Source organism: Lutra lutra, chromosome 3 (genome assembly GCF_902655055.1).
Source record: "Lutra lutra chromosome 3, mLutLut1.2, whole genome shotgun sequence".
Lineage (NCBI taxonomy): Eukaryota > Metazoa > Chordata > Mammalia > Carnivora > Mustelidae > Lutra > Lutra lutra.
Genome location: NC_062280.1, coordinates 133,918,657 through 133,990,745, shown reverse-complemented (window position 1 = coordinate 133,990,745; position 72,089 = coordinate 133,918,657).

Sequence of the window (72,089 nt, the reverse complement as noted above, 5' to 3'; positions counted from 1 at the left end):
TTCTTGTGCATTTTGCTTCCCACAGTCTCCACAGTTTCCATAACCCACAGCCCTTCCTCACTCCCCACCCAAGCCACTGCTGGCAGAACACATGATTAGCTTCAAAGCAAACTCAGATTCTGCAGTTGGAGGTGACCTATCATGGAAGTGACCCAATTTGTTTCTGTATATATTTTTTTTGTTTCTGTATTTTTTAATAAACATTTTCAACTAGAGGGTAATCTTTCCCTTTGAAATAATAGCCAGCCTAGGATGCCTATAAATCTAGGTCATTTCCTTATACTTAGTGGGAACTCAGTCAATTGTTAATTGGTAGTCATATTTATTTCTATGATTTGGATTTAAAATCACATTACTCAGAAACCTGGATCTTATCTCCACCTTGCAAATACATAATTGAAGCTTCAACTTGGAGGAGGAATTTTGTTTTTTAGAAAGGAATAAAAATGTGTTTGAGTTTGAAAATATATTTGAAAGTCAGTTTAATGAACATTTGTTAAATTCATTAACAAATATGTATCTTGAAAGCTATTTTATACCATATTTTAAATCTATACATGATTGCTCTAAACAGTGCCCTAATGTGGTTTCTTTAGAGTATAATTCACTATACAGCTAACAGAGCAAGAACCTCCACATAGTGCTAGCACTCTTTTTGAAGCAGAAAGTCATTCCGTGTTTAAGTAAAGGAATATAATAGCCAGAGACACAAACTGTTTTGTTACTTACTTTTCCACTAATCCAACAAAGTGGTTTTATTTTATCAGAAAGGAATTCTGTATTCAATTGTGGTCAGTTTTCTCTGTCTTTGTTTCCCTTAAAGTATCATTACTTAGATATTGTGGTTATAAACAAACTAAAAGATATGTCCTCTTTGTTTTCAAGGTAGCTAAACTTTGTTTGACTAAGTGAAACTTCAGTTTTACTACCAAAATATAAAAAGCACTATAGCATCTTTAGAAGGAAATGTATTTCCCATGAGCAGTAACTTTGTGTTAATTGCCAAAATAAAATTAAATGACTGACCCACAGTATTAGAAGTATATATGAATATCCTACTCTAGTCATATTATTATTTTAGAAAATGAGAAAGGCTAGTTTGAATTTCTTCTGCCACTTAACCTTAGTTCCTTCATCTGTAAATGAGGAACTCATACAAAGTATGAGTATACTCATTCTAATTTCAGTCTAGGTGAACTATTATATTAAATCCTTTTCATATTTTCATATTTCTTTAATAAGAAAAGAAGAAGCTTATTACCAACTCAGCTTATCACCATACTCAGGTAAATAACCATTGCATTAAAAATGTCAATGGTAAAAAGTAAATAAATAAATGGGGCGCCTGGGTGGCTCAGTGGGTTAAGCCGCTGCCTTCGGCTCAGGTCATGATCCCAGGTCCTGGGTTCGAGCCCCGCATCGGGCTTTCTGCTCAGCAGGGAGCCTGCCTCCTCCTCTCTCTCTGCCTGCCTCTCTGCCTACTTGTGATTTCTCTCTGTCAAATAAATAAATAAAATCTTTAAAAAAAAAAAAAGTAAATAAATAAATAAGTCAGTTGTACGTTGGATTGACAGAATTCCCAAACATAGAATAATTTACTTAAATTTGATAGAGTTACTGATAGAATTTGATAGAGTTATTGATATTAAGGGTCACAGAACAAAGACAGTTCCATCACAACCACAGAGCAGAGAGACCAGTCACAATGTCTAAGAGAGAGATATAAACTTCTAAACCTCCAAATCCACACCAGGATTATACAGATAAGAATGAAGTATTTGAAAGAATAAAGTCTTTATCTAAAAGTCAAGCTTCCAGTCCATCTATAAGGCCCAGCTTTATAAACATACACCCTTTGTAACATCTGGTAAAATTATTCAGCACATAGGCAACTGTAAATATATATAAAAGATCACTTCATCTGGTCTTGGTTTCAGCATACTTCTCAATATCAGAATTTTGCAGTATGGTACAGTACCCTTACACATGAACATAATTCTTTTATTTTTTTTAAGATTTTATTTATTTATATGACTGACAGAGATCACAAGTAGGCAGAGGCAGGCAGAAAGAGAGAAAGAGGGGAAAGCAGCCTCCCTGCTGAGCAGAGAGCCTGATGCAGGATCCCAGGACCCTGAGATCATGACCCGAGCTGAAGGCAGAGGCTTAACCCACTGAGCCACCCAGGTGCCCCAACAGTTCTTCTTAATGACACTAACCACCCCAGATTAACCCAACCTGGCCACAAAATCAGTGCCATGGAACAAGGACAGTTCTGATAGCAAGAGAGGAAAATGAGCAAGAAAGACAAGAGCAAGTTTTCATATTGAGAAGAAAAGAGAGTAAAGAAAGAAGAAAAGCCTTCTCTATACTCTTTACTCTGGTGTCATACACTAGGTACATATTCCTCATTAAGTCATCTTAATAAATATCGAGCAAATGCTTTGTGCCTGGTACTATTCTAGGAGGTGAAGTAAGAATGGTGCAAAAGAAAGATCCTGCCCTTATGGAGCTGACATTCTACTAGTGTTATCTTCTGTGTGACACCAAACAGTATTGCTTGGTGAAGGAGCCCACTTGTGAGCTCTACCAGACACAGTCTATGTTTACTCGAGGTCAACAGGATGTGGCAAAAAAAGACAGACTGCTAGGCTTCTGGGTAATTCATCAAAATTATAAGGAATAACATATGGGCAATGAGAGAATGTTCTGTTACAGAATCTGAGACCTTCCCATAGGCCCATTTGTTCACTTGTGCTAAAGGTTTCACACACTTCAAAACAGAACTGACCCATGATACATAAAAAGGTTATTAGCAAATTACTTAGGCACAGAGAGTGTCATATTTCTTCCTGTAGGTCAATAATCATTCTTAAAATTATTGTTAGCTAATTATGATCTCAAAGAGTTCCTAAAGTACCCCTTGAATGGAGTCAGACATCATAAGTAATACACATGAATGAAGCTGCTAGGGATAGGAGACAAAAAGGAGTGAATTGTGGAAGCATACTACCTCTAAAGGCATTCAAACCTACTTTTTTAGAACACAATTCAGGCTCAATTTTTCCCAGAAGCTGCCAAATTACAACCTCTGCCATGATATTATGAAAAACCAGCTCTTTGAATTATAAATAACAATAATTGACATTATCTTGGCCACAGGAGTATTATTACTGCACACCTCTTATTTTGCCAGTCAGTATCTAGCCACTCTGACTTTCATAATCATAACCCACTTTTCTTTATGAGAAACCAATCTGTACCCTATTGTCTAACCATATGCTTTGAATGGGTTCCTTCCTCTTAGGAAGAGAGGCAGCATTTGACCTGGCATAAGCAAATCAAGGCATTATAATTCCCCAGAAAGAGTGATTGATTTTATAATAAGCACATGATCCAATAAGAACCAATGAGATGCAAACTCTTCCTGTTGTTTGTGGAAAACAGATTTTTGTTTCTCATTTTGGATGTGAAAGTGAGATATTGTGAGGTATGCAGCATGGTTTCCACATGGGACCATGAAGGTGGAAACTGTGACATAAAAACCAAGGAAGAGTCCACAGTGAGTGGATGCTTAAGAATTATTGGGCAAATGAATGAACACTGGGGTTTCCAGATCTGGGTTGCCATGGCAACTTTGCATCTATATATGGTACAATTTCCTAAACTCTAAAGTAAAAGGTGATCTAGAACAGTGACACTTAAATTACCTACAGACGGTGAGGAAGTATGACCAGAAACAGCTTCTCACCACTGGAAATTTTATTCAAGATTTATGTTTTACTTTAAATATAGGCATTGTTTTGTTTTCATAATGTTTATTTTAATATTGTTAGAAAAACAAAATTCAACCAAGTAAATTTGAAGATCTAATTGACTTTCTGAAGCAACTCATGAGTCAGGCAGCATCCAAGCTAGCAAGTAAAGGGAGCTCTGGGGAGTTGTGCAAAATGGAAGGTTTTTATAAAAAGGAGGGTAGAGCAAGAAGTTATTAGCAAAATAAAAGAAAAGGTTATTTCTGGCCCCGTCTTGTTCCCTTAGGGCAGGGGGTCTTATTAGGCGGATTACTTCATCTTCCTTTGGGGATAAGCAGGGCATGGAGAAGGCCCATGTGACCGATGACCTCATTGGTGCTGACCAGAAAATTCCAGATTAATTGGCTTAAATCTCAGTCCTGGAGAGGTTAAAACTACAAATAAATCTCGGTTTGCTGACCTGTGGCAAGTGACTCTACCTTGGGCCTATGATATTCTTTGTAACAGTATAAAAATAATCTTCAGGTAAAAATTGATGTTCCAAGAAGATAGGCGTAATTATTCTCTACCTTCAAGTAATCCCTAGAACATTGTCTTTGCCCTAGAGGTATTGAAAAATATGGGACCAGAGTGTTCACAAAGAATCACCCACCACTAAAATTCTGTTAATTTGCATTCCTGAACACTCAACCTTCAAGACACTCTATTAACAATTTATAAGTAAAGAAATAATATTACTGAGCTTTCCTGTAATACAAGTTAAGAAAACATTACCAAACAGGTGTCCCTTGAGAGTTCAACTAGACCTTCTTTGTATTCCCTCCTCGTACTTCTTCTCATCACCACCATTCACAAACTCAACTACTTTCCTTCAACTGTCTGGCCATTAAAATTATAATACGAATTTAAAGATTGCTACTCAGCCAGTATGAATAAACAGCCCTGCCTCTCCTCATCCATAAGGCAAATATATGTATAAAGTGATTTTTTGAAAGATATGTCTTTTAGGCTTTTACAAGTCAATAGACTGTTTTGTCCACTTTATCTCAACCAAAGAAGGTTTGTTGTTTTTTTTTAAGAAACATGTAGTTCCTTTTTTTTTAAGATTTTATTTATTTATTTGACAGAGATCACAAGTAGACAGAAAGGAAGGCAGAGAGAGAGAGAGGGAAGCAGGCTCCCTGCTGAGCAGAAAGCCCGATGTGGGGTTCGATCCCAGGACCCTGGGATCATGACCTGAGCCGAAGGCAGAGGTTTTAACCCACTGAGCCACCCAGGTGCCCCCCAAAGAAGGTTTTTTAAAAAGTTCGGGAGAGTAATGTTAAACAAGTTCCTAACTCCCTGAGAGCTTTATTTCAATGTGTCCAGCTCTGAGGAAGCAAAGCTTCCCGAGTCCTGCCAGAACACAGTAACATCCAAAATCCTGAGGACATTCTGCTAACTTGAGGAGTAATTGTTGGAAACAGCATGTTACGGAATTGAAAACTAATCCTGGATTTTCCAGTGCAATGTACATTTCCTGGAACATTCAACTCTGCCCAGGCAGAAGTCAAAATGTTTATAGCTTTCAGCCTCACTGTTTGTAAATGGAAAGCTGAGCTCAGAATTCATAATCACTGATTAAGCTCCTGTTTTTTTTAACCTAATATTGGGGGTGGGGAAGGACAGCGGGTTCTCTCATACTGAACCATAAACACATGTTTTGTTATGTGTAATAATTCCCTAACATCGCACTTCTTTTGAAGGGAAGGATGAGGGATGTAATAAAATACTTGCGCCAAAAGCTAAAGGAGTCTGTCTGGTTGGCATATCAAGTTAAAAATGAAAAGAAATCCCTATAGGTAGTGCACTATATGTATTCCATGATTTTATTTTTCAGTGTCAACATAATAGAATACTAAAGGTAGACGGACTTTAGAGGTCACCAATCCCTTCTTTACAAAAAAGGAAACTGAAAGCCACTGAAGTAAAGGGACTTAGAGTCACACAGCTAGTGTCAATACAGAAAACAGACTGAACTCTCCTGACATCTAATACAGCTTTACTCCACTGCATAAATGATTGTATAGAACATATACTGATTCTGTATGTTAACTACTAATGAATGGCATATACAGATTATGACACACAATTTTAAATATACCTGAATTGTATTTCTCAGTCTTCATGATTGTAAAGTCAAGTATATATGTATTTTTTGAAGATTTTATTTATTTATAACAGACAGAGATCACAAGTAGGCAGAGAGGCAGGCAGAGAGAGAGAGGAGGAAGCAGGCTCTCCACAGAGCAGAGAGCCCAATGTGGGCTCGATCCCAGGACCCTGGGATCATGACCTGAGCTGAAGGCAGAGGTTTTAACCCACTGAGCCACCCAGGCACCCCAAAGCCAAGTGTATTTAGCCATTACATTGATCTGAGACCTTGCTCATTGGATCTATTTTACCCCACCTCCTCCTGCCCATTAAGAAATGCTTTTGACTAAGCCAGAAAGCTCAAAAAGTGCTTGTTAATAAGTCTGACTTTGCTGAGTCAAGAAAAGAAGGATCGTTAAAGAGCTATGAGGAAAAGTAGTGGGTCAGTGTAACAACTACATTTCCTAATTTCTATATTTGATACTTTGATATCTTGGGATTAAAGGGGAAGAGAATATGCCATAAAACTATTTTAGGCTGGTTATTTTTAAGAAACAGACAAGAACAGCTCTGGAAACCAACAGAAACTATCCATTTGTAAAAGACATTTACATTTGCAAGGGAAATCTCCATTTGTACGCGTGTCTTCCTCTCAGTATCAGGAACAGGAGAATACCTAAATCTCTAGAAACTCCTGAAGGGGCTGCTGACTTAATCTGCATAGCAACTATACCCTTGTTTGCTGTGCTTTGCCTGATAACCTCCATAACTGACTTCCCTCATCCCAACATCTTTTTTTTTAGTTGAAGATGGTATTTAAAGTGGTGGCTTGGGCCATTCAGGTTATTACTCAGCTTTTCTGGGTACCTTTTATATACATAGGAAGAAATAATATAAATGTTATTATACCTTTGTTTCTTTTTCTCCTGTTAATTTGTCCTTCATTATAGAAAGGTCTCAGACAAGAATCTAGAAAGTAGAGGAGGAATCCTTTTCTTCTCCTCTATAGTGTCTTGCAGGCCCTGGAGGGACTGCCCCTCCCACAGCCAGCCAGTTCCTAGAGGGAGTGAAGAACTGGTTTGCAAGTGTACCTTCCCTATGTACGCCAACCAATCTAGAGCCCACACCCCAACCACCTCCTTTATTGGCTTTCACACTCTGGGCCCATATTCCCCTGTCCTAATAACCCCAGAGTCAGGAAACAGACAACAAATAAAACCAACACATGTAAAGAAATATTTTACCGTCCTCGCCTAATGAATCTAGCTAACTTGACTGATTTTTCAGCCTATTTTGCAGAAGTTGACTGACTGACCACGAATGAGACTAGCTAAGATTGGAGCCAACTGGGAAGGACTCTTACAGATGTGTAGATAGGACAAGGAAAGAAGATAAGTAACCTCTGTGATGACCTACCTAGAGATCCTTTCCCCATCATCATGCTTATGCTGCCATTTTCTGAACATGTATCCCATGAAGAGGCATGATTCCTGAATATACATGCTCAGAAAGGACACCTACCTTTGTTCCTATATCCAATCATCATACTCCACTCAGCCTACCCTTTACCCTTAAGTACACCAACCCAAACTTTCAGGAAGGTGGATTTGAGAAATCTTCTGTCTCCTTATTTGGTGCCCTGCAATAAAACCTTTTTCTCTTCAGCTAAAGACACTGGTATCAGTGTTTGAATTGATGCACACTGAGCAACAGGCCCTTATCTGTTAGCTCTAAAAGCACCTACACCCCAGAGCCCACTAAAACGCCAAAATCCAAGCCAGTCCTAAAGCTGCTTGCCTTGTCTTGCCCATTACTTCCTGTGGAACCATAATAAAGGCTTGCCTACATTTTCCCTTGCTCCTTCTGCCAGACACTGGTGGATCCCCCATGTGGCCCTGGGTGGTGTGATGTGTCCCTTCCTCTTAGAAACTGTGAGTAACAAACTATCTTTCCAATGAGCATCTTTGCTGGGTCTGTTGACCTCACCATATCTGAATAAGAATACCTATATTTTACAACAAAGAGGTCAAAGTCCAGGAGAACTAAAGGTGCCAAAATCCAAGATGGATTTAAAGCAACAAGAAGAAACAAGAGATAAGCTATAAGGAGGGAGAATATGGCAAAGGTCTAGCTCAGGAAGAACTCTGCAAATCCAGAATTCTGATTGTGGTATAACTTTGGTGCCTTCCTGATGATATGGGAGGGTTGTCTTATTAACAATTTCTTGAATACACTTCCTAATAAATGATATGTGAGAACTTTAACATTCCTAGACAAGACTCACTTGTAGTATTCCCATGATCAGCGCCCCAACTGTAAGCCATACCAGAATGTTAAAACAGCCTGTTAATCAACTCCCGCCTTTTCTTTCTCCATTCCTTAATTCATCTCTTCTATTGTTTTTAAGCCATAGCTTGTACATCAATAAGAAAACTCCAGAATTTCTTTCTTTTTCAACTACATATTGAATCTTCACTATTATGTTTAAAGCCAGACTTGACTTCCATATTCCACTCTGTTCTCTATCATCTGGCTAACTTAAACCATCCATTGTTTCTAGCACATTCTCCCCATGCACTGAACTACTCCATCAATAGAAGCACTATTAAATGTATTTTATAATATTAGCTTTAGAAACAAGTACACCTGGGTCTGAATGCTTAGCTCCTCCAATAAACCATGCTCTGATCTTGGAACTGTAATTTTCTTTTTTCTCATGCTGGAGGAATCAGAATGGGTTCCCTGAGGAATCACCAAGATAATAATGTCCCTGTTACAGAATTTTTTTTTTTAATTTTTTAAATTTATTTTTAGCGTAACAGCATTCATTGTTTTTGCACCACACCCAGTGCTCTATGCAATCTGTGCCCTCTCCAATACCCACCACCTGGTTCCCCCAATCTCCCACCCCCCCACCCCTTCAAAACCCTCAGATTGTTTTTCAGAGTCCATAGTCTCTCATGGTTCACCTCCCCTTCCAATTTCCCTCATCTCCCTTCTCCTCTCTAACTCCCTTGTCCTCCATGCTATTTGTTATGCTCCACAAATCAGTGAAACCATATGATAATTGACTCTCTCTGCTTGACTTATTTCACTCAGCATAATCTCTTCCAGTCCCGTCCATGTTGCTACAAAAGTTGGGTATTCATCCTTTCTGATGGAGGCATAATACTCCATAGTGTATATGGACCACATCTTCCCTATCCATTCGTCCATTGAAGGGTATCTTGGTTCTTTCCACAGTTTGGCGACCATGGTCTTTGCTATAAATATTGGGGTACAGATGGCCCTTCTTTTCACTATATCTGTATCTTTAGGGTAAATACCCAGTAGTGCAATTGCAGGGTCATAGGGAAGCTCTATTTTTAATTTCCTGAGGAATCTCCACACTGTTCTCCAAAGCGGCTGCACCAACTTGCATTCCCACCAACAGTGTAAGAGGGTTCCCCTTTCTCCACAGCCTCTCCAACACATGTTGTTTCCTGTCTTGCTAATTTTGGCCATTCTAACTGGTGTAAGGTGGTATCTCAATGTGGTTTTAATTTGAATCTCCCTGATGGCTAGTGATGATGAACATTTTTTCATGTGTCTGATAGCCATTTGTATATCTTCATTGGAGAAGTGTCTGTTCATATCTTCTGCCCATTTTTTGATATGATTATCTGTTTTGTGTGTCTTGAGTTTGAAAAGTTCTTTATAGATGCTGGATATCAACCTTTTGTCTGTACTGTCATTTGCAAATATCTTCTCCCATTCCGGGGCTTGCCTCTTTGTTTTGTTGACTGCTTCCTTTGATGTGCAGAAGCTTTTGATTTTGATGAAGTCCCAAAAGTTCATTTTCGCTTTTGTTTCCTTTGCCTTTGGAGACATATCTTGAAAGAAGCTGTTGTGGCTGATATCGAAGATATTCTCCTCTAGGATTCTGATGGATTCCTGTCTCACGTTGAGGTCTTTTATCCATTTTGAGTTTATTTTTGTGTATGGTGTAAGAGAATGGTCGAGTTTCATTCTTCTACATATAGCTGTCCGGTTTTCCCAGCACCATTTATTGAAGAGACTGTCTTTTTTCCACTGTATATTTTTTCCTGTTTTGTCGAAGATTATTTGACCATAGAGTTGAGGGTCTATATCTGGGCTCTCTCCTCTGTTCCACTGGTCTATGTGTCTGTTTTTATGCTAGTACCATGCTGTCTTGGTGATCACAGCTTTGTAGTAAAGCTTGAAATCAAGTAACGTGATGCCCCCAGTTTTATTTTTGTTTTTCAACATTTCCTTAGCGATTCGGGGTCTCTTCTGATTCCATACAAATTTTTGGATTATTTGCTCCAGCTCTTTGAAAAATACCGGTGGAATTTTGATCAGAATGGCATTAAAAGTATAGATTGCTCTAGGCAGTATAGACATTTTAACAATGTTTATTCTTCCAATCCAAGAGCATGGAATGGTCTTCCATCTTTTTGTGTCTTCTTCAATTTCTTTCATGAGTGTTCTGTAGTTCCTCGAGTACAGATCCTTTACTTCTTTGGTTAGGTTTATTCCCAGGTATCTTATGGCTCTTGGTGCTATAGTAAATGGAATCGATTCTCCGATTTCCCTTTCTGTATGTTCATTGTTAGTGTATAAGAAAGCCACTGATTTCTGTACATTGACTTTGTATCCTGCCACGTTGCTGAATTGTTGTATGAGTTCTAGTAGTTTGGGGGTGGAGTCTTTTGGGTTTTCCATATAAAGAATCATGTCATCTGTGAAGAGAGAGAGTTTGACTTCTTCATTGCCAATTTGGATACCTTTTATTTCTCTTTGTTGTCTGACTGCTGTTGCTAGGACTTCTAATACTATGTTGAACAAGAGTGGTGAGAGTGGGCATCCTTCTCGTGTTCCTGATCTCAACGGGAAGGCTGTGAGCTTTTTTCCCATTGAGGATGATATTTGCTGTGGGTCTTTCATAGATAGATTTTATGAGGTTCAGGAATGTTCCCTCTATCCCTATACTTTGAAGCGTTTTAATCAGGAACGGATGCTGTATCTTGTCAAATGCTTTTTCTGCATCAATTGAGAGGACCATGTGGTTCTTCTGTCTTCTCATATTAATTTGTTCTATCACATTGATTGATTTGCGAATGTTGAACCATCCTTGTAGCCCAGGAATGAATCCCACCTGGTCATGGTGGATAATCTTTTTAATGTGCTGTTGGATCCTGTTTGCTAGGATCTTGTTGTGAATCTTAGCATCCATATTCATCAGTGATATTGGTCTGAAATTCTCCTTTTTGGTGGGGTCTTTGCCTGGTTTGGGGATCAAGGTAATTCTGGCTTCATAGAAAGAGTCTGGAAATTTTCCTTCTGCTTCAATTTTTTGAAACAGCTTCAGGAAAATAGGTGTTATTTCTTCTTTGAAAGTTTGGTAGAATTCCCCAGGGAATCCATCAGGTCCTGGGCTCTTGTTTCTTGGGAGGTTTTTGATCACTGCTTCAATCTCGTTACTAGATATTGGTCTATTCAGGTTGTCAATTTCTTCTTGGTTCAATTTTGGGAGTTTATAGTTTTCCAGGAATGCATCCATTTCATCTAGGTCGCTTAGCTTATTGGCATATAACTGTTGATAATAACTTCTGATGATTGTTACTACTTCCTTGATTTTAATTGTGATCTCTCCCTTCTCATTCATAATTTTATTAGTTTGGGCTTTCTCTCTTTTCTTTTGGATTAGTTTGGCCAAAGGTTTATCGATCTTACTGATTCTTTCAAAAAACCAGCATCTAGTTTCATTGATACGTTCTACTGTATCTCTGGTTTCTACCTCACTGATCTCAGCTCTAATCTTGATTATTTCCCTTCTTATGTGTGGAGTTGGTTTGATTTGTTGCTGATTCTCTAGTTCTTTAAGGTGTAGAGACAGCTGGTGTGTTCTGGATTTTTCAATTTTTTTGAGGGAGGCTTGGATGGCTATGTATTTCCCCCTTAGGACCGCCTTTGCAGTATCCCATAGGTTTTGGACCAAAGTGTCTTCATTCTCATTGGTTTCCATGAATTGTTTCAGTTCTTCTTTGATCTCCTGGTTGATCCATGCATTCTTAAGCAAGGTGGTCTTTAGCTTCCAGGTGTTTGAGTTCCTTCCGAACTTTTCCGTGTGATTGAGCTCCAGTTTCAAAGCATTGTGATCTGAGAATGTGCAGGGAATAATCTCAGTCTTTTGGTATCGGTTGAGTCCTGATTTGTGACCCTGTATGTGGTCTATTCTTGAGAAGGTTCCATGTGCACTTGAGAAGAATGAGTATTCTGTTGTTTTAGGGTGGAATGTTCTGTATATATATGAGGTCCATCTGGTCCAATGTGTCATTCAATGCTCTTGTTTCTTTATTGATTTTCTGCTTCGATGATCTGTCTATTTCTGAGAGAGGTGTGTTAAGATCTCCTACTACTAATGTATTCATATCAATATGACTCTTTATCTTGATTAACAGTTTTCTTATGCAATTGACTGCTCCCATATTGGGGGCATAGATATTTACAATTGTTAGATCATCTTGGTGGATAGTCCATTTAAGAATGAAGCAGTGTCCTTCTGTATCTCTGACTACTATCTTTAGTTTAAAATCTAATTTGTCTGATATGAGAATCGCTACCCCAGCCTTCTTTTGAGGCCCATTGGCATGAAAGATGCTTCTCCATCCCTTCACTTTCAGTCTGGGTGTATCTTTAGGTTCAAAATGGGTCTCTTATAGACAACATATGGATGGGTCCTGTCATTTTATCCAATCTGCAACCCTGTGCCATTTTATAGGCACATTTAGGCCATTCACATTGAGAGTGATTATTGATAGATATGTTTTTATTGACATCGTGTTACCTTTCAAGTCTTTCTTTCTGTAGATTGTCTCTATATTTCTGTTCAATGCTATTCTTAGGATTTTTCCTCTTTTATAGAACCCCCCTTAATATTTCCTGCAGTGTCAGCTTGGTGGTTGCATAGTCTTTTAAGCCTTGCTGGTCTTGGAAACTCTTTATCTCTCCATCCATTTTGAATGTCAGTCTTGCTGGATAAAGTATTCTTGGCTGCATGTTCTTCTCATACAGTGCCCTGAATATATCTTGCCAGCACTTTCTGGCTTGCCAGGTCTCTGTGGACAGGTCTGACATTATTCTGATGGGCTTTCCTCTGTAAGTAAGGAGCCTCTTTGTCCTAGCGCTTTCAAGAGATTATATCTACAATTATGATTCCTCAATTTGACTATCAGGTGCCTTGATGTTTTTCTGGAATCTATCATCTTGGGTGGAGACCATTCGGCCTCTAGTACATGAATGCTGCTTCCATTCGTGAGATTGGGAAAATTTTCATGAAAACTTGTTCCACTGTATCTTCTAGACTTCTTTCTCCTCCCCTTCAGGGATTCCAATAATTCTGACGTTGGAACGTTTCATGGCATCATTTATTTCCCTGATTCTGTTTTTGTGGCTTCTAAGCTGTTTGTTCCAGGCTTCCTCCTGATCCTTTCTCTCTATCTGTTTGTCCTCCAGATCACTAATTCTATCTTCTGTCTCAGTTACCCTAGCTTTGAGAGAATTTAGATTAGATTGGAACTCATTGAGAGCATTGTGAATCTCATCCCTAGTAGCTTTCAGCTCTGCCCTAACATTGTGAACATCAACTCTGGTCGCTTTCAGTTTAGCCCTAATCAATTCCGTTTGGTCATCCATGGCTTTCTCCAACCTAGCTATTGCCTGGATAATTGTTAGCCTGAATTCTCTTTCCGACATATTGTCTATGTTGATAACCGATAGCTCCGTTGCAGAAGGCCCATCCTCTGTATTTTTCTTCTGTTGGGCCTTCCTCCTCCTAGTCATTTTGGTGAGAGATGGTTGAACAGATGTAGCTGGATGTATCGACCATGGTGCAGTCAAGGTGCACCCTGGAACACTTCTGAGCAATCAGGATTCCCCACCCAAATGAGAGAAAAAAGAAAAGAAGAAAAAAAAAAGAGAGAGAGAGAGAGAGACAGGAAAGAAAGGGAAGATAAAAGAGAAGGTTCAGCCCAAATGAGCCCCAAGGTAAGATTTATGAAGTATACAAACAAAAACAGACAAACAAAAAGACTGCCCACTGGCGTCTTCTGCTCCTGTAGAGATCCAGACGTGTGTAATTCTGATCTCAGGCTGATTTCATGGGTGATTGGAGTTCTTTGGAAAGTAATCAGCTCACTTTTGGTACAGGTTGAAAGGGCACCTCCTCCTACTTCCCTGCCATCTTGTCTCCCCCCGTTACAGAATTCTTAAACGGGTTAAATAAGATTGTATATATAAAGTTTTCAGCACAATTTTGGTGTGAATTAATTCTAATTAATAGCAACTATTATAACATTTCTAACCTTAGAGTAGTAGTCCTGAGTTTTGAAGGTATGTCTTACACACTGCCAGGTAATATTCAAGAAGCTCTGATATATGTTATAATTGATGCCATTTTTCAAAGGAAAAAAACTCAAATTCAAGTGAAATAACTTGCTCAAGCTCATACAATTAGGTAAAAATTACAAGTTTCTTTACTGTTTCTTACTTTTACTCTTTCTTCTCTACACAAAGCTGAACTAATGCCCATAAAGTCATTTAGTGAGGGGACTGTGACTCATTTATCTTTTATTTCACAGTACTTGAGTTTGGTTTTTTTTGTTTTTTTGTTTGTTTGTTTGTTTTTGTTTTTGTTTTAATTTAAACTAACTTCATTGGGTGCCTGGGTGGTTCAGTGGGTTAAGCCTCTGCCTTTGGCTCAGGCCATGATCTCAGGGTCCTGGGATCCCACCCATGTTGGGCTTCCTGCTAGGCATGCAGCCTGCTTCACCCTCCTCCTTTGCCTGGCTCTCTGCCTTCTTGTGATCTCTCTATATATATATCAAATAAATAAATAAAATCTTTAAAAAAATAAACTAACTTCATTGAATATTTATGTGCAGTACTGGTTTTAAAAATTTATATAAACTATATCATTTAAATATGATGATATCTCACAAGATATATATCACATTGTCCACTTTCAGGTGAGGAAATGGAGAATCACAGAAATTAGCCCACTCAAACCACACAACAGTATTTGAAAACACCATAGATACCTATGGCAAAAGTTGATGTGTCACACCTAATAAGCTGCAAGTCAAAACAGACATGTAATTCATTTCTATTGAATTAAATTTTAGTTGACATATGGAAAATACATCTTCTCACTCTGCTAAAGAGTGTAAAATTGGTGACCGGAAAACCTGTGTGTATGTTTGGGTGTGTATAGTATCTGAGTGTGCCATGTATGTTTTAATAAGCACTTGAACTTTCTGTCGATAATAATAAAAATCCTCATTTTAACACATGGCCACTCTGGGAGCAGGGGGCAGGGATGGGGATGCAGGCATAAATGCCACAGGAAAACCCTTTTCAGCCTCCTTTGTGGCTAGCTGTGACCCTGTGGAAAGTTCTGATCAATGGGATGTTAGGGAAAATGATGTAAATGAAGTTCTGAGACATACCTTAAAGGCAAGTGCAGGCTACTTCTCTCTTTCCCCATCCTACTAAAAACATGGATATGATGGCTGGAGGTACAATTTAGACCAGCATAGTAAATACCATGCCCTAGGAATGACAGTATGGAAATCTCAAAGTAGCCTGAGTCCAGTTAGCTCCTGAGCCATCTTGCCTTTACTGAACTCTAAATCCTAACTTCCACTTAGACCATTGTTATTTTGACTCTCAGTTGCTGAATTATCACAATACTTATTTACTAATTTTTTACTTATGACTAAAGCAATGCTAACAAAAAAAGAAGGAAGCAATTGAAATATATTTTGAGGGATTGATGAGTTAAGTATCAAGCCATAGAAATATGGAATCTCAGTGTTGCAAGGGATATAAATAGTCTAATCTATTCACAGAGGTGACGCTCAAATTCACTCTCCAAACTTTACAAAGTAAAGCCACAGGAAAACTATCAACAAATATGCTGAGTTAGATGTATCTAAAGTGAAGTGTGAAATTTTGACAGTTGTCAGAGCCACATCTATGAGTTAAGTAAGTACTTCTTACTTGAGTAAAATATGTGCCAAGCACTGGTATGAGCCTAAAACATGCTGGTTCTATATGAGCTACCACAGGAGGGACAAAACTGTCAGGAGACACTTTGGAGAGCTAAAGAGGGTATTTCCGAAAAGAAGATAATCAGATGCTCACATAAGATTTACCACTCAATGCTATGATCTAATGCCTATTTTGTTCATCTAATTCAGAATACTTTGACTTAAACCCTAGGGACTTATTTTCTCCCAGGCATCCCAAAGTAGACATCTTCAATGACTTTCTTCATGGGAAGCAGGACCAGATCACATGAGACTCATTTTGGTTTTTAAAATATGTGTATTCCGAGCAATATTTGCATGACTATGCAGACCAATTGAAAGTGAGGTCATTGTTGCTGTACAAAGTGAAACTGGAGTTTATTCTCATGTTTATGCCAACTGTTCAGAAGGAAAACAGAAAATCAAAGATGCTTACATGCTGATAATGCCTTAGATAGCAGGAAGTTCAATACCATGCTCCTCAGCTGTGTGACACAACACAGGTCTGTCTGGAGGCCTGAGAAACTATAATATCCATTCATTCAGCAAAGAGATTCCAGGAACGATTAACACAAGTTACTCCCTTCGGTACTTTAAGGGGCAGAGATGGGTAAGAAAAGAACAACTTGCCCCATGAGCAACCAGGATCTTCCTGTTTGACTCCTGGATTAACCCAGAACTCACTCCAGAGCTAAGAGCCTTGCACTAACCGTGTAGCACCAAAACAAGGCTTCACATCCATCTTCTTGAATATTTCCTCAAAAACTGATTATAAAAGGCCAACTTAAAAGATGTTCTAAAATCTGTTCAAAATTCAATTATCTTCATCAAACATAATAGCTTTTCCAACCATTTAGCATATTTTTCTCTTTATTTTAAAGATGTGCTTTGCATGTTCCATTGAAGTGGGAATAAACTGTTACAAAATGCATTTTTGTAAAAAGGAAAAAGCAGGACTACTTGGAAAGTTTTGTTCGACTTGCATTCTCCACTGGTCATGTGCCCACAAACAATGCTGCTATGATCTATTATCAAATGTATTTTACTTCTTTAGAAGGGGTGAAATAACTTCTAGTGGTGATGTCACAACTAATTAAAACTACATGCATTCAATTGTACATCTCGGTATTAATTCTATTTTGTCAGTAATTATTTTAATACTATAAGAGAACTATTTTTTTAATATATTATTTTATTTATTTATTTGAGAGACAGAGTGAGAGAGCAAGCATGAGGGAGAGGCAGAGGGAGAAGCAGACTCTTTGCTGAGCAAGGAGCCCTATGTGGGACTTGATCCCAGGACCCCAAGCGGAAGGAAGATGCTTAACTGACTGAGCCAATACATAAGAAAAGTATTATTAACATTTAAGCAAAATAAACTTTTATTTAATAAACACCCTTAACCTGATTATTTGGTTGGAGTTAAAGACCAGGTATCTTATAAAATCATAGTATCATCTTCTTGATAATATTTGCTTATTAACAAAAGCTTAAAGAAAAAAGCTTAAAGAAAAAAATTGTAACTATGTGTGGTGATGGATGTTAATTACACTTATTGTGGTGATTTCACAATATATACAAATATTGAATCATTATGCTTTACCTCTGAAGTAGATGTCAGTTATACCTCACTTTAAATTTTTTGTTTTTTTCTTTTTGTTTTAGAAAGAGAGAGCACACAAGCAGGGCCTGGGTACTCAGAGGGAAAGGAAGAGAAAGAATATTCAGCAGGATCCTCACTTAGCAGAGGAGCCCACGCAGGACTCGATCCCACAACCCCGAGATCTTGACCTGAGCCAGAGCCCAGAGTTGGACACTTAACTCACTGAGCCACACAGTTGCCCCAATTATATATTACTTCTTTAAAAAGTTCAAAAAACCTATGAAATACAAGTGTAAAGAAGAAATAAAATTCATAGTCCCATTATAGAAATTTTAACAAAACTTTATTCTGGTACATTTTATAAAATGTTACTATATCCCATATTTTATATTTAAAATTATATCACAAGCATATATCTGTGTTTAAGACATCTTCTGTTTTCTTGATATTTTCTTTGCACTCTTTTTTGCTACATAGACCATGTTTTATTTGTTTTTAACTCCTTAAGTTTCTTGGAAATCTCCTGGCAGTAGAGGTTAAAGATTCTTCTAAATATATTTCATTGTAGTGCTGTTCAAAATAAAGAATGAATGTACTTCATTTAAGTCACCCCCTCATATGATTAAAATAAACTAATAGGCTCCCTCTGTCCCTTCCTATTGTGGTGGCAAGGTGTGTGTGTTCAGCTCTGTGATGAAGGGCCATGGTTTCTGCAGGACACCCACACCATCAAGTTCAGAGGAACAAAAACGAACACATTTAAATCCATCCTTGTGACTCCAGCTCATGCTTGTGCATTCCAAGTTGTTCTTTTTTAAAAACAGCTTTATTAAAGTATAAGTTACATTCCATAAAATTCACCCAGTGTAGGGATACAATTCATTGACTTTTAGTAAATTTACAGAATTGTGCATCCAGCAGCATAATCCAGTTTTAGAATATTTCTAACGGATCCTTTTGTGAATATTTCATATAAATGGCATCACATAATATATAGTCATTTGGACCTGATATCTTTCATCTAGCGTAGTGGTTTTGAAGTTCATGCATGTTATAGAATATATCAGTATTTTGTTCTTTTTTTATTATGTGGATATACTACATTTTGTTTATACATTCATGATATAAATTTGAAATGTTTTTTATTCTTGTCTATTTTGAATATGCCACTATGAACATTTCTGTTCAAATTTCGCATGAATGTATGTTGCCATTAGATTCATAGAAATAGAGTTGGATTCTATGGTAGATAAGTTAATATAGCTATTTATGAAACTGCTAAACTGTTTTCCAAATTAGCTATACCATTTCACATTCCAACCAAGAATGTATGAGGGTTCTTAGTTCTTATTTCTCCACATCTAGCCAATATTTGTTATTAACTGTCTTTCTTATTATAGCTATTCTAGTAGGCATGCATTGGTATCTTGTGATTTTGATTGGCATTTCTCTAATAGCATGATTAGATAGCTCTTCCTGTTTTTATTAGCCATTTTTATGTCTTCTCTGATGAAGGGTCTGTTCAAGTCTTTTGTTTGTTTTTTAAATTAGGTTGCTTGTCTTACTATGATCAAGTTGTGAGAATTATTTATATATTTCAGATGCAAGTCCTTTATCACATACATAATTTGCAGATATTTTCTCCAGTCTATAGCTGGAGAGTTTCTGGAAGATTTTAATTTTTATGATAAACAATTTATCTTTTTTGGGGCGGGGTCTGCTTTTGGTATCATTCCTACAACCTTTGTACCTAATTTAGGGCCATAAAGATTTTCTCCAGTGTGATCAACCTAGAAGTTTTAGCTCTTACATATAGCTCTATAATCTATAAACCATTATGAGTTATTTTTTATTTATGGTGTAAGGTATGAGTCTAAGTTCTTTTATTTTTTTTTTTAATAGATGTTCAGTTGTTCCAGAACCACTTGCAAATTCTATCCTTTTCCCCCATTGAATTTCCTTGGTACTTCTGTTCCACCTATTCTGGCTCTCTCTCACTTAACATCAATGTTACTTAGCCAATAAAGATTTGCTATTTGTATTGAGAGTTGTAAATATTCTTTAAAATGAGTTAATGAGCAGGGCACCTGCGTGGCTCAGTGGGTTAAAGCCTCTGCCTTCAGCTCAGGTCATGATCCCAGGGTCCTGGGATTGAGTACCCCACCACCTCCCCCAACATTGGGCTCTCTGCTCAGCAGGGAGCCTGCTTCCTTCTCTCTCTTTCTCTGCCTGCCTCTCTGCCTACTTGTGATTTCTGTCAATAAATAAAATCTTTAAAAAAATAAAATAAAATGAGTTAATGAGTGAATAAAGTTACAAGAGATAACTAAATGTAATGGCCTGTCATTTTGTACCCAGTTTTTTTTTTCCAATTTCCCCACTATTGTTTAGAATTTAAATTTTATTTAAATTTATTTAAAATTATCTGAATATATTATTTTGCTTGAAAATGGACATTTCTCTTTTTTTGCTTGACTGTTTTGTGTTATTTTGGGTTGTTCAAACTGAAATAGGTCCATAAAAAGTTTATGAGTGCATTAATAAATATTCCTTTTAGTTATCAGAAATGGAAAGAATTATGCAATCGTATTTTGAAGAGAACCCAACAAAAATGGAGAAAAGAGGTAACTTGAAAAAAAGAAATAGACCAAAGGGTTAAATTAAAGAGACCTCTGAAACTCATCTGCTATATGCACCCAAATGCAAGCAAAATCACACATCAGTCATTTCAGACCCGATATTAAATCAAAATTTCTCATTATGATAAAAGATAAACATGACTGATGCTGTGATAAATGTCTCATGTGTAGTGTTTCATTTACTCCTCATGATCTTTGACCTAGGAAGAAAAGATGAAACCAAGGTTTAGAGGGGCTAAGATATTGGCAGAACCAAGATTTGACCATAGGAAATCTGATTTCAGGGTTAACCCTCATAATTATACTCTTTGTCTCCTTGTGCAGCAATATAAATAATTCTGTTCATAGCCAATTAGTAGTACAACAACAACAGATCTTCCCTCTTAGGAACCCTTAATTTAATAGATATTCATATATATGAGGTAACTTTTTAAAGTTAATTCCTATTTTTAGAGGGAGTAATACAGGAATAATTGTAGTCTGTGCTTCTTCTTCCTCTTTCTATGTCCTACTCCAAACATTCCACAACACAACCCCAACCCCTCCACATACACACCACTTTTTGATCTGTACCCAATCTACTCAGTATACATAAATCAGTTTTTCATATGATCTACAGCTATAGCAAATAGGAAGATAAGAATGCTACTAGTATTTGAAATGCCATGTTTCCAGGACCATCTAAAGGTAGGTGACAGCAGAAGTAAGACCTTTAAGTGACTAAGAATTTAAGCTCCAGAATTAAAGTGTCTGGCCTGTAATTACTATTTGTGAGACATCAGGCAAGTTTTTATTAATCTCATCTGTAAAATGGGGGGATAAAACAATTTCTAGTTGTTGTAAGGATCTAATTATATAGCTTCTATATTTTTCACTTAGGCACATAGTAAATGCTCAACTAATGTTAGATATTTATGTTAATTCTTGTCTGGAAAAAGATCTAGTATCAAACTGTGCCATAATTATGTTGTTGTTTGTGAGGGTTTTTTTTAGCAGATTCAATAGGTCAGATATAACACATTCATTATCTAAAGGACTCCTTTGCAATTCTACAACTCTGCAGTTCTACACAGAACAGGAAATAAATGTGTTACAGGAGCCATATTAAGTTTCTGCCATGGAAGATAAAGGTATTTTGATATTATTTAGATATAAACATTGTGCCTCTTATTTGACCATTTATAAGGCTCTAAACTGCAACAGGGGAAAGTACTATGTGGTTGCAGGCATTCTTCTGACCTACCTTTATAAAGAGATGGGATAGCTCTCTATAAAGAAGAAAACAAGTCTGAAATTTCCACATCAGAATATTATTTCTGTCATCTACACAACAAACATGAATCTCTAGTTTACCTGCTCTAGCTTCTTACCAGAAACTTCCATCTCAAATGATCCATTCCACTTATGGTAAATACCTGACCCAAATATCCAGTTGGTATAATAGCAATATACTCTCACAATCTCCAAACCTGATTCCTACACTAAACCAGATATCCATAAAGCCACATGCTATGCTTGACCTCATATTACACCTTCAGTTTTCATAAACTGTCTCTAATTATAAAAAATACTATCAAATATATCACTCATTTGTCCTTTATGAAAACAACCACATTAAAATTTCCTCTAATCTCAGAACAAGATTTAAAATATAAATATAAATATAAATATAAATATATTTGACAAATTTCTAAGCTTCCCACTTTTGGATGACGAGAGCTGTGCAACATGCCAGCTACTAGAATGAAGTTCTGTTAAATTTGAGTTCAAATATAAAGCTTTCCATCAACATTTTTATTTTTGATTATCTTAAATACTTTCATATTTTTCAGGTAATTTTTAAATCTGATTTTCATACTACCTATTAAAAAATGGAGAGAGAGAGGGAGAAAGAGAGAGAGGGAGGAAGGGAGGACTCATACAAAATTAGAAACTAAAGATGAGAAATAAAAACTGACACCACAGAAATACAAAGGATTATAAGGGAATATTATGCCAACAAATCAGACAAAGTAGAAGAAATAGATAAATTCCTAGACACATATAACCACCCAAAACAGAGCCAGGAAGATATAGAAAATGTATATACTGGTTACCAGCAATGAAATTGAATCAGTAATCACAAAACTCCAAACAAAGAAAAGTCCAGAATCAGTTGGGTTCCTAGGTGAATTTTAGCAAACATTTAAAGAAGAGTTGATACCTGTTCTCAAACTACTCCAAAAATCAAAAGAGGAAGCAAAGCTTCCAAATTTATCCTATGAGGCCAGCATTACCCTGATACCAAAACCAGATAAAGACACTACAAAAAAAGAGAACTACAGAACAGTATCTCTGATGAACATAGATATGAAAGTCCTCAACAAAATATTAGCAAGCCATATAAAAGTAAGGACCTTCTCCTCAAAATAAGAAATTCAAAATTTCATCAAGCATTGGAACCATTTCTGAATGATCAGCTTTCCTCAAATTTGGTCTCATTCCTCTCTCATTATCCTATAAATAAATATATGTTCTATAATTATGATGATCAATACCACCACTACTCCTGTGTAAAATACTAGTGAAAACAGAAGAAAAGGAGGGAAATCTGCAATATGTAACATATTGACATATGTGACAGACCAGAAAGGAAGAAAAACTGCTTAATCTTCAGTACTATAAATGATCACAAGGTCATATAATTTTTAACTTCCTTTCTTTACTACACATTGCACATTCCCTTCGCTCCTAGGCAGCACTAGAAAGGACTCTCAAAGGATACGTATATGTATATAAGATCAGTATATATATAATATCAACTCTTTTTATCATATTAGTTGTAAATATTTTTCTTTTTTTTTCTTTTCTCTATTGACTTTTTACTTCTAAGATTTAAATCATTAGGGGATAATACTTGATATCTCCCTTTTATTTCTTTTATATATCTCTTACAAATTATTTTATACAACATATTATATTCAGCATTTTTTACTAATATAGTTTTTCTTTTTTACCCCAAGTTTATAGTATTTCTTAATGATATAATTTTTAAATCTTTTAATCTATCTGGAATGTATTTTGGGATCTGGTCATGTTCTCACATATATTCCATTTCTATTCTAACACTTCTATAAATATTAGGGCAATATCACTGCTTCCATAGGTTTAGATTTTTATTCATTCATTCATTCATTCATTCAATTAAAATACTATACAAGTTAGTTATGGGTGTTAGGTGATAAGAATAATGAGAAGATATCTTTATTTTAAATTCTAGTGATGAAAATGGTTAGTAAATAAGCAAGTAAAACAATTCCAGAAGTTAGAGCCGTGTGTCAGAGGAAATAAGTGGGATGCAGTGATCTTTAAAAAGAAAAAAAAGAAAAAGATAATACAGAGAACATTCTTAAAATAGTAAGTTTAGGGAAGACCTTTCTTTGAGAATGGAACATTTAAGCTGAGAATCAAAGTATAATAAGGCAGCCACAATGAAGAAGCCAAATGAGGACAGCCTGTTTTTTTTTTAATTTCCTAGGAGGGAAAGACTGAGCATAATTTCTGTGTGATGAGAACACTGCAAAGGAGGCAGAGATTGACTAGAAGTTTAGGGTATTAGGATAGACAGAGTTAGAATATGTAGGGTCTTGAGTCCACAGAAATTTTGGATCTAATCCTAAATATAATAAAAAGGAAAGATGTCCTTTTAGCTCTATTCAGAGAATTGATAAGATAGCAAGGTTGGAAGTAGGAAGTCTCATTAGAAAGTGACAATTATTAGTGCTATCTGCCACATACATGGAATGATTACACTTCCTGGCCCTCTTGTGGCTTGGACAGACCATGTAACATTCTAGTCACTCAGTCATGAAAGGAATAACATGTAAGTTCCCAGCTGAAGCATTTAATTGCCAGTGTGAGATCATCCAGGGTTCTCACTCATTCTCTCTGCACAACAATCAGCAACATTAGATGTGATGTCTGTCCATTTGTCTGGGATGTAGAGTCCAGAGATGTGCAGCAGAATCTCAGCCTATTTGTGATGGACAAAAAAACATGTCCTCAGGACATCTTTATTATTACAAACCACTGAGATTTGGGGACCATTATTTTTTTCCACTATATTGAGGTATAAATGACAAATAAAATTATAGGATATTTGAAGTGTACAATGAAATGATTTGATGTACATATACATTGTGATAGGATTCTCAGGACCTTTACTGTAGCATAACTTAGCCCATCCTGACTGAATACAAATGGCCATTCCAATAGTGTAATTAGAGATGGTTGTGGCTTGAGCAAGATCCTAGCGGTGAAATAGAGAAGTTGACAGATTTAGCATTTGTTTCTGGCTGGCAGGTACTGCTTAGCAATAAAATGTATGAGGTAAGAAAGGGAGGGGTCAACAAAAAACCCCACTGCTGACTTTAATAAATAGGGCCATTTACTGAGATAGAGAAGTATAGATTTAGACCAGGTATGATGGAGGGAAAGAAAGTCAAAAATTCTGTTTGGGCAAGTTAAAGTTGAAATTCTCACATGTAGCTGTTGACAAGCAGCTGAATATGTGATTTTTGGACCTGAAATCAAAAGTGAGAGTGACATTTATAAAATTTTGGAGATGTCTGAATATATATGATGTTCAAAGCTATGGACATGAATAGGAAGACACCTCAGAGCCAAGTCCTTAAGAACTCCAGCATTCATCATTTGGTAGATGAGAAGATGCAAATAAAAATTATTATGAAGAAGAGATGAGTGATAGAAAATAAATATCAGGAAATTTAGTGTCCCTGAGGGGAAGCGAGAAGACAGCAGCAGGGGGGTGGGGCGCTAATCAATTGTGCTGAATGACCTTAAGAAGTAAAGTAAGATAAAGACTAAGGAGTGTTCATTGGTCAAGTCACTGTAAATCTATAAAGAACTTAGCAAACTCAACACCCAAAGAACAAATAATCCAATCAAGAAATGGGCAGAGGACATGAACAGACATTTCTGCAAAGAAGACATCCCGATGGCCAACAGACACATGAAAAACTGCTCCACATCACTCGGCATCAGGGAAATACAAATCAAAACCACCATGAGATATCACCTCACACCAGTCAGAATGGCTAAAATTAACAAGTCAGGAAATGACAGATGCTGGCGAGGATGCGGAGAAAGGGGAACCCTCCTACACTGTTGGTGGGAATGCAAGCTGGTGCAACCACTCTGGAAAACAGCATGGAGGTTCCTCAAAATGTTGAAAATAGAACTACCCTATGACCCAGCAATTGCACTACTGGGTATTTACCCTAAAGATACAAATGTAGTGATCTGAAGGGGCACGTGCACCCGAATGTTTATAGCAGCAATGTCTACAATAGCCAAACTATGGAAAGAACCTAGATGTCCATCCACAGATAAATGGATAAAGAAGATGTGGTATATATATACACAATGGAATACTATGCAGCCATCAAAAGAAATGAAATCTTGCCATTTGTGACGACGTGGATGGAACTAGAGGGTATCATGCTTAGCGAAATAAGTCAATCGGAGAAAGACAACTATCATATGATCCCCCTGATATGAGGAAGTAGAGATGCAATATGGGGGGCGGGGGTTAAGGGGGTAGGAGAAGAATAAATGAAACAAGATGGGATTGGGAGGAAGACAAACCATAACTGACTCTTAATCTCACAAAGCAAACTGAGGATTGCTGGGGGGAGGGGGGTTGGAAGAGGGGAGTGGGGTTATGGACATTGGGGAGGGTATGTGCTATGGTGAGTGCTGTGAAGTGTGTAAACCTGGTGATTCACAGACCTGTACCCCTGGGGAAAAAATATATTATATGTTTATAAAAAATAAAAAATTTTAAAAAAAGAGCATTTTTAATGGAGTAATGGATGCCAGATAGGAGTGGATGAAGAGTAAAGGGATGACAAGGAAATATAGACAATAAGAGAGAAACATGAAGGGGGCAGATAGAAGGCAAGTTCTTGGAGGAGTCTGTAATGAAATTTTATTGCTCTATACTCTTAATGGGAAACAAAAAACATATAAGTTTTTTAAGTATATTTAAGTATATTAGTATGGTGATGGAAATGATCCAATCAAGACTTACATTTCGATATCTAGTAATTTAAGTATGCCTTCAATTCTTTTTTCAAAAATGACTCAGCCAGACTTTTTTCATCTTCTTTTACATTCATTTGTGGGTTGTTTTTTTTTTTAACCTTTGTTAATTACTTTTTTGGCAGACCATGGCAAAGTCCAGAACTTCCCTTGGGTTTTTAATAATTGAAACCTTTCTGAACTGTGTAAACTTTTTGGCCATGAACTTAAATTGCCTTTTTTCTCATGTCAGTAGGCTTATCTGAGACACAGAGTTATGTGAAATTTTTTGTCTTCTTCTTAATACTTCAGTAAATTATAGTAAAACACTCATTACCAGTTATTTTTTAAATAATTTGAAAGCAAAATGGAAAACATAAAAACTCTCCCAATTTCTAAAAATATTTTAATAACAAATAGAACTATAGTCAAGTTTTCATTGAAAATACATTTTTATATATTTATGTATGTAGATGTGTGTGTTTATCTTTGTTTCCAGGAGTGAAAGAGAAGTCTGTAATGCAGTTGAAAAAGGATATTATCCCGCATGGGGAGCCAGCCTAAATCAATTAGCAATTGCAGACAAATACAAATAAATGATTTTTTTAAAAATTCTAATTCCCGAAAAAGGAAATAGTCTAAATTGTTTTAATGAATGATTATAATTTTCATTTTTAGAATTATGTTTCCAATTGGTCCTAAGAAATACTTTTGAATAAATTTTTTTCTACATGGCTATTTGTCAGACTAACAATATTTTTATTGTACTTTATTTTCAAAACTACTCTTAAATTTCCAAAGTAAGAATTTAGATGGTAACCATATTTTGTGAATTAAACTCAGTAGAGTTTATTTTCTTAAACAGCTGGTAGGAAAATAGGGGAACTAAACTTTGCCTTGCTTTAATATTTATTTTAGTATGGAAAATCTCAGGAATGTACATTAAAGAAACTGCAAATGTTTCATATATAAAAATAATACTTCTACTGCACTAAATCCCTTATATACCATCAGATTATGTACATGGTATTTATAGTGATATAACTTTCCTGTTATGTTAAAGATGTTGAGTCTCAATGCTCATTTGTCCAATTTGCTAATTCTTGGAATGCATGCATTTTAAACACTTAGAGAGAGGAATGCCATCTAGCCACTTCTGATTACAAATTTAATCTCCACAAGAGAATTAGGCTCAAGAATCAATAACCTGGATAACCTGACTACCAAACACTAACATGAGAGAATGTGTATAGAAAATTAAATGTCATTCACAGAATTATCAAGGAAACATATAGTCTTTATATAAGCATCCAGATGGACATCATAGAGATTACTTTTCTTTCCCTTTTATTCAACCCATGGCTACCTTGGCATGGAATTCAAAGAACACAAGACCTCAAGTCATGGAATCTATTCCCAGCTCTTCTGATAACGTGTTTTTCATTTTCCAAATACTTGACCTGACTGTGCTTTAGATTTCCCTTATATATTAATGAGGAGAGAGATGAATGCAAATAACTTAAATCTAGGTAAAAAGTAAATTTATTGAGAAACTAAATGGGTACTTCATAGAACCCAAAGTAAAATGCAGTAAGAACTGAGGTCAGGAATCCATCAAAATCCTAGAGGAGACCGCAGGCAGTGTTCTATGTTGGTTACAGCAACTTCTTTCAAGACATGTCTCCAAAGGCAAGGGAAACAAAGGCAAAAATGAACTTTTGGGACTTCATCAAAATAAAATGCTTTTGCACAGCAAAGGAAACAGTCACCAAAACTAAGAGGCAATCCACGGAATGAGGAGATATTTGCAAATGATATTATGGATAAAAGGCTGTATCCAAGATGTACAAAGAACTTATCAAGCTCAACATCCAAAAAACAAATAATCCAGTCAAAAAAATAGGGAAAAGACACGAACAGACACTTCTCCAAAGAAAACATACAAATGGCTAACAGACTCATGAAAAAATATTCAACATCACTTGGCATCAGGAAAATACAAATCAAAACCACAATGAGATACTACTTGACACCAGTTAGAATGGCCAAAATTAACAAGACAGGAAACAACAAATGTTGGAGGGAATGTGGAAAAAAAGGAACCCTCTTATACCATTGGTGGGAATGCAATGCATGCAGCTACTTTGGAAAACAGTATGGAGGTTCCTCAAGACATTAAAAATAGAGCTACCCTATAACCCAGTGATTGCACTACTAGATATTTACCCCAAAGATACTGATGTACTGAAAAGAAGGGGCACGTGCACTCCAATGTTCACAGTAGCAACACCCACAATAGTCAAACCGTGGCAGGAGCTGAGATGTCTTTCAACAGATGAATGGATAAATAAGATGTGGTACATATATACAATGAAATATTACTCAGCCATCAGAAAGGATGAATACCCAACGTTTGCATGAACATGGATGGGACTAGAGGAGATTATGCTGAGTAAAATAAGTCAAGCAGAGAAAGTCAATTATATGGTTTCACTTACTTGTAGAGCATAAGGAATAACATGGAGGACATTTGGAGAAGGAAAGGAAAAGTGAATTGGGGGAAGTCGGAGGGGGACACGAACCATGAGAGTTTGTGGACTCTGAGAAACAAACTGAGGGTTTTGGAAGGGAGGGGGTCGGGGGCATGGTGGTGGGTATTGTGGAGGGCACATATTGCATGGAGCTCTGGGTGTGGCGTATAAACAATGAATCTTAGAACACTGAAAAAAATTTAATAAAAAAAAAAGAGAGATGTGAGTACAAGGTAACCAGCCATCTTTCTCCCCAAAGATGTCCATGTCCTGATTCCTAGAACTTATGAATGTATGACCTTACATGGGAACAAGGACTTTGCAGATATGATTAAGTTAAGGATCATGAGTTTGGAAAATTATCCTGGATTATCTGGGTTGGCCCAATGTAATCACAAGGGTCTTTATAAAAAGGAGGCAGAAGGAAATTTTACTACAGAAAGGGAGTGTTAGGGTAAAGAAGAGTGAGAAAGACTTAACAAGCCACTGCTGACTTGGAAGTTGGAGCACGGGCCATGTACCAAGGAATGTAGGAAACCTCTAGAAGAAAAGGGAATAGGGGTGCCAGAATGGCTCAATTGATTAACCATGTGATTCTTGTTTCAGCTCAGGTCATGATCTCAGGGTTGTGAGATTAAACCCAGGGTTGGGCTCCATGCTCAGTGCAGAGTCTACTTGAGATTCTCTATCTCCCTCTCCTTCTGCTCCTCCCACAACTCGTGCACTCTCCCTTTCTCCGCCCAACAAAATAAATAAGGTGTTAAAAAAAAAAAAGGAAAGGAAATAGATTCTGCCTCTGAAGCCTCCAGAGGAATGCAGCCCTGCCAACATCTTGATTTTAGACTTCTAACTTCAAGAACTCTAAGAGAACACCTTTGTTTTCTCTAAAACTACTAGGTTTTTGACAATAGAAACTAACGCAATGAGTTCCCCCCAAAATAAAAATGAAGGAGATGATTTAGTATCTCCATTTGTACGGTGTAGCATTGTACCTTCCAAAGAACAATGCCTTCTTACCCCACCCAACCCCGTACACCACTCACTCTTATGTTTTCCTCTCTTCTTTTGAAGAATATGGTCTTTATTTATCTACAAATTATTATATATTTCTTAAATATATGTTCTCTTATTTTGTTCATCTTGGATTAAGAGAAGATGCATCATGACTTTTCAGGTTAAAATAATACAGTACAGAGCCAGTTCTGATTTGGATAAGCTCAATTACTTGCTTCTATCAGTGAGAGCTATTATTGTCCCATTTTACCAGTGAGATAACTCAAGTAATTTATTTAAAGTTATACAACAATAACAAAATATTTGCTGAGTCAAGATCTAAAATTAAACCAATCCAAAAACAATGTCCAAGCTCTTAGGCAGTTTATCTTATGTATCTCTCTATGTAGTATAGTGGTACTGACTCATACTGCCTGGGATAGAACATTTACTGTTTCCCTTGTCATTAGAAAAAAGGAGGGGAAACTAACATTCCTGATCATTTACTTTGACCAAGCAGCTTGCTAAGTGTTTTGTTGTATGATCTTATTTGTTTTTCATATCAATCCTGAGGAGGTATACATTTTTATTTTTTCACAGACAACTTATTGTTGGATAGGTAATTCTAACACAGATTTTTCAGAAACCCATACTGTTACAATAGATCAAAGATTTCCACACTTCTAAACTTATGAACCAGTAAAACATTGGAAGAAAGGAAAACAGTGAAATAATGTCAGATGTAATTTTTTTATTTTGCCAAATTAAGAAACAGAGAAACAAATAAATTAAAATAAGGAGGAACAAGAAAGAAAAAGGAAGAGAAGGATAAAGAGAAGGCTGAGGAGGAGAGAGAAACTACACAAAACCCCTTGCATCTACCATTCCCCTCACTTCATGACAGAAACTATATTGTACCAAATGCTAAAAAGATCATAGACTCAGTATGAAGGATAGTTCTTTTCTTTTTGTAAAGATTTATTTATTTATTTGAGAGAGAAAGAGAGAAAGATAGAGAGCAGGAGGAGGGGTAGGAGGGGGCGAAGGCAGAGAATCTTCAAGCAGAGAGCCCGAAGCAGGGCTCCATCTCACAACCATGAGATCATGACCTTGAGCAGAAATCAAGATCCGACTGAGCCATCCAGATGCTCCTAAAGGATGGTCCTTAACATTAATTAGTTTGTCCATATAAGATACTTATTCTTCCACCATGAAAGCTTTGTGAAGAGCCTCTTTTGGCACAAAATGCAGGCGGCCCCTGACTCTAATTCCCATCCTAAGCATCAAACAAGGGCTGGCCTGGAAGCCAGCTCTCTGCAATGCAGGCACCTAACAAGAAAGTATTCCACCACATCTTACGCTTTTTCCTTGCTAAGGCAAGAAAGGATCAGTTACTATTTATCCCCTTACATTTTTTTTAAGTTCAATTCAATCTGCAGTTTCGTTCTCTGTTTCTAGCTTAAATTGTTGTTTCTCAGAATTTGATTCTGCTCATCAGAATCAAATACTTTACAAGATGCCTTACTGCAATGTATCCAAAAGAAAGAATTTGTCTTGCACACTTACACTAAATAGATCTTGGGTAAACCATAGATCTTGAGATTAAAAGACTCACTTTATAACCTGAACCTCACCATGTTCATTTGGTGAGTACATTCCATGTGCCTCTAAAAATGCAAATTGTAGACTTGTTCATTTTCATGCTTCGGAATTTACATATATTCCTATATTGTTACTATAATATAAAAAGTCTTTTGCTACTAATCATAGGGTTTAAAGGGAAATATGTATTATTAATCTCTATACATGTTGAGAATAGATGCATAAATTTCTTATTTTGAAGACAGATTGCACTGATTGACTTAAAAGAAAATGATAATTGGCATGGTTTGCTATGTATTAGTTTGCAAAACATAGAGCAAATTGGCCAAATCATTACCCTCTCTGAGAAAACTTGAGCAATTCTGTGTAGCTTATCATTCCTAAAGAATTCTCTCACACCTAGAAACTTGCACACATTCACAGAGTGCCTTTTGTTTAACTTTAACAATAAAAAATTATGTCTACTGTATTGTAAAAATTATAGATTATACTGTCTCCTAAGGTTCTGAGTAGAAGAATTCTCTGCAGTCAAGTCCTGACACCTATTAGTAATAAGTTCACCTGAAATTATTTCTAAATAATAAGCACATTTATGTAAATACAGCTACATTGGAATATGGAAGACAAACTGTCATAGGCTAAATAGTATTAGATCAGTTATAAATGTGATTCCAATATCTTGCCTTATTTAGTGCCAAAAAACACCTATAAAAATATTTTAAATTAATAGGAGCTCAGCTTTTATTAGTTTCCACATGCATAACTGAATACAGAAACTCACTAAAAAGTACTTCTAGGAACGCCTGGGTGGCTCAGTTGGTTAAACAGCTGCCTTCGGCTCATGTCATAATCCCAGCGTCCTGGGATCCATCCCACATTGGGCTCCTTGCTCAGCAGGGAGCCTGCTTCTCCCTCTGCCTCTGCCTGCCTGTGCTCGCTTTCTCGCTCTCCCTCTCTCTGACAAACAAATAAATTTAAAAAAAAAATTTTTAAAAAGTACTTCTAGAAATAAGTGTTACCAAAACCATAATTAAAGGAAACATTAAGTGTTGATTTTTCTTCAGATTTAAATTGAAAGTCATAAACTGCATCCTTAACTCACACAACTCAGTCCATCTGTTACACTGGAATTTAAAACTTCAGTTTCATTCCTTACTATTTATGAGTATCATTGTAAAGGGTAACAAAAGCAATTAAGGCAAAAAGATGATCTCCCTGATATGAGGGAGAGGAGATGCAACATGGGGGGTTAAGGGGGTAGGAGAAGAATAAATGTAACAAGATGGGGTTGGGAGGGAGACAAACCATAAGTGACTCTTAATCTCACAAAACAAACTGAGGGTTGATGGGGGGAGGGGGGTTGGGAGAGGGGGGGTGGGGTTATGGATATTGGGGAGGGTATGTGCTATGGTGAGTGCTGTGAAGTGTGTAAACCTGGCGATTCGCAGACCTGTACCCCTGGGGATAAAAATATATTTTATAAAAAATAAAATTTAAAAAAAAAAGATTTTATTTAAAATAATTGGGTTGATTTTTTTTTTTTTTTTGGTTTTGGCGGATGTTGGCATATGTTTGAAAAGACACTGAAGTGCTCAAGGTTTAGAGAAATATACAAATATGCAAATAGACAGCAAAAAACAATTTGGTGAGTGTACTACTATAGGAGCACAAGGGACATGGCATCCAACACTGCCTAGGTGAGACAGGGCAGGCATTACAGAAAAACAGAAATGGTTGTATGTTTTAAACACTACATAAAGATTTGCAAGTTAAAGAGCAGGGAATGGAGGGTAAGAGTAGAGAGAAAGGATATTCTAGACACAGACTGGAAATATTTACTACAGTAACACTGCATACCTATGAATCCCCTCTTATTTACTTAAGTGGTTTGATTTTTCAGGTTTATATGATGCCATTTCTCCTCCCCCCGAAAAAGGAAGAACTTACAAGTGTTTTGCAACTAACAAACAGATACAATCTAGAGCACTTTTTCAAGCACAAGGGAAATATTTACTATAACCAAAAGTCTGGGTGAAAGAAAACAATTGGAATCATAATGATAAGGTAGTATTTGGGATGGTATCTGCATACTGTAATTTGGGGAAAAAAACATATACTGCATCATTTGATATGACTATATGAACATATTTTAATATGGTAAGGGAATTAAGAAGAAAGATCATTACTACAAATTTTACTGCTTAAAAGCTGAAAATAAATTTAGTAAGACAAATAAAATATCTATAGCAACAATTAAATGTGTACTGATACAAAATATTATGAACTCTTGTGGAAAATTCTTCTTTCAAACATTTTATGGTAATAATGATAATTAGACACATATGCTAATGTGAAAGAAAGTAGCCCATATTTTCCATAATGCCATATTGCCTAGTATCTTCAAGGGGGTCTAAATCTACTTGCACAAATGCAAAGTTCGGATGAAGAAATGCATGAGTGCTGTTTTCTTCTCAGATGAAGTACATTATGTATTTCTATTAATTTATCTTCATGTGATCCTTACTTCACATGGTTGATGTAATCATTTCAGTTACCTAACATACTGACAATTATTCATATCTCTCACCATTATTCACGCATGTTAATCATGTAATGTCTACTTCTCAGTGCAGTAATCAGAGATACAAATTCTACTGTTCTTCAAAAAATTCAGATATCCTCAGGGCTGCCAAAATTACATGGACAATTTCCAGTATTTCTATGATTTGAACTCTGTGGCATTTGACCTGTTGATCTTTTCTCCTTTCTGAAACATTCCACCATTAGTTTCTACAAGAACACTGTATTCTGAGTTTCCCCCTACCTCTCACATCCTTCCTTCCCAGCTGCATTTGTGGACTCTTGATCTCCTTTAGCAAGTTTCTTAAATCCAATCATTTCTTAAGTTTCTGTATTTAGTCCCCTTAACATCATACTCTGCCCTCTCTTCTGAGAGGATTCATTCACTTTTAAAGAGCCAACTCCTCTCTTCTGATGAAAACCACCTTACCCTAAGCTTACTCTCATCCTTCTCACCTCATCTGCTCTTTCTCTTACAGGTTAATGACTGCACCAGTTTTTAGATACCCAAGCCAGAAATGGTGGAGTCATTTTGACTCTGCATTCCCTTTCACCCACCCACCTCTGACCTCCACTTGTCCTCCAAACCTCATATACTGCTCCTCCTTAGCTTTGGTCTCTAGTCTTACTTTACTAGATTATGACATCATTATCTCTGCCACCATCCCTACCTCCTTCATCCCATTCTTCACAACACAACCAGAATGAACTTCCTAAAATATAAAGGGGAACATGTTCCTCTCTTGCTTGCAATCTTCATGGAAAATACCCTCCGTATCAGCATAACGTGTAAGTCAAGCTAACTTCTATTCTTCTCCAATCTTACTTCAAAGGTAAGGAGGTTTGGGAGATTTGGGAGATTCAAGAAAAAAAAGGAAATGACTACAAGAGGCAGTGACACACAAAGCTTTATTGGGTAGCCCTTGGGCAGGTTAGCATATGGGGGAAATCTCTCACAGTAGTAGTCTACCCAGATGCGATGATGCAGGGAACCCTATACAGAAGGATAGGAAGGCAAGGAATTCCTGAGAGAGAAAGGAATCATAGAGGAAGCTTATGTCTAGTGATATCTGCTCACAAGATGGGGAGTCTCTGGATCAGAGAGTACCAAAGAGTAATAGCGGCTCTGGGGCTGGGGCTTATGTACTGCAGCAGTGTGTGGGATGAGGTTTTGCAAGGTGGGCAAAAATGGGCTGTTTCTGAACAGCTAAAATTATGCTTGTATGGGCTATTTTTAAAATAATTGGATGTGGAAAAGTTTGAATTTGGCACTGGCAGGCTTTTGAGTTAACAGGTCTCAGCCTGCAGGAAGAAATAAACAATCTAGGGGCCAATACACAGAGGCCATCTTTGTCTCATTTATATAACACCTTTCAACACCTCCTAAAAGAGAATCTCCTTGATCCTGTCTACTTGGCTTTCTCCAAATGAGTAATCCATTTTTATACATATGTACTGGTGCCCAAGATGTTCTTTTGAGACCTACAGTTCAGGAAGGAGAAAAAAGGTTGATTAACATAGTTGGGGGCCAGTATTGGATGAAATAAAGCCATTTCAAGTTTATTTATACAAAGAGTATAATGAAAACCTGAAAACCTCCTATAAATCAGTAATAGTAAATGTATTAATTATACAAAGTCACTTTCATATAAACCATTCCACGTTCCCCCTCCTTGAAATGAAGGCCTCAATTCCATCAAAGATTTGTCTAATTACCTCAGTCTAACTTTGCTATATTAACTATTCCTGTGTCTATGTCATCTAAATATTTCATAGGCATATATATATCTTCATTTGGATCATTGATAAAAGTACTCAACAAGTTAAAACAAAAATTTAAGTCCCCTGGACAGCACCAGAGGCCTCTCTCCAGGCTAGCATAAGGACAAATATTTATTAGACACCTTGTATACTATCACCCCAGAAGTGATGAGCATGTGCCTAAGTTATCTTTTTAAATTCTCACGTTAGTTGTGGTAGCTACCTATTACGAACCTCTTTTGACAGATGGAAAAAAATGGAGCTCAATATAGCAAGGTAATTTTCCCAAAGTCACAAAATTAGAAATTGTCCAAACCCAGATCTGTCAGCAAATCTTTTGTTTTTTTTTTCTATCAAAAGACACTGACCATCAAACAGTACTTTTTTAAACCTAATTTATTCTCTTTTGTCAATAAGATTTTCCTGCTTACATCTTAGAAATCCTTAGACATTCCAGATATGCTATGATAATGATAATTTTATCATGTCTCCCTTAATTGTCAGAGCTTGGACACAAGTGTTCCAAAATCTTAGAGATGTGAGGCAGAGAATAAAGGGAAGAAGTAGAGAGTAAACTTTCTAAGAATAGCTGTTTGAACAAGCTGAATTCAGATGTGGTTTGCAAATAACTAATATCAATGGGATCTAATCCAGTCTAGTCATGATTAGGTTCCAGACTGAGTCAAAACATAGGGAACAGGGAGGCCCTCAGTTCCAAGCAGTTAATAAGGCTGTGAAAGACAGATCTGGTGACAGAGGTAGTGGTTGAAGGCAAGGTTCACCGGACACAGGATACCAACATGCTGATGAACAAAGTAGGCACCTATCCATCAACAAGACAAAAGCTGAAGGAAGAAGAAGAAATGCAGTGGAACCACAGAGGTGACGACCCTCTCTCCCCCAACTCTGAAATCTGGATCCAGGCTCCATCACACAGTTGGAATGACTTGGGAATTCAGCTAAGTAGGAGCTTGCAGGTGAGGGGCACTGCAGCTCCACTGTGGGAGTCACTGGAATGAGAAAGGCAGAAAAAACAGAGCTAAACTTTATAGTAACGTTGGAATCTGCTTTTTTTTTTTCTCCAAATAAGACAAATGAACATTTACTGTTAGTACGAACATAGACACAAATAATTCTTAAAGCATTTTAACAGAAAATTTCTCAGCTAAATCCATGCTTATGGGCACTGAGAAAATACATTGTTTTCTGTCTCCAGAATTTAGAGACACATACTTTGACCAGTAGAATAATTATAATTGATTTCAGAAGTTTCAAGGCTTAGGATAAAAATTTCCCGAAATATTATCACAACACTGCAGTTGCTCAATGTTTAAAAGTGCCAGTGGAGAAATCATATCTTGGGAAATTTGTGTACAAACAGTAGAATGATTAATTTCTTCATTTATTTGGAATGCAAGATACTAGTTAAATACTATGGAAAATGAAACTATTTCCTCCACAAAAGTAGTTTCCATGAATTGAAAAGCATCTCCAAAAACATTAATCTTTTAAGGAACACTGTTATTTTAAAATATTGGCAATTTGTTAGAAACTAATTAGTTTTTTGTTTGTTTGTTTGTTTGTTTTGGTCTTAAACCCAACTATTAACTGAGGATAATATATTCCCTTTACAGGAAGGCTGCTTCTGCCTGGCTCAGTCTGGTAGAGAATTATAAGGCCAATTGCAATCCCCTTGTGGACCAGTTAGAGTTTTCATGAGAGAAGGTACCATAGCCTTAATCATAGCCAAACATCCTGAAGACGAACAAGCTAACAGGCAAAAGAAGAATCATTAGAACAGGAGAACTAGTTGTTATTATGCCTTTGCATGCCAGTGAGTTTTACTGCATTGTACATTGTGCAATGAGACCCTAAAAGAAAGACTACAAGCACTGAAGCCTCCCAGATCAGAAGGCATTCCTGATGTAATTCAATGGATAAGAAGCAGATCCATACACAAACTATCAGAACTTCGAAAACAGACTTTAAATAGGCAGGAGAGGGGTGTTCCGTCTCTTCTAGGGCTTCCTAAGACCTGATTTTGGATTTTAAATCATCAGACTCATGTTAAAATACACCTGGAAAATGGCACAGGATGTTAAATGTTTCATTTTCTGTTTTCTCAGAGTTTCAGATGAGTGTTCAGTAAAAGAAAAATTAAAACATAAACACCAAGTGCATTCAGATCTTAAAGCAAAGAGTTGGGCTACTTATGCAGGAGGCCTAAAAGATTTTCAAGCAAATTCTATCTTCTGTCCATCACTCACCCACAGGCTAAATGAATAAAGGCGGATGAATTTATTTGAGAGGTTTTAAAGAGTTTGAGTATGGCAGTAGTAAGAACTTCTTTGTAGATACTTGTCAGGGTGATATGTATTTTTTCCCTCTTCCAAGGGAGGAGAAATGGGATGCCTCCCTCTTCTGTCAAGCCATGGAACAGAACAACTTTGTGTAGCCCCATATACATTCCCTGAAATTTAAGAGACAAGGGGCTGATGATATTGGACTCTTTCCAAAAAAACAAAGGCTTTAGTTTAGCCAATTGCCCAGGGGCATTAAAGCAAGAAGAGGTAGCTAAGTTGGGAATGGCTTGTGCTTTCAAGTCTGTGTGAATTTCCCTGGGGTTGGATGCAGTCTCCACAGAAAGAAGCTGGACTGATTCATCCTGAACAGGAGGGTCTGGAGGCATGAGAGGAAGTGGCAAGGATCATGACAGCCATCCATCAGAATCCACGGGCCTTGGAGGAGGATTATAAACAATTAGCAACAGGCAATTATCTGTCATGTCAAAGGAACTGAGGAGGGACCCTCTGAAGAAGCACAAAAGACTCCAGAGCAACAACACCAGAAATCATCATTGTGAATTAGCAACACGCAGAGGGCATTAATACCAGATTCACTTCATCAGGTAAAACCTTTCTACTATTATGTCTGCTCTCCCTCCTGCTTTAAACTCAGAAGAGACACATGCCATACAGAATGATGGAGAATGAGTAGAGCAGAAGATGGACAAAAAGAAAAGACACTGACCTTACTAACCTCCCTGAAATGTGTTTCAGTCTTCTAAGCCTGAAATGTGCCAGACCTGGGAGAAGAGAAAAACTTGAAACTGCATTAGTGTGTAAAATAATATGATTAAACTGAAAAAATGGATGGTTTATTGTTTAACAATAACCAGAAAAATGTTCATCATCACCAGCCATCAGGGAGATTCAAATCAAAACCACATTGAGATACCACCTTATACCAGTTAGAATGGCCAAAATTAACAAGACAGTAAACAACAAGTGTTGGAGAGGATGTGGAGAAAGGGGAACCCTCTTACACTGTTGGTGCAAATGCAAGTTGGTGCAGCCACTTTGGGAAACAGTGTGGAGATTCCTTAAGAAATTAAAAGTAGAGCTTCCCTATGACCCTGCAATTGCACTATTGGGTATTTACCTCAAAGATAAAGAGTGAAAAGAAGGGCCGTCTGTACCCCAGTGTTCATAGCAGCAATGGCCACAGTTGCCAAACTGTGAAAAGAACCAAAATGCCCTTCAACGGACAAATGGATAAGGAAGATATGTTCCATATAAACTATGGAGTACTATGCCCCCATCAGAAAGGATGAATACCCAACTTTTGGAAAATTTAACCACCAGTGAATTCTTAGGCCAAAAAATAAATAGCCACACATACCAAACCTACACATCGTGATTTAAGATGGTGCCATGTTAGGGCTTATGAAAGAACCAGAGCAGGAAAGATTATTCAAACAGAAGATCCTCATCCTTCTCTTCCGCCAAAAGATTAGCAGGCTCCATCACCTCGCCAACTTTTGTGTCAACATGGATGGGACTGGAAGAGATTATGCTGAGTGAAATAAGTCAAACAGAGAGAGTCAATTATCACATGGTTTCGCTTATTTCTGGAGCATAAAGAATAACATGGAGGACATGGGGAGATGGGGAGGAGAAGGGAGTTGGGGATCGGAGGGGGAGACAAACCATGAGAGATTGTGGACTCTGAGAAACAAACTGAGAGTTTTGGAAGGGATGGGAGTGGGAGGTTGGGTGAGCCTGGTGGTGGGTATTAGGAGGGCATGTATTGCATGGAGCACTGGGTGTGGTGCATAAACAATGAATTCTGGAACACTGAAAAGAAATGAAAGAAAGAAAGAAGAAAGAAAGAAAGAAAGAAAGAAAGAAAGAAAGAAAGAAAGAAAGAAGAAAGAAAAGAAAAAAAGAAAGAAAAAAGGAAAGAAAAGAAAAAAAAAAGAAAAAAAAACAACAATAACCAGAAAAATCATAGCATTTGATCAAGACCCAGATGTAGGACAAGAGTTATTTGACCAAGGGAATTTAATGGAGAATAGTGAGAAACAGGTTGTTGTCTTCTAGAATCCAACTTATTCAATAAATTGGCAGCATCAAGGATCACAGGCACTCTCTGCCCTTCAGATCAAGGTAGGTGCCTAGGTGGGAGACAGTCATCACTGTAAGAAATTACAAGCTAGGATGAACACAATTTGTCTCATAGACCATTTTATCTAGGTACCCACTGCTCTCTAGTTATTTCCTTTTTGTTTGTCCTACATATTTAATAATGTTTTATTTTAATGTTCCAGCCGGGTCTCACCTGCTGCTATCCAGTTAGTCTAGAGATTTAAAAGGGTAGGATCTCATGTCCCTTAAGGTCATAATGGCATTAATTAGGATGAAAGCCCCAGAGAAGTTACCTTAGGGCAGAGTAAGAATAGAAATATAACATCCAACTGTCCCACCACAGATGTATAGATTCTATATTGCCAAACTGGGAAGATAACAATGATAATCAATTTAGAGAGCCAGAAATTTTCTTCAAACATATCCTATGTGAAAGCATACATCTTAAAGATAGCTGTGTTAGAGTAATTCAAGAGTATTCCTTTAAATGAGCATAAGTACTTAATGTATATTGACTTACCAAAGTATATACCCAGTGTTCTGACAAAGGGTATGTCAGAGCATAGGAAGATGCAGAGGATCAAATTCTAGGAACTGGTGGTGTCTGGAGAGATAACAGTCCCACCCCAGCTTGAGCCACAGAATTTTAGATTTATTTCTGTCCCATGTTGTAAACATTTTGTGGAATAATGCCCTTTGTCCATGTAACCGCTAAACAATGAAAGACATACACTATATCAAAGCAAATGTAAGAAAGAGCCAGAATTAGGCTACAGAGGGACCGGTGTATCCAAAATTCGTACTCCTTTCCCTCCAAAGCCTGTGTGTTTTTAGATTCTCCCCCATCCTCCTGAAACTGGTCTTCCTCTCCAGAAAACAAGAGACCGATGTCAATGACTTAATTGCCAAAGTCAAGGCGCCTTTCAGTTTTCACTGCATGTTCTTGTTTTCACTTTGTAATTAATTATTTGTGTGGCCATTTGTTTAACACCAAGCTTTTCACAGTAGATTATAAGGTCCCATGAGGATACGACACTCTAGTGTATTGCTTGATACCCGGCTCTAAGCACAATGCAGGGTGTATAGTAGGAGCTTAAAAACTAAATTGTTAAATAAATGAAAGGTACTTAGGGTTGTAAAGAGTTTTGAATGCAGGCTAAAAAGTATAACTTTATGACGCAGACAATGGAAAGACACTAAAGATTTTTTAGCTTCTACCTCTTAGGTTTAATAATATGTTGAGATAATTATTCTGGCAGAATGGTGCAAAATCACATAGATGAAAGAAAGGCTGGAAAACTAATTCTCAAAACAGAGCCTATAGGGATAGACATGTTATCTTCTACAGTATACAGGTAAACTTAAATGAATGTCCAAGCAAGTAAATCAAATAAAGCAAAAACTGTCTTGACTATTTTTATTTTGTATATTTAAGTATGTGCTCGGTGCCTTTCCCTCACTGAAATGACTGATTGGCTGCCTCAACTAATTAAAATCACAGACAATTAGGGATACATAGCCTATAGCTAAAATCATATGGAAATGGTTTCTGACCCATTGAGGAGGATCTATTGCTGGCGAAATCTTAACTGGAATTCAGTTTTTTTAAACACCAAAAAGAACCAGAGCATCTGTCCAATTTCTCTTTCCAGTAATCTTATAACTTTTTACATGAAGAGTCATTAATGTTTCACTTTCTGGACTGAAGTGGATGGCAGCCTCTCTGAGCCAGGAAAAAATCTGTCTAGAAAGACTCTGTCCTCAAGTTTGGGTGTCCCTTGGGAAAGAGCCTCAGTTACAGGAGAAAAGATCAGGCTACAGGTCAATCTCAATCAGACTATGGCAGGTTTTTACACTATAAATAATATCATTATTCACATTTCTTTCATGTTACCTCCTGCTCTATTTCTGCAACTTCATCTTTTCTAGAAACTCATATTTATTCAACTCAGTGGATTTACTAAAGCTTACCTTGTCTCATGAGTCATGAAACTATATTTTATAAACTATATGGAAAATGTGCAGTTAACTTATTTTCAGACAGTCCTGGCCTATACTACAATAAATTCATTTTCCCCCCTGAATTTTATTTCAGTAAAGATAGCCAAGGATTCCAGACTCAGCATTATCACTGGGAGACCAAAAGATATATATGCTGTTTTTTAAGATTTGAAAGTACTAGGATATATTTTTTGAAATGCAGAGATTTCAAATTTGAATTTTCATAATCTTATTTCCACTCAAGACATTAGGACTATATCTACCGTATAACCAAAACAAGCATTTATAATCATATATCAGGTAATTCTAACAACATGGTATCTATCATTATTTTTTAGGGACAAAAAGGTTAATAAAAGAAATAGGAATTAGAAATGAAATATCTATTAAAAGCTAATCATTGGTATCACAATAGTTTTGATACTTTAGAGTAGACTATAGATGAGTTTTACAGTATAGAACTGCCCATGCCAGGAGTGTCACTGCTTTTCTTCACTATGTTCTCAGTATAGTGCCTGACTGGGCACCAAATATATATTTATTAAATAACTGTTAGTGGATTAATAAACAAATGAATGAGAATGGATGAATCTTAATTTGATGTGAATAACTTAAAGATAGTGTGTTTTTCCCGTACTTTTTTACTCATAGTCTATTGTATCTGTAGGTGATGTAAAGTTCACCCTCTGGGACCCTGAATAGCCTAATCTAGTCCCATGGTCTAAATGCCATCTATATACTGACAGTTCCCATTCCAGGTGGACCTAGTCCCTGAACTTCGAGTTATGTGTTCAACTGTCTGGACAAACACTTCTACTTAAGTGTGTGTAAGTGTGTATGTACATGTGTGAGCAAACCTAATGCTTCCAAAACTCAACTCTTGATTTCTAATCATCCCCAGCTGCCTGCCTGTCTTCAGTCTTATTCATATTAGTAAATGGTAACTCCACTTCTCCAATGAAAGTCTTAAGGTCATCCTTGACTACTTCTCTCACATCTTATGTACATCTCATCAATCAGCAAATCTTTGTCCTCTACCCTCAAAATATATTCCGAATCCAACCACTTCTTCCCACTCCAGTACTAATCCTTATCCAAGTTAAATTATCCTCCTTTGGACTATTGTAATGGCTGTCAGATGTTGAACCCTGCTTTCCCCACCCTTATTCCACCCTACGGGGATCCCTGTAGAACTTAAGTCAGATCATGTTTGGATCAGGCTCTCTCCTCCTGTACCTTTCCATTTCACTCTGAATAAAGCCAAAGCTCAAATCTCAGCCTACAAAGCCCTATCCAAGTTCACCAGCTACCTCTCAGATCTCCTCTTCTCTCACACTGCCCCTGATTTTCTGACAATCATACTGGTTTTCTTGCTGTTTTCAAATCCACCAAAAAATGGTCCTGCCTCATGGCTGTTGTATTTGGTCTCTCCTTTGGTTGGCATGTTCTATATCTAGGTTGGCATGCCTTTTATCTTTAATGTAGCCCTTTTCACTGAATTTAGTCCCACTTCATCAGATCACCCTATCTAAGATAGCACTGACTCAGGTCACTCTCTGTCCCCTTACACTATTTGATTTTAATCCCTATCACTTATCACCCCTTGATATGTTTGCTATAATTCCATAGGTATAAGCTCTATGAGAGCAGCCAGATAGGACTTTATAAACCGAACAGAATTCATGGCACTATTTCTTACTCATCTTTCAATATCCTATGTTTAGATTTGGCATAAATAGCTATTCAGTAAAGATCTATTAAATGAATAAATTTATTTTAGAAATAAGCCTACTAATGGAGCAGTTAAAGTAACAGAACCAGATGAGATCTCACAGAGCTAAGTCAAAAAGTCCACCTTGCTTCTGCTTTTGTATGTATATGGCTTAGAATCAAAGTCCATTCTAAATCCTAGCTCCAAAGGAACAACTCTTCCCTTGGTAGTATATGTCAGACAGCCCAGATATATATTTTGGACAAAGTTATGCTCTCAGTTTGTCTTCAATCTGACCACAACCATAATAGATTAATGATTTCTCCAGATCAGTCTGGGTTTTTAGAATCTGGTTTGCTAGCATCCTCTGACCATGGCTGACGAGTCATTTTTTATGGAAAAAATATCCTGCCTTGACAGAAAGTGGTGGAAAGATTTAGTCACTTTATTAACCTACTACTTTTTTTGCATCTGAAGGTCATGGTACCCTGATCTCACGGAGTTCACCTCAAAACATATCAAACTGCTCATTTATAACATTAATTTAAAACAAGAATTACATTTTACAAAAATTTAAAAAGCTTCCAAATCCTATTTTTAAGGCACATTTGAGTGTCTAGGATGTTGACCAGTATCTTCTTTCACTTTTCTTTTTTTTTTTATTTTTATTTATTTTACAGAGATCACAAGTAGTCAGAAAGGCAGGCAGAGAGAGAGAGGGGGAAGCAGGCTCCCTACTGAACAGAGAGCCTGATGCGGGGCTCGATCCCAGGACCCTGAGATCATGACCTGAGCTGAAGTCAGAGGCTTAACCACTGAGCCACCCAGGTGCCCCTCTTCTTTCACTTTTCATGCTGAGTTATATACTCTGAGCAACAATTCTTGGGAAAAGGCTTTTATTTTTAAAAATAGATTGCGCATAAGAAGCATAAATAATAGTAGTAATTATAATCTAAATTTACTCCTCCCCCCCCCCAAAAAAAAAAAGAATGTTGCAGTGGTCTGCTGTCTAAAACTTCAGTGTCAGTGGGAAAATTAGTATATGTGAAAATATCTGAATAATGACTTTATTGGAAATTTACTTTTCTTTGTTGTAATGATCCACAGAGTAGCATTTTCTTTCTATAAATTGGAGTAGTTCTACCTTTCAGGAAAATTTTTGCTATGGAAAAAAAAAAGCCACACACACACACAAGTACTCATGCATACAACCTATCAGGAGGAACCCCTGTCCTGATCCAGGCCTGACCAAACACAGTATCCTATCCTAAATGCAGTAATAGGTCCAGAAGTAGGTATGAAACCCAAGCATGTCAATAAGACCCCTTTCCTTGAAGTGATCTTTTCAGACACTAAAAGAGAAATGCCCTGTCTTCTGGAGTAGCTAAACCTAAAGGAACCACCTGCCCAGCTACATTTAGGTGACCATCAAGGTGCTAATTGGTTTTCACCTTCTCAATTTGAAATAATCCTAGAAATTCCCGCCTACACTTATCAAAGAGCGGTGTCAAAGCCCCTTGGAAATAAACAGTGAATTTAACCGAAGCTCAGTTTTCTGACTTGTCTTCATTCTTCTCCTTTTCTCCATTACAGACGTATGGGTCAATGATTTGCAAGTTCTGTGATGGTAATGTTTTGTATTTGTAATTTTGTTTTCCCTTTCAGTTTTAGAGCTTAGCTTTTTGTTTGAAATAGTAAAACTAAAGCAGGCTATTATAGTTTCTCTCTTATAAGGCATTAGTTCTTGGAGCTACAGATAAATCAATAATTATTAGGGGGAAATATATAAAATGAAGATGAGCCAAGGAAGAAGGATGTGAATGGTCCCTGGGTGGGCATCTAAGAACAAGAGTGAGAAGGCCATCCCAGTTTCAGCCCTTCACCTTACAGATAAGGCTCCTGAGAGGACTTAGGGCTCTCAACTGCTGTCTCAAATAGTTGATGGAAACTCAGCTTCCTTGTCAATTGCCTTTGATGGAGAAGGCTCATGTGTAGTTGAAAAAAATGAGGCCACCTCACAGAAGAAAACATAACTGAGATATAGGCTAGAGAGGGAGAAAGAGGTGAGTGGAAATGGGATCAAGAGAAAACATCCATGACTTTGAATCAGTTTGTGCATGTTACAGTTCCATCCTCACTCTCCCCATGTACAGCTAGCTGCCCCCAAAGCTCTCTTTTTTTGGTTAAAGTTAAATTGGATTAGGCTTATGACACCCCACTGTATCACAAGGCCAAGTTTAACTCTTTGACTCTCATTTTGTGTCTCTATAAAATGACTATAACAATATGTCTATCTCATAAGATCTTATGAATAATTAAATAAATTCATCATCAAGATGATGTGTTCACCAAGAGCTGGTGTAGTTAAGGGCAGGTACTTATGCTTAATACATGCTACTTGCCTCCTTTAGTTACTGAGCCTGATGGTAGATGTGAAAATAAAAGCGGTACTTCTGGGGCACCTGGGTGGCTCAGTTGGTTAAGTGTCTGCCTTTGGCTCAGGGCCTGACCCCAGGGTCCTGTGATGAGGCCCCACATTGGGCTCCCTGCTCAGTGGGGAGCCTGCTTCTCCTTCTCCTTCTGTAGCTCCTCTTGCTTGTGTTTTCTCACATGCTTTCTCTCTCGCATTCAAATAAATAAATAAATTTTTTTAAATAAAGTAAAATTAAATTAAAATGGCACTTTCTGATAGGACTGTTCTTTCTAGAAGAAAATGGATGTGGATGGTTATCTACCAACAGTGCTGTATTTTGCCAACTGCTCAAGTCTAACCAAAAGTCCAGCCACGCTATCCTTCAAAATGCAGCATAACTCTGGAATCCAGGAAATAAGACAGCCTCTAAATACAAACCAATGCACACACAAAAATGCTTATTTTTCTCCTGGAAATATTTTTTGTTATTATCATATAGATGAGTATAAAAAAAAGTTCACCCAAACATATGAGTCAGAGTATATTTAGACACTGTTTGAGATAGAAAAGAGGTTTTGAAGTCACTGGAAAGGAAAGAGTACCCTTTACACATTTCTCACAGTATCTAACTGAAGCCACAAATGCCTTGAGAATCCAGATATAGGCTGTCTTGTTATCCAAGTGTGGGCAGACATCCCCTCAATCAGGGGTAAGAGAATCTCTCTGCTCTTCTCTAACAATAGCTTTCAAGCCATGAGAGAAAGAATTCACCAGGCATTGTCCTCTACAAAGTTTGCTAAATATAGCATTTATTATTTTATAGCACTTCACCAAGTGCTTTTTTTAGTCAACCTTTGTTTTGGTTGGGATTTGATAACACAAGCAATCAATCTGGAGAATATATATATTCATACTCAAGTCTTCATGAATATCATTAATCTAATCCAAATTAGATGAGAAAACAGCTTCCATTAACATTATTTGCTGATTTTGCCAACTTGAGGGAAGATGATGTTAGTCAGTGAATAAATGTTTACTCAAGCCTTGCCATGGGCATGGTTCAAATGATGTCCTAGGGAAGGTTTGCATCTGAAATTCATATCCATAATTTTACTTTTTACAGGTTGAGGGAAAAGTTACCCATTTAAATTATCATTTATTTAAGATATATAAAAGAATGAAGAAAGTCCTGAATCCAAATTTTATAGAATAAATAATAAAACATTTATTCATGTTACTAATTGTCCTACTTAGCTATTCATAGACAGAAATAAAAATAAACTGATACAAAAGTCTACCATCGTGAGGACAGGAATTAGGTCTCTTTTGTTTGTAGAGCAGAGTAATGTTGAGCTTAGGAGCCGGTGCTCCTAATTCAAATCCAGTGCTGCACATTACCAGCTGTGTGGTGTTGAACGAGTCCCTTAATCACTCTATACCTGCTTTCTCATTTATAAAAAGAATAAAGCTCGAACCCTCCTCATGGAATCACTGCAAAGAACAAATTAGATATTTAGAAAAGTGCTTGGCATGCAACTACTATCAATATGTTAACTACAATTACTATCATCCTCATCCTCAGAGTCCTCCTTATCATCATCTGAATCCTCTCAAGACCTACATAACAGTGTCTACCACATAATATGTGCCCACTAAATAGGTATTGGTCAAATTAATGATTAGTAGACATTTCAAATCAAAGACACGATTTACTATCTTTCATTTACTGTATTTGGAGTGACTGACTAAGATGGTATATAAAAAGAATTTGAACTTTGATATCAGATGACTTGATTTTAAACCCTGAAGGAACCACTTCAGCTATATGTTTATTTAAAAATCACTTGAGGGGTGCCTGGGTGGCTCCTGGGTTAAAGCCTCTGCCTTCGGCTCAGATCATGATTCCAGGGTCCTGGGATCAAGCCCCACATCGGGCTCTCTGCTCAGCAGGGAGCCTCCTTCCTCCTCTCTCTCTGCCTGCCTCTGCCTACTTGTGATCTCTGTCAAATAAGTAAATAAAATCTTTAAAAAAAAAAAATCACTTGACCCCCCCCAGCCTCTGTTTCCACAGGTGGTGACAATTAGCTGACACATATGTAAGGTGCCATCAGAGTGCTTCATGACAAGTGTTCAAGAGATGTCTGTTCTCCCTCTGCCACCTTTCCTTTCAAAAGTTAGTTGCCGGGGCGCCTGGGTGGCTCAGTGGGTTAAAGCCTCTGCCTTCAGCTCAGGTCATGATCTTGGGGTCCTGGGATCAAGCCCCGTATCGGGCTCTCTGCTTGGCGGGGAGCCTGCTTCCTCCTCTCTCTCTCTGCCTGCCTCTCTGCCTACCTGTGATCTCTATCTGTTTAAAAAAAAAAAAAAAGTTAGTTGCCAATTTAGTGACAGACTCAGTAGGATTTCTGGCACTTGGAAAAGGATGGCATCAGGAAAGATGAATCATGGGGAAGTCTGGGCAGCTTTCTTGGAAGAGATAACCTTAAACTGGATCTAGAATGGTGGGAGGATGTCAACATCCTGAAAAGGAGGGGAGGAATAGTGTCACGGAAGCGAGGCAGATCAAGAACTAGAGCATAGGTAACCACTCTGGCAGGAGCAAGGGGCTGTGTAAGAAGCATTAAAGAAGACAAGTACAAATGGTAATATTTGTGAGTTTGAAATTTGAAAGTTTTCTTCAGGAAACAGGAAGTTCTCAGAACTCTTGAGTACCAGTAAGTGTGCTCTGGTGCATGGGAAGTTTAGTCAACTAGCTGTGGGAGGAGAGTGGAGGCAAGACTGACAACAGGTGATTGCATTAGAGGATGAGACTTTCTGATATTGTGAAGTGGGAGGAAAGCACAGAAATAAAGTGTGTCATCTCAACAGGGTCAGGTTGCTGAGTATAAGGGGAGAAGGAGGAACAATGAAACCATTTTGAGTCTGAATAAAGGACAAGTAAGTAAAAAGGGGAAATGGAGATTTTCATTAGCTATCTGACCCAGGAAACTATGGATTTATCAGTTGTCTCACAGAACAGACTTTCAATATGGGGATTAAGCAAAATGCTAACTGATCATCACAATTATGAAAATATATATTTCTTGGTTTTGAGAAACCAAATTGCAGCCTAAATAAATCATACCTACCCAGTGTATTATATTATGCATGTAAAGGACACAATATTTCTTTTTTTTTTTAAGATTTTATTTATTTATTTGACAGAGAGAGATCATAAGTAGGCAGAGAGACAGGCAAAGAGAGAGAGGAGGAAGCAGGCTGCTTGCCAAGCAGAGAGCCCGATGTGGGGCTCTATCCCAGGATCCTGAGATCATGACCTGAGCTGAAGGCAGCGGCTTAACCCACTGAGCCACCCAGGTGCCCCAAGGACACAATATTTCTGCTGTCAAAAGGAAAACAGATATTAGGACAAAGTAATTTTGAAAAGATTATGAATTACAGAAAGTATTTTAATTGCAAAACAATTTACATAAATAAGCACTAATTTACCAAAATTCAATAATTTTGCAATCATTTACTCATTACAGATTTAATAGTCAATTTCCTAAGAAATGCTGGAAGGATTGGCTTGTCACATAAATCACATAGATGGCCAGTGTGTATTCTAATATCTGTTTGCCCAAGATTATCTCAACAACTTTTGCCAAATCAGTGCATTAATTATTATTATTATTATTTTTTTTTTTTTTTAGAAAATCTAGACCCCACTAGAAATTCATTCAACCAACACTAAGTATCCGCCACAAATTGAAAGGTGACAGTCTCAGGTCTAGGGACAGACTTCCTCCTTCCAAGCATCTCTGGTTCAAATCTTAAATAAGGACTTAGTTGTTTACTTGAGGCTCTTTAACACAAGGAAAGTGGAGATAAGTGCCTTCCTGATATGCAGAGGCAAACAGTATTATTTACTTTTTTAAAGCTGCTAAATGAGCTGAGGAAATCTGGTAACTTGAACTAGCCAAGCTGATCCTGTTTTCAATTACAAGAACATTAATTATTTCATTTTTCCCCTTTCCTTTACCTGTTTAAATTGAACATGTTAACCAAGTAAGTTTAATTCTGTAAAAAAATAATTATTCATTTAAGCTTTCATATGATTTTTTTACATTTTTAACTTCCTAAAACTTGTAACTTCCTCTATACTGACAGGAATAATGTATTGTCTTATTAAATTCTGGAGTCTTAGAAGACTTAATATTAAAAGGTGATAAATAAAAGCTTAGATTTGAACTTTTATTATAAATATAAAAATATGAAACAATTTATTTGATATATTTTACCATGTGTCACCTTTCATTTGCAAATTATTCACTATTAACATCCTAAGTCAATTCCATGTCTTGGGAGAACAGAAAATATAGTGACATATGACTCCTACAAACTTGCAAATAGCTTACAATAGTAACATATTAAGTTAGATCATCATCATCACTACTATTATCATTCATTACTGAATTAATATATTCTAGTCACTACATGCTTTACATGCTGTATCTTATTTATTTCTCACAAAAATCCTGGGAGGTACAAAATAGTATTATCTCTATTTTGCAGATGAGCAAACTGAGGCTTAGCAAGATCAAATAAATTGCTAATGGTGGTACAGAGACAGAGTCAGGGTTCAGTCTTGGTTGCCTAACTCCAAAGACCATGGGCTATAGTTATGCTGCCTCTTGATATGATTTCTAAGATTCTATTAATCAGAAAACATAACTAAGATAAGATGGAGCACTTGACTAATTAGGGGGAAGAAAGGATTCTATCACTCTTACTGGGAGCTTTGTGTAAAGGTATAATTTTAGAGTATGCCATATTAGATTACCTAGTAATTATCTAACTCAGTGAACAGAACTATTGTAGGAAGATTTTGTAAACAAACCCTTCAGCAAAAATAGAAGTTTCCTAAGTAAGCCCACATCTGCCTGACCGAAAGCAAGTTTTCACAATCATTTCCATTGGTCTTGGCTTTCAAATCCATTGTGTGTCTTCTCATCACATAACAGGAATATGTGTAATATGCATATAAGTTCCTGGTTGAACTTTTGCAAAAATACTTTTGCAAACAGTTTTGCGAAAAAAATGGTAACTCATGTATTTTTCAGAATGTTTCTTGCAAAAAATGTTTCCAGTTAAAATCAGCACCTCTCTCCAATAGATACTGTCATCTAAACTCCTATTTTATATATTCATGAGTCTTAGAGCATATTGGTTTCTAGATTTATTTTCTTTCATAGAATTACCACTGCATTCAATGTTTAAGTGAAATATAGTTTATTTGCAGCCCTAGAACCTAATTGTATACCAAACTCTCATATTCCACTTTACAGCTCTGAACCACTGACCTTCTCTTCAAGAACAGTAAGCCACATCACCAAATACACAAAGGACACCAAATATTTGTAGAAAAAAGTTAAAAAACTTGAAGGATTTTTCAACATCTACTAACAGCCTATATGTTACACAAAGCTTTGCATCCAAAATAAATGCTGATCTTTGAGAATAACAGCCTAGTATTCATCAGAAATGGAGCCCTGGCAAAGCTACCAACCAGCAAACCTCACATAGAATACCAACATTCAAGATGGAGAATAAACATACCTTATTTTTTCTGATTCTATATTCTTCTGAACAGGTGTGAAAAGCTAGTGAATTATATATCCAAACTATTTTCTAAGAATGTAGCTCATAAAGAGCTAATTCCCATATAGCTGATATTTGTGAGCATTGATTCAGTCAACTTGAAGGGTAATTTAAACTTCTGGTTTCCTTAAATTGAAGATATGATGATATCAACTTGCTGCTTTCCCAATCAGAATCATTATAGTCCAAGCACAAGTGACTTGTGCACTGGTGCACTGGTAGATGACTTAGTTGCCAACTTAGTGTCCTTTGGAAAACATTAAAAAGAAAAAATTAGCCAATTTGTTTTCTTCATCTTCCTGGTTCCTGATATTCCACTATTACCAATTATTTTCTAAAACAAAAATGCCTTCTTCATTCTGTCTTCTTTAAAAATGCAAATATTCTCTAAAGCACAGAAATTTACTTCCTGTAACACTTCCTTGAGGATCACTGGATTTCTCTTTGCCCTAATGAGAGAAATTCAGGCTCCATATGAAGCAATGAGTTTCTAGAAAGGACCCTAAGATGGAAGCCATGGTAGAAGGAGGCAAGATAAGGCGCTGGATTCAATAACTTTACAAACTCTGTCTATAATTTTCACAAAAGCTCTGGAAGGTGCATTTTATTTGCATTTGACAGAAAAGTAAATAATATTTGTGAGGTTCCAAACCAAAATCTATCTTCCTTCAACACTCATGTTCTTGGGGCACCTGGGTGGCTCAGTGGGTTAAAACCTCTATCTTCAGCTCAGGTCATGATCCCAGGGTCCTGGGATTGAGCCCCACATCTGGCTCTCAGCTCAGTGGGGAGCCTGCTTCCCTTCCTCTCTCTGTGCCTGCCTCTCTGCCTGCTTGTGATCTCTGTCAAATAAATAAATAAAATATTTAAAAACAACAACAACAACAACAAAAACAACAAAAAACCCATGTTCTTTCCCCCTCCATGGTAAGCTACTATTAGAAGGAGATCAGTATAAAGAGAGGGACTGGAATAGAGACCTAGATAATCAACAATGTCATTTCTTATAAAATAAGATGCTTTTTATTTTTCTAAAGGTCACACAGGTAATTAACTGTTTACCTGACTGCTCATAAAGTTCTTGAGAGCTCCATAGAAATAGAAAAGAATATAGCATTTTGATTCAGAGGGGAAAAAAAGATAAAATCTCAGACTGCCAGTGTATAACTTAGTTTATTAATCTCTCTGAGTCTGTTTCCCTTAGGATAATCTTATAAAAGCATTATTTTTTATGTAATATAACTTTACTATATTTGAAAACCTCTCAAGACCCACTCAAAATTTATAATTCCAAAATCTTTGTCACACCAAAGAGCCAAGTACAGCCAATATCAAACAATTTGAAGAAATATCTAAATAAGTGACATATTTTTTAAAAACGTTCTGGCATAAGAGTTAGATAACTTGGACAAGGCTGCGTTCACTTTTTAACTGCGTAATATGTATTAACTATTGACATAATTTTCACTATAACATATATTACAGAATATGAATATATAAACTTTGTGCAGATTTATGTACAGGACTAGATTTCAAACTCTACTGGAGGAAAAAAAAATAGGATAAGAAAATCCAGTATATCACATACCTGTATAATTTGGAATACCCTTTTGTACTTACCTTTGCTTGTGTGTTTGACATTTATTTTTGTAATTTACACTATTTTGAAACAGTAAAAGACACTATGAAAATGACTTAGATAGATTTGAAAAGTTATGCAGCTTCCTGATCCTCAAAGCAATAGTCTTATGTTGATGTAAAAAGCAGCCTAAAATAAATTGTAATAATCTAGCATTTATTTTAGCTATCTTTCCCAGATTTAAAAAGTAATCAGAAGTTTCTGTCATACAATCATCTAAAGGATGCAAATCTTCCCTTAAAGTAGAAATAAGGAGACAATCAGCCTAACAGTAATATTGTGAGAGAGTAGTTAATCCCCACAGACCTGTTATGTCATTTTCATTGACTCTCTGAAAGCAAGTAACATGCTCAACTGGGGAGCTTAAAGCAGGGGCAGTAATGGACTTGTGCTCACTGGCTAATGGGTCTTAGAACCAGATAAAAGGAATAGAGAAGAGCAGATTGGAGTTCACTATGTCTAAGACCCATGACATTCCATGTTTAGTGGTATGAACTTGTCAATTAAATAGTAAAAGACTGATGACTCAGTAATGCTTATTTATTAAATATGCTTTACTTAGAAACATATCACATTGAGTTTTAGTTGAGACTGTATATTATTGATTCATGAGGCAATGGCCTCCAGATTATCTATATAAGATGTGTTTTTGAATGTCATACATGGTCACCCACACACAGCTCACTGCCACCAGGGACCAGCCACAGCCCTTCCTACAATAGCTCCCATGTTCTCCTATCATCTTTTGAAATGTCTGTCAATGAGAATGAAGTCCACTATACCTGAAAGTAACACCAAAATTTTCATCAAAATGAAGTTAATCAGTTTTTAAACATTTGTTCTCTCTTTAAACTTCCCTCTCTTAACTGGTAGAATTGTTATTATCTATTTCACTGGTTCTGTCATTTCCTGAATAAATTTATCCAGATATCTGGACATTTTTCTCTATCACCCACACTCGCTCACTAACCAAACTTCACTTTGTCCATCTTACATCAGGATGCAGGGTCACTTCAATTAAGAGTTCATTAGAACTAGAAATAGATTTTTTTCTTCCCAGGAAGGAAATTGTTTTCTTAAGGATGAGGTCATCATTTGTATTTAAGGAATAGAGTTATTTTTCCAGGGAAGTTTAAATGATAACATTTAAAACCACATTTAGTCTGAAATTTCTCATTCTATCATCTTCTAATCCGGGTGAATCATGACAGTAAAAAGTATTTCTTCCATCAACATCTGGAGACCATTCCTTCAGAATGAACCTGACCTAGATTTTAGGTGGTAATGTAACTAATTAACATACTGGAAAAGAAAGTCAAATATACCATCATAAACTACTGTGTGTCATTGTCAGTCTGTCTTAGTAAAATAGCTAGGTCTGAATGTGACTTCTCAAAATGTTTGAATATTTGAAATAATAATTTTTTGTAAGAATAAATATTGAATATTGACGATAATAACCAGAAACCCATGAAAAAGCAAATACAGATTACAAATAACTCTCTTTTAAAAGGCACAATAATAGGAGTCATCAAATGTGGAATGACAAATTCATTTAATGTTAACACTCAAAAACTCCAAAATTAAGATGGTGACACAACCCCACTCTATATAATAACAATTGAAAGTAATGACAGAATCATTTCAAATAAAGGTGTAGCAGCAAAATTTACACAGGTGCCAAAAAGACATTCGTACTAAATACAATGTGTTTTAATTATATTTAATTTAAAATAAATATTGTGCTTGGGGCCACATGAAATGCTGGAAAGATTTTGTTACCACATTGTATTGAAATTATTTAAGTCCTTTGAGACTGAGAAATATTTATTTATATGTGCGCCATCAGAAGTAGTATGGTGCCTGCCTCACAGAACAATGCAAATCACCTGCCCTAGTGTCAACCATCCAAGCTCAGATTCCTAGGTCTCACTCCTTGTACTCCAAAACAGAAACCTTTTGGGTGGATCATTGAAATCTACACTTTTAATAAGCTCTCCAGATGTTTCTTATGCACACTGAAGCTTGATAGCTACAAAGATAAAGACCTCCTCAATAAATGTTTGGTGACTTTAGAACACCAATGTGTAGAATGTATAAGAAGTACATTTACCTTTGGAAAAACAAATATACCTTTGGAAAAACATTAGCTGGGCTCTAAGCCCAATATCTTTCCTCAGAGAGACTGACAATACTAAGCCACCATATTTTTCATTCTTGTTTTCATTAATATCAAAAATTCAAACTGTACCTGCTCCACCTCCCAAATCCTGTCACCCAGGAATTTCCTTTGTATAATCAGAAAACTCTTTTTAGTACTCAGTCTCTTTTCCTATCTTTCCATTCTCCATGCTAGCCTTAACTGGTCTGAAGATACCCGTTTCTCTGCAACCCTTTCAAGTGATGGCTCAAGCCAAGTACCTCAAGTACAGAGGGAATGTTGATATTATTGACTGAATATGTCCCCAAAGTTCATATGTCAAAGCCCAATGTGATGGTATTTGGAGGTAGATTTGGGAGATAACTAGGTCTCAACAATGGAGTCATTATGAATGGGGTTAGGGTCCTTACAAAAAGAGACATAAGAAAGCTTTCATCCTCTCTCTCTGCCATGTGAGGATAAAGCAAGAAGGTCCTCAACAGGAACTGAATCAGTCAGTACCTTGATCTTGGACTTCTCAGCCTTCAAAACTGTGAGGAAAAAATATTTGTCCTTTAAGCCACTCAGTCTAAGACAGTTGGTATCCTACTGGTCCTCCACTGCCACTTCCAGACCAATAAAGAGGCTGAGGCTATAACCCAGGTGAGAGATGATGGCAATTTACACTGGAATTTGCAGCACTGGGGTTAGCGAAAAGTGCTTGGGTTTGAGATATTGGTGTTCCAGAAGACTCAGTGCTGACTTCTCTTTGAACTCTGTACCTTCTCTTTAGGCAGGCTCACCCATTTCCATTACCTCAATCACCATCTGCACATGGACCATTTACATTTATGTTTCCTACTACCATTTGTTCTTTGCAATTTTAACTGTTATAACCAATGGACTATTTGGCATCTCCATTCCATTTTCTCAAAATCATCATTTCAAAGGCTTCATATTTTCTTCCCCCAAATTTAATCTTTTCTAGTGTTTTCCATCCTAGAAATGGTCTAGTGTTTCCTTACATTCCCTTATCCTCTCATATATAATCTATTAGCAAGTCCAGTCTACTTCCTAAATATAAGATCAATAGACTTTTCTGCATCTGTATCAACAATCCCCTGGTCCAATTCACCATTTTCTCTTGCAATAGTTTCACAGCCAGTTTCCTTATTAATTACTTTTATCCTTCCCCTAGTTTCTTTTTCACAGTACAAGAAGAGTGATCTTAACAAATGCCAATGTCTTTTCATTGTTTTTATGCTGAGAACTAAAATCTTGGATGTGGTTACAAGATCCTACACTACCTCTCTAGTCATATTTCCTATCAGCACTACCCTTAGACCAAGAAGAGGGACCTCTGCTGAGCCCCTCATTTTAGACATTTTCCCGTATCATAAACACACACACACACACACACACACACACACACACACATATGTATGTATGCATATTAAGAAACATATGGGAACTTCTGTCACTAGAATAGGAACCTAACTCTGACACAGTGCAACTCATTTCCTTAAAAATCTACTTCATGACTGACACTCATGATTGATACTCAAATGTGGAACATTTCTCCATACCTCTTCCACTATGTCCTCAAAACGAAAGGCAATGGTCTCCAAATGCCATGAAGATTTATAGACAGCTTACACCTTCGCTAAGCTAATAGCAGGAGAAGAACATTGCTTAGGAATGCAGAGAGGATTTCAGCAACACAAACTCTTAGATAAGAGCTAAGTAAATCAAATTAATTTGTAAAAACTTCTTCTCTGGGCGCCTGGGTGGCTCAGTGGGTTAAGCCGCTGCCTTCGGCTCAGGTCATGATCTCAGGGTCCTGGGATCGAGTCCCACATCGGGCTCTCTGCTCAGCAAGAAGCCTGCTTCCCTCTCTCTCTCTGCCTGCCTCTCCATCTACTTGTGATCTCTCTCTGTCAAATAAATAAATAAAATCTTTAAAAAAAAAAAAAAACTTCTTCTCTGATACCATGAATGTAATAGATTGATCTATCTTTTTATAATATTTGAATGCGTCATAAAGATTTCTCCAACAGACTGTAACATGAGGGCAGGAGCTGTGTTGATTAAATAAAGGAATACATTTAGAATAAGACAGAAGTGGTGGAGGACCTTGGGCAAGTCACTTTAACTTAACTCAGTTTATTAAATGAAATGAAGATAAAGACATCTTCCTTAACAGGGTGTTTATGACTATAACAACATAATACTATGAAGAACACATAAGCCCTGCACATGACAATTCAATGAATTATAAAGGGGATATTGCTCTTTACATGGTTATGATTTCCCAGATCCCACCACATTGATTCATGCTATGCTTATTTTTCCAAATTTTCAGAACAAATTACCTGTAAACTAAATTGTAGTGTGCAATTACATTGGAAAACTAAACACAAACCTCTTTTGTTTCTACCACCAGATTTTTTTTTCAAAAGACAAGAAATACAATGAACTAGTGCAGCTGAATTTTAATTACAGAGGCGGCATTTCATTGAGTGACTCTATTGTGCTGACACTAATATTGGTCTTATGTGATACTGCCTCCCTTGACCCTTCATTTGTAACTTAAAACTCTTTCATTCTCTTCTATTTAGTTGCAGATGGCATTTGAAGAGTATATCAGAAAACCACATTTGAAATTATGCTCTACATTGGAAGGCATTTCTTATTTTTTTTTAAATATTTTTATTTATTTATTTGACAGACGGAGATCACAAGTAGGCAGAGAGAGTGGAGGGGAAGCAGGGTCCCTGCTGAGCAGAGAGCCAGATGCAGGGCCCGATCCCAGAACCCTGGGATCATAACCCAAGCCGAAGGCAGAGGCTTTAACCCACTGAGCCACCCAGGTGCCCCGGAAGGCATTTCTTTTTTTTTTTTTTTTTTTTCAGCATAACAGTATTCATTATTTTTGCACCACACCCAGTGCTCCATGCAATCCATGCCCTCTACAATACCCACCACCTGGTGCCCCCAACCTCCCACCCCCCACCCCTTCAAAATTCTCAGATCGTTTTTCAGAGTCCATAGTCTCTCATGGTTCACCTCCCCTTCCAATTTCCCTCAACTCCCTTTTCCTCTCCATCTCCCCTTGTCCTCCATGCTATTTGTTATGCTCCACAAATAAGTGAAACCATATGATAATTGACTCTCTCTGCTTGACTTATTTCACTCAGCACAATCTCTTCCAGTCCCGTCCATGTTGCTACAAAACTTGGGTATTCATCCTTTCTTTCTTTCTTTTTTTTTTTTTTACAGCTTTATAAACATATATTTTTATCCCCAGGGGTACAGGTCTGCGAATCGCCAGGTTTACACACTTCACAACACTCACCATAGCACATACCCTCCCCGATATCCATAACCCCACCCCCTCTCCCAACCCCCTCCCCCCATCAACCCTCAGTTTGTTTTGTGAGATTAAGAGTCACTTATGGTTTGTCTCCCTCCCAATCCCATCTTGTTTCATTTACTCTTCTCCTACCCCCTCAACCCCCCATGTTGCATCTCCTCTCCCTCATATCAGGGAGATCATATGATAGTTGTCTTTCTCCGATTGACTTATTTCGCTAAGCATGATACCCTCTAGTTCCATCCACGTCGTTGCAAATGGCAAGATTTCATTTCTTTTGATGGCTGCATAGTATTCCATTGTGTATATATACCACATCTTCTTTATCCATTCGTCTGTAGATGGACATCTAGGTTCTTTCCATAGTTTGGCTATTGTAGACATTGCTGCTATAAACATTCGGGTGCACGTGCCCCTTCGGATCACTACGTTTGTATCTTTAGGGTAAATACCCAGCAGTGCAATTGCTGGGTCATAGGGTAGTTCTATTTTCAACATTTTGAGGAACCTCCATGCTGTTTTCCAGAGTGGTTGCACCAGCTTGCATTCCCACCAACAGTGTAGGAGGGTTCCCCTTTCTCCGCATCCTCGCCAGCATCTGTCATTTCCTGACTTGTTAATTTTAGCCATTCTGACTGGTGTGAGGTGATATCTCATGGTGGTTTTGATTTGTATTTCCCTGATGCCGAGTGATATGGAGCACTTTTTCATGTGTCTGTTGGCCATCTGGATGTCTTCTTTGCAGAAATGTCTGTTCATGTCCTCTGCCCATTTCTTGATTGGATTATTTGTTCTTTGGGTGTTGAGTTTGCTAAGTTCTTTATAGATTTTGGACACTAGCCCTTTATCTGATATGTCATTTGCAAATATCTTCTCCCATTCTGTCAGTTGTCTTTTGGTTTTGTTCACTGTTTCCTTTGCTGTGCAAAAGCTTTTGATCTTGATAAAATCCCAAAAGTTCATTTTTGCCCTTGCTTCCCTTGCCTTTGGTGATGTTCCTAGGAAGATGTTGCTGCGGCTGACGTCGAAGAGGTTGCTGCCTGTGTTCTCCTCGAGGATTTTGATGGATTCCTTTCTCACATTGAGATCCTTCATCCATTTTGAGTCTATTTTCGTGTGTGGTGTAAGGAAATGATCCAATTTCATTTTTCTGCATGTGGCTGTCCAATTTTCCCAACACCATTTATTGAAGAGGCTGTCTTTGTTCCATTGGACATTCTTTCCTGCTTTGTCAAAGATGAGTTGACCATAGAGTTGAGGGTCCATTTCTGGGCTCTCTATTCTGTTCCATTGATCTATGTGTCTGTTTTTGTGCCAGTACCATGCTGTCTTGATGATGACAGCTTTGTAATAGAGCTTGAAGTCCGGAATTGTGATGCCACCAACTTTGGCTTTCTTTTTCAATATTCCTTTGGCTATTCGAGGTCTTTTCTGGTTCCATATAAATTGTAGGATTCTTTGTTCCATTTCTTTGAAAAAAATGGATGGTACTTTGATAGGAATTGCATTAAATGTGTAGATTGCTTTAGGTAGCATAGACATTTTCACAATATTTATTCTTCCAATCCAGGAGCATGGAACATTTTTCCATTTCTTTGTGTCTTCCTCAATTTCTTTCATGAGTACTTTATAGTTTTCTGAGTATAGATTCTTAGTCTCTTTGGTTAGGTTTATTCCTAGGTATCTTATAGTTTTGGGTGCAATTGTAAATGGGATGGACTCCTTAATTTCTCTTTCTTCTGTCTTGTTGTTGGTGTAGAGAAGTGCAACTGATTTCTGTGCATTGATTTTATATCCTGACACTTTACTGAATTCCTGTACAAGTTCTAGCAGTTTTGGAGTGGAGTCTTTTGGGTTTTCCACATAGAGTATCATATCATCTGCAAAGAGTGATAGTTTGACTTCTTCTTTGCCGATTTGGATGCCTTTAATTTCCTTTTGTTGTCTGATTGCTGAGGCTAGGACTTCTAGTACTATGTTGAATAGCAGTGGTGATAACGGACATCCCTGCCGTGTTCCTGACCTTAGCGGAAAAGCTTTCAGTTTTTCTCCATTGAGAATGATATTTGCGGTGGGTTTTTCATAGATGGCTTTGATAATATTGAGGTATGTGCCGTCTATCCCTACACTTTGAAGAGTTTTGATCAGGAAGGGATGCTGTACTTTGTCAAATGCTTTTTCAGCATCTATGGAGAGTATCATATGGTTCTTGTTCTTTCTTTTATTAATGTGTTGTATCACATTGATTGATTTGCGGATGTTGAACCAACCTTGCAGCCCTGGAATAAATCCCACTTGGTCGTGGTGAATTATCCTTTTAATGTACTGTTGAATCCGATTGGCTAGTATTTTGGCGAGAATTTTTGCATCTGTGTTCATCAAGGATATTGGTCTGTAGTTCTCTTTTTTGTTGGGATCCTTGTCTGGTTTTGGGATCAAGGTGATGCTGGCCTCATAAAATGAGTTTGGAAGTTTTCCTTCTATTGCTATTTTTTGGAACAGTTTCAGGAGAATAGGAATTAGTTCTTCTTTAAATGTTTGGTAGAATTCCCCCGGGAAGCCGTCTGGCCCTGGGCTTTTGTTTGTTTGGAGATTTTTGATGACTGTTTCAATCTCCTTACTGGTTATGGGTCTGTTCAGGCTTTCTATTTCTTCCTGGTTCAGTTGTGGTAGTTTATATGTCTCTAGGAATGCATCCATTTCTTCCAGATTGTCAAATTTGTTGGCGTAGAGTTGCTCATAGTATGTTCTTATAATTGTCTGTATTTCTTTGGTGTTCGTTGTGGTCTCTCCTCTTTCATTCATGATTTTATTGATTTGGGTCCTTTCTCTTTTCTTTTTGATAAGTCTGGCCAGGGGTTTATCAATCTTATTAATTCTTTCAAAGAACCAGCTCCTAGTTTCGTTGATTTGTTCTATTGTTTTTTTGGTTTCTATTTCATTGATTTCTGCTCTAATCTTTATGATTTCTCTTCTCCTGCTGGGTTTAGGGTTTCTTTCTTGTTCTTTCTCCAGCTCCTTTAGGTGTAGGGTTAGGTTGTGTACCTGAGACCTTTCTTGTTTCTTGAGAAAGGCTTGTACCGCTATATATTTTCCTCTCAGGACTGCCTTTGTTGTGTCCCACAGATTCTGAACCGTTGTGTTTTCATTATCATTTGTTTCCATAAATTTTTTCAATTCTTCTTTAATTTCCTGGTTGACCCATTCATTCTTTAGAAGGATGCTGTTTAGTCTCCATGTATTTGGGTTCTTTCCAAATTTCCTCTTGTGATTGAGTTCTAGCTTTAGAGCATTGTGGTCTGCAAATATGCAGGGAATGATCCCAATCTTTTGATACCGGTTGAGACTTGATTTTGGACCAAGAATGTGATCTATTCTGGAGAATGTTCCATGTGCACTAGAGAAGAATGTGTATTCTGTTGCTTTGGGAAGAAATGTTCTGAATATATCTGTGATGTCCATCTGGTCCAGTGTGTCATTTAAGGCCTTGATTTCCTTGTTGATCTTTTGCTTGGATGATCTGTCCATTTCAGTGAGGGGAGTGTTAAAATCCCCTACTATTATTGTATTCTTGTCGATGTGTTTCTTTGATTTTGTTATTAATTGGTTTATATAGTTGGCTGCTCCACGTTAGGGGCATAGATATTTAAAATTGTTAGATCTTCTTGTTGGACAGTTCCTTTGAGTATGATATAGTGTCCTTCCTCATCTCTTATTATAGTCTTTGGCTTAAAATCTAATTGATCTGATATAAGGATTGCCACTCCTGCTTTCTTCTGATGTCCATTAGCATGGTAAATTCTTTTCCACCCCCTCACTTTAAACCTGGAGGTGTCTTCAGGTTTAAGATGAGTTTCTTGTAGGCAACATATAGATGGGTTTTGTTTTTTGATCCATTCTGATACCCTGTGTCTTTTGATTGGGGCATTTAGCCCATTAACATTCAGGGTAAGTACTGAGAGATATGAATTTAGTGCCATTGTATTGCCTGTAAGGTGACTGTTATTGTATATTGTCTCTGTTTCTTTCTGATCTACTACTTTGAGGGTCTCTCTTTGCTTAGAGGACCCCTTTCAATATTTCCTGTAGAGCTGGTTTGGTATTTGCAAATTCTTTCAGTTTTTGTTTGTCCTGGAAGCTTTTAATCTCTCCTTCTATTTTCAATGATAGCCTAGCTGGATATAGTATTCTTGGCTGCATGTTTTTCTCGTTTAGTACTCTGAATATATCATGCCAGCTCTTTCTGGCCTGCCAGGTCTCTGTGGATAAGTGTGCTGCCAATCTAATATTTTTACCATTGTATGTTACAGACTTCTTTTCCCGGGCTGCTTTCAGGATCTTTTCTTTGTCACTAAGACTTGTCAATTTTACTATTAGGTGACGGGGTGTGGACCTATTCTTATTGACTTTGAGGGGGGTTCTCTGAACCTCCTGGATTTTGATGCTTGTTCCCTTTGCCATATTGGGGAAATTCTCTCCAATAATTCTCTCCAATATACCTTCTGCTCCCCTCTCTGTTTCCTCTTCTTCTGGAATCCCAATTATCCTAATGTTGTTTCGTCTTATGGTGTCACTTATCTCTCGAATTCTCCCCTCGTGGTCCAGTAGCTGTTTGTCCCTCTTTTGCTCAGTTTCTTTATTCTCTGTCATTTGGTCTTCTATATCGCTAATTCTTTCTTCTGCCTCATTTATCTTAGCAGTGAGAGCCTCCATTTTTGATTGCACCTCATTAATAGCTTTTTTGATTTCAGCTTGGTTAGATTTTAGTTCTTTTATTTCTCCAGAAAGGGCTTTTATATCTCCCGAGAGGGTTGCTTTAATATCTTCCATGCCTTTTTCAAGCCCGGCTAGAACCTTGAGAATCGTCATTCTGAACTCTATATCTGACATATTACCAATGTCTGTTTTGATTAGGTCCCTAGCCTTTGGTACTGCCTCTTGTTCTTTTTTTTGTTGTGAATTTTTCCGCCTTGTCATTTTGTCTAGATAAGAGTTTATGAAGGAGCAAGTAAAATACTAAAAGTGTGGCAACAACCCCAGGAAAATATGCTTTAGCCAAATCAGAAGAGATCCCGAATTTTGAGGGGGGAGAAAGGGGATAAAAAGGGGTTCAGAAAGAAAGAAAAAAAAAAGAAACTATTAAAAAAAAGAAAGCCGATAAAGAAAAAATATAAAAAGAGGAAAAAATATATATATATTAGATAAACTATTTAAAAAACGTTAAAAAAAGAAAACGATAAAAGTTAAAAAAAAATTAGCAGAAGAAGAGAAAAAGAAAAAAAATTGAAAAAGAAAAAAAAAATTAAATTAACTGCAAGGCTGAAAAATCATGGGGAGATAGCCATGAGTTCCGTGCTTTGCTTTCTTTTCCTCTGGAATTCCGCCGCTCTCCTTGGTAGGTGAACTTGGTCCTGGCTGGGTTTCCCGTTGATCTTCTGGGGGAGGGACCTGTTGTAGTGATTCTCAAGAGTCTTTGTCCCAGGCGGAGTTGCACCGCCCTTACCCGGGGCCGCGCTGAGTAGCTGAGTAATCCGCTCGGGTTTGCTTTTGGGAGCTTTTGTTCCCTGAGCGCTTTCCGTAGAGTTCCGGAGGGCGGGAATGAAGATGGCGGCCTCCCGGTCTCCGGCCCGGAGGACCCGAGAGCCCGGGACCCCACTCCTCAGTGCGCCCTCAGAGAACAGCGCCCAATGACTCCCGTCACCCTGGCCTCCGGCAGCGCTCCGAGCTGACCGAGCCTGCGACCGGTTCAAGGCAACCCCGAGCTGAGAGTCACTCCTCGGCTCTGTCTCTGCAGCCGGCTTCCCCGTTCTAATACCGGTAAGCTCTGCGACACTCAGACACCCCCGATCCTTCTGCGACCCTGCAGGACCTGAGGCCGCGCTGACCCTGCCTGGGCTTCACCCCAGTTAAGCCTCTGGAGCGATGTCCCTCAGCGGAACACACTTTTAAAAGTCCTGATTTTGCTCCGTTGCTCCACCGCTCGCCGGGAGCCGGCCCCTCCCTCCGCGGTCTATCTTCCCGTCGCTTTGGATTCACTTCTCCGCCAGTCCTACCTTGCAGAAAGTGGTTGATTTTCTGTTTCTGGAATTGCTGTTCTTCTTCTCTTCAATCTCCCTTTGGATTTGTAGGTGTTTGCAATCTTTAGATAAGCTATTTAGCTGATCTCCCACTACCCGAAGTAGTCTCAGCCTGCTACTTCTCCGCCATCTTGACTCCTCCCCCCGGAAGGCATTTCTTATTAACTAATGTTACTTTTACCATACTAATCTTCTAACATGATTCTAACTTATTTGTCTGAATATAGATGCCCTTTCCAAAATTCAGGCTCTAAGTACCTTGATCCCTTTTCTCCTGCAATAACTTCATTCTTCACACTGTCTCAACCACTCATTCTCATGGTCATAGCCTAGAATTTATCACTACTAATGTTTACAGACCTACCAAATCTCAATTTCTAGTCATTCCTCTCCTTCTTCTTCAAACCTCCAACATTTTGCTGCCTGTCTGCACATGCATTGACAGCATTACATCCCTTTTTCTCTGAAAAAAATAGAAGTACTTCCTTATTCTCTCGTCAACACAGCAGCTAGATTGATCTTGTTAGAGCGTAAATCAGATAATGTCATTCCTCTGATGAGAAACTACTTTCATGTCTTCTCATCATGGTCAGCACAAAAGCCACACCTTATAAGGCCTAAGAGTAAAGTTTTAAAAAGGTACTATTTTTAACTGGACTATGACAACGGGCATGAACTGGGAATCCTCTAAGAAAACCGAGAAGTGTATTTCATCTCCATGAACCTGGCATCCACTAACTTTCTGACCTTATCCTCTACTGGTTTCCCTCTTGCTCACTCTGCTATAGCTACATGGTGCTCCTTACTGTTCCTTGAATACACGAGGCACACTTCAGTGTGCAGTGTTTTCATCACTCTTCTCTTTGCCTTAAACATTCTCCAAGATTCCTCTCTGTTTGCTCCTTCACCTCCTCCAAATCTAGACCTTCTACTGGGCCACTATCTAAAACTACCACATACCTTCTTTTTCCTGCTTTCTTTTTCTCTGTAGCCATTATCAGCATCTACTATACAAAACATTTAACTTATTTATTTTGTCATTGTATGTGTTCCAACACAAGTATGTAAGCTCCCTTTGGGCAGGGATTTGGGAGAGGGGCTTTTTTTTTTTTTTTTTTAATTCCACAGTAGAATAATATAGAAGATTAGAAGACCTTCAGTCAATATTTACCTTTGAGTTCAACTGAAAATGGTGGAAGTTCTTCCTCAGCTCAGGCAGTCTAACTCATTAACATGGTCCATTCTCATAAGAATCAACTTTCAGAATCTGAAATATAGACCGAATACACAAATAGAAAAATCACATAAAACATGAGGCTGTCCACATTTCAGCTGGTTAAGCGTGGGATTTTGATTTTGGCTCAGGACATGATCTCAGGGTCATGGGATCCAACCTCTCCTATGGTTTCATGCTCAGCTGGGAGTCTGCTTAAGAATCTCTCCCTCTGCCTCTGAACGGGCCCTCCCCCATTCACAAGCTTGCATGCATGCGTGTGCACTTTCTCTGTCTCTCTTGCTCTCTTGCTCTAAAATAAATAAATCTTTAAAAAGTAAATAAGTAAAATAAAAATACTCTTAGTAATTTATTGAACAATGAGACTTTTTAAAAAATGACATAAAATATCTGTATCTACCAATTTTTAATCTTTTTTTTAATTTTTTAAATTTATTTTCAGCGTAACAGTATTCATTGTTTTTGCACCACACCCAGTGCTCCATGCAATCTGTCCCCTCTCCAATACCCACCACCTGGTTCCCCCAACCTCCCAACCCCCACGCCTTCAAAACCCTCAGATTGTTTTTCAGAGTCCATAGTCTCTCATGATTCACCTCTCCTTCCAATTTCCCTCAACTCCCTTCTCCTCTCTAACTCCCCTTGTCCTCCATGCTATTTGTTATGCTCCACAAATAAGTGAAACCATATGATAATGACTCTCTCTGCTTGACTTATTTCACTCAGCATAATCTCTTCCAGTCCCGTCCATGTTGCTACAAAAGTTGGGTATTCATCCTTTCTGATGGAGGCATAATACTCCATAGTGTATATGGACCACATCTTCCTTATCCATTCGTCCGTTGAAGGGTATCTACCAATTTTACACAATGACATGTTTATATATCCAACAACTACAAAATGCATATTTTCTTTCAAGTGCACATGGAATGCTCACCAAGATAGAAACTGTTGGGCTACAACATAATTCTTAATAAATTAAAAGACTGAAATTTTACCAAACATGTTCTCTGATAACAACAGAATTTAATAAATAAAACTATCTGGAAAATTCCCCATTTTGAATTTAAACTACTAATTTTTAAGTAGCCCATAGATGAAAAAAGAAATTGCAATGAAAATAAGAAATACTTTTAGTTGAGTGAAATTAAAAAAATCATGTCCACTAATAGAAAAGATAAACAAATTATAGTATATTCACAGAATGGAATACATTTCCACAATAAAACATAAGTAATTACTGATCAGAAAACATGACTAAAACTTAGAGATATTGTGCTGTGCTAAAGAAGTTGAATACAAAAGAGCATATATATATATGAACTTCTAGAGCGGGTAAAGTTAATCTGGTGAATAAAATTGGAGGGGAAAAGTTGCATGAGAGGGAAGGATATTGACACAAAAGGAGCTTGAGGGAAATTTCTGAATGACAGAAATATTCTATATTTTGGCAGGTGTTTTTGTTTCACTTTAGTGTGTGCATTTGCCTAAATTTATTTATGGTATGGTGCACTCAAGATCTATGCCTTTTATGTAAGAGAGAAGATATAACTCTTTATATCTTTTGTGTAAGAGAGAAGCAAAAACTCTCTTTCATATAAGATTTATATCTTTCATGTATTTATATATTTTATTGTATATAATTTTACCTCCAAAAATATCTGTAAACAAATATGGAACCCTAGTTAGGAGATTAATATTTCATAGTAGTATGGTTTAGGAATTCTGGAACTATTTTCTAGATATTCTAGGCTAAAGGGTGTATTAGTTGGGGTTCTCCAGAGAAACAGAACCAATTGTGTGGGGGGGGGTATATAGAAAGAGAGATAGAGAGAGATTTTAAGGAATTGACTCATAATTATGGGACTGGCAAGTCTGAAACCTGCAGGACAGGCTGGCAGGCTGGCAGCCTGGGAAGCTGGCAGGCTGGAGAACCAGGGAAGAATGGATGTTGCAGTTTGGAGTCTGAAGGCATTCTGGAGGCAGAATTCCCTCTTCCTTGGGGACCTCAAACTTTTCTCTCAAGGCCTTCAATTATTTGGATGAAACCCACATATATTATGCAGGATATCTGCTTCACTCAAAGTCTATTAATTTAAATGTTAATCACACTGAAAAATAACTTCATCTAGACTGGTGTTTGACCAGTCATATGGGTACCATAGCCTAGTCAACTTGACACATAAAATTAACTACCACAAAGGAGATACAACTATGAAAATTATGGAATTTAAAATGTGATACTGGGGGCGCCTGGGTGGCTCAGTGGGTTAAGCTGCTGCCTTCGGCTCAGGTCATGATCTCAGAGTCCTAGGATCGAGCCCGGCATCGGGCTCTCTGCTCAGCAGGGAGCCTGCTTCCTCCTCTCTCTCTGCCTGCCTCTCTGCCTGCTTGTGATCTCTCTGTCAAATAAATAAATAAAATCTTTAAAAAAAATAAATAAATAAAATGTGATACTGGATTGAGATTAGCGGTATTACTATGAACACATGGTTTTTAATAAATAGATATAGACATGGACATAGATTTTATATGATAAATTTAATCAAATATACAGGAATTTATAATATAAAATTTATATTTATATACATGCAAATATAAATATAAATTATAATTGAGGTAATGAGGTAAATGCAAACAATGGTGAACATGAATTAAAGAATATCCAGAGTTCCTTCTACTGTTCTAGCAACTTTTTCCTAAGTTTGCATTTCAAACTATAAAATAAATCAAATTTAAAATTACCAGAAAACAAGAGTGTCTAATTCAGTTGATGGAGAATGTGACTCTTGATCTTGGGGTGGTGAGCTCACATCCCACTTTGGGCATAGAGCTTATTTTTTAAAAATTTTAAAAAATAGAATATTTTTATATGTGTGTGACTTCTCTCATGCACAGAACAATGCCTACCACATAATAGGTGTTCAGTTTATTAGATTTATTAAAGGATGGATGAATAAACTTATTTTCTTATGAGTATAATAGTTCTTTGTAAGTTTGAAAAAAACTGAAACAATTAAGTTTTTATTAAAAATTGGAAATCCAGGGCTGCCTGGGTGGCTCAGTGGGTTAACCCTCTGTCTTCAGCTCAGGTCATGATCTCAGGGTCCTGGGATCGAGTCCCGCATCAGGCTCTCTGCTGGGTGGGAGCCTGCTTCCTCCTCCTCTCTCTCTCTCTCTCTGCCTACTTGTGATCTCTCTGTCAAATAATAAAATCTTTTAAAAAAATTGGAAATCCAGTCTTTATAATTCATACCACATTTTTCAGTTCCTAGATAATCATAATACACATCATGCAAATATTTTTATGTGATTGGGTAAAACTGAACACAAAGATAAACAATTCAAGTTATCCCCAAAATCATTAAGAGCTTTCACCCAAGGGAATTTAACTTTCGGTCACAAGGCTAAACAGGCAGTCGCTCTCTACTTCAACTTAAACATGATAAATCAGCTCTTACTCTCTAACTCTCATAGGGCTCACGAGTTTGTGTTAAACATTTAACGTCCTCTCAAAAAAGGTATAAGGATGCCTTGCAGAATAACTTAGCATAACATATTCTCTATTTCTTCTATGATGTTTCTTTCATTTTTACCACCTGGTACAACATGTAACTAACTCGGTAAAAAATCCAGTTCATAATCACACCATCCAAATCACTTGGGCCAGGGTACATGTTTGACTTCATTAGGGCTTGAGAATACAAATATCTCAGCATTTGAATAACAAAAACATAACAGCTTTATTACTATTTTGTGGACTATTTCACAAACACTAGGACAGATTTATTAAAAGCAGCTTATTTGTATTTTTAAAGAGTAGTAACAGAGGCGCCTGGGTGGCTCAGTGGGTTAAATAAAGCCTCTGCCTTCAGCTCAAGTCATGGTCCCTGGGTCTTGGGATTGAGCCCCGCATTGGGTTCTCTGATCAGTGGGGAGCCTGCTTCCCCCCCTCTCTCTGCCTGCCTCTCTGCCTACTTGTGATCTCTGTCTGTCAAATAAATAAATAAAATCTTAAAAAAAAAAAAAGAGTAGTAACAGAAAAGCAAAATTATAAGTTTGTGAGAAAAGCATTCTACCAATATCCTAAAGCTACCAAGATTTTTATAATCTGCTTTACTATTTCTATCAAATCAATGCAGTTCTTATTGTAATGCATAGTTGAAAGCTTAACACATTTCAAAACCTTGACTCTGTTTAAGAAAGGAAACTAAGTGAGAGATGTTGGCAATATTTATTGATAGCCTCCTATGTGCTAGACACTGCATTCAGTATGAATATGCAGATATGAAAGACCTGTTCCCTATTCTCAGTGAAAAAGCACAAAATACAGTAAGGAACACTGGAATGTACCTATCCCAACTTGAGAGCAGATGTGTCTCAATAATTTAGAGAAGGTGTCCAGTTAAAGCTAATTATGTCTAGCTGAGTTTTGAAGACTCGGTAAGATCTATGCAGGTGAAGAAATTAGGGGAAGGTATTTCTGCGAAAGGGAACAGCAAACATGAAGGCAAAGAGGTAGGGTAAATATGGATGTTTGGGAAACTTCAGAGTTTGTAAACTTGAGGCAAAAATTCACCAAGAAAATGTGATGAAAAATGAAAATGAAAACTGAAAAGTTTATCAGGGACCTGATTATAAGGAGCTGAGGATGCCATGACAAGATTCTTGGCAAAGAGTTGATATTCTATCTAAGCAACTATGGAAAATCAGTCAGGAAATTTTAACTGAGAGGTGATATGATCCAATTTATAAAAGAACACTTGTTCTGGTGGGTAATATTAAATGCATTCCAAATAAATTCAGTGCAGACATTCTGAAAGCCTGAACTAAGTTGATGATTAAGAACAATATAGAAGTACACTTTTTCTCCTCTCTCCACATTTTCCACCAATACCCCATAAAATTAAAACACCACACACACACATGCACACACACACAACACAATTGGAAGGTGGCTTCCAAAAGGTGACACTGAAGAAAATAAGTGATTTTGGGGATAGGCTTACACATAGAAGAGTTCATTGTCCTCTTCCCACTGGAGTCTTCCACACCAAAGCAAACCATGTTAGAACCCTGAGTTTGTCATGTGTTTTTTTTTTTAACTGAGATATAAAGACATATAATATTGTATAAGTTTAAGTTTTACAATATATTGATCCGATACACTTACAGTGCAATATGATTACCATCTTAGTAGCTTTGGCTAATATCTGTATCACATCATATAATTATAATTTCCTTTTGGGGATGAGAACATTTAAGATCTAGTCTTTTTACACCCATAAAGTATATAATACCATATTGTTAACTATGATCACTATGCTGTGCTTAAATTTCCAGAACTCATCTTCTGGTGGCAAGTTTGTACCCTTAAACAGTCTCTCCCCAGTTCTCCCATCTGCCAGGCCCTGATAATCATCATACTACTCTCTGATTTTAGATTCGACATGTAAGTGTATCAGTATTTGTTTTTCCCATCTGACTTATCCCGTTTAGTGTAACACCCTTAAGGTCTACCCATGTTGTTGCAAATGGCAGGATTTCCTTCCTTTGGGAGGTAGGTCAGCAGGCTCCTATCTTTTTATATATCCCTGTTCCTGGTCTCTTTTCAGGGGTGTGAGCAGGCACGATTTTCTGTGCATCTGGCTGTACCTTATATGCTATG